A 60,948-nucleotide genomic window follows, 5' to 3' on the forward strand; every position below is an offset into this window, starting at 1 on the left:
TGTACCTACTTATTAACTACATGAAGTTTATTTTTAAATGATTCATTAATATTATCCTGCCAACACCAATTTAAAAAAAGACAAACTCAAATTGTACCTTTTGTAATGGCCACCCAGAAACAGTGTTACATCTTTTTTGGCATTCTCTTCACGTAAAGAATCGGTGGCAATACATCAGTATATTTATAATGGATCATATTTATGAATATTTTACCCTATTATGGAGAGATGTACTGATTGTATTCTTTACCTACAATAGAAACAATTTAAAACAATTGTATGTGATTCATTTCATTATTCTTTTGGCCAAATTTCATAAATGTATATTTACAAACAAGACAGCCTTTTTTCTTACCTTACAAGGGAATTGAACAATAGTTTAAGACAAATACTCAACCAACAAAAAAGCTGTTAGAATGATAAATGTGTGTGAATCCCTTAAGGTGTTTGTGTAATGTGTTATTTTAACCCTTAGCCCCACCCCTGGCCCCACCCCAGATAGATAGAGCCTGTCTGCATTCCTGATTTATGTAACTGTTAGCTTACCTGTGTAATATTGGCATAAGCTCAGAACCTCAAACATGGTCCTGTTTTATCAATTGATGTGCTGATCAATGGATAGTTCATTACCTCTGTCAAAATAATATGTATCTTAAAGTTATGTTTGTACTTGTATTTATTTTTGCAATAAAGATGGTGACACAACAATATTACACATTACAATAGGCCTTTTTCTAAAAATACATACAGCCAAAAGACATATACTGTGTATATATATATTTACATACAATGCTTTGAAAAAGTATTTGTCCCCTTTCTAATTTTCTCTACTTTTGCATATTCTTTATACTGATCAGATCTTCAACCAAAACCTAATATTAGATAAAGGGAACCTGAGTGAGTGCAAGAGCTCTGATAGGTTGAAGGACGTTCTCCGGAAGTTGTCATAATTACTGTGTAAGTATATGGAAGGGGGTGAGAACCATGAGCCTCGTAGGTTTTGTTTTGAAGGCAATGTACCCAGAGGAGGACGGAAAGCTAGCTGTCCTCCAGCTACTCCATGGTGCTACACTACAGAGCGCTGTTGAGGCTACTGTAGACCTTCATTGCAAAACAGTTTTTTAATTAATTATTTGGTGACATTAATATATATAGTATAGTTTTATCTAAAAAGGATAACTTACTATTTTTATTTTTATGAAATTCACTGAGGATGGTCCTCCCCTTCCTCCTCTGAGGAGCCTCCACTGGTAGGGATGGCGTGCATCTCACGGATGAGGGCAACGACCTCTTACTTGAGAGTCTGAGAGCTGGGCCCATATCCACAAATCGTCTCAGAGTAGACAGTTGGTCATAAGTGCTGACAATAGAGACATTTTACTCCTACTCTGATGGGTCAAAATAAAGGCTTTGCATGAAGCCTCTTTAGTCATAAGAGTCCCACCTAGTCGACAGATATTTAGGAGACCTCATGAGCTGTCCTCACCAGTTAAGAGTTACCAGCAGGTGTCTTGATTATAGAAAAAGGCAGTGAGTCAGTGGTTCCTGCACCATAGACAGGAAACTACTTGAAGTTGAAATTATTTTTGATATTTCTGTGTGATCAAGCCATAAATAATCTAGACCTACATGCAACTTGCGCTTTTGACAATGATTTCACGAGGACAAATACACATGATATACAGTGAGGGAAAAAAGTATTTGATCCCCTGCTGATTTTGTATGTTTGCCCACTGACAAAGACATGATCAGTCTATAATTTTAATGGTAGGTTTATTTGAACATTGAGAGACAGAATAACAACAAAAAAATCCAGAAGAAACGCATGTCAAAAATGTTATAAATTGATTTGCATTTTAATGAGGGAAATAAGTATTTGACCCCTCTGCAAAACATGACTTAGTACTTGGTGGCAAAACCCTTGTTGGCAATCACAGAGGTCAGACGTTTCTTGTAGGTAGGCCACCAGGTTTGCACACATCTCAGGAGGGATTTTGTTTCACTCCTCTTTACAGATCTTCTCCAAGTCATTAAGGTTTCAAGGCTGACGTTTGGCAACTCGAACCTTCAGCTCCCTCCACAGATTTTCTATGGGATTAAGGTCTGGAGACTGGCTAGGCCACTCCAGGACCTTAATGTGCTTCTTCTTGAGCCACTCCTTTGTTGCCTTGGCCGTGTGTTTTGGGTCATTGTCATGCTGGAATACCCATCCACGACCCATTTTCAATGCCCTGACTGAGGGAAGGAGGTTCTCACCCAAGATTTGACGGTACATGGCCCCGTCCATCGTCCCTTTGATGCAGTGAAGTTGTCCTGTCCCCTTAGCAGAAAAACACCCCCAAAGCATAATGTTTCCACCTCCATGTTTGATGGTGGGGATGGTGTTCTTGGGGTCATAGGCAGCATTCCACCTCCTCCAAACACGGCAAGTTGAGTTGATGCCAAAGAGCTCGATTTTGGTCTCATCTGACCACAACACTTTCACTCAGTTCTCCTCTGAATCATTCAGATGTTCATTGGCAAACTTCAGACGGCCCTGAATATGTGCTTTCTTAAGCAGGGGGATCTTGCGGGTGGTGAAGGATTTCAGTCCTTCACAGCGTCGTGTGTTAGCAATTATTTTCTTGGTGACTATGGTCCCAGCTGCCTTGAGATCATTGACAAGATCCTCCCGTGTAGTTCTGGGCTGATTCCTCACCATTCTCATGATTATTGCAACTCCACGAGGTGAGATCTTGCATGGAGCCCCAGGCCGAGGGAGATTGACAGTTCTTTTGGTGTTTCTTCCATTTGCGAATAATCGCACCAACTGTTGTCACCTCCTCACCAAGCTGCTTGGCGATGGTCTTGTAGCCCATTCCAGCCTTGTGTAGGTCTACAATCTTGTCCCTGACATCCTTGGAGAGCTCTTTGGTCTTGGCCATGGTGGAGAGTTTTGAATCTGATTGATTGATTGCTTCTGTGGACAGGTGTCTTTTATACAGGTAACAAGCTGAGATTTGGAGCACTCCCTTTAAGAGTGTGCTCCTAATCTCAGCTCGTTACCTGTATAAAAGACACCTGGGAGCCAGAAATCTTTCTGATTGAGAGGGGGTCAAATACTTATTTCCCTCATTAAAATGCAAATCAATTAATAACATTTTTGACATACGTTTTTCTGGATTTTGTTGTTGTTATTCTGTCTCTCACTGTTCAAATAAACCTACCATTCAAATTATAGACTGATCATTTCTTGTCAGTGGGAAAATTTACAAAATCAGCAGGGGATCAAATACTTTTTTCCCTCACTGTATGCCTAAATACTTATAACCGCTACGCTAATTGATTATTTCATTAACCTACATCAAGATATTTCACGCAGAATATCACATTGTTAAAAGAGATGACTAAATTGGTCATGCATATAAATGGGCAATTAAAAGCATTTAATTGTGTTCGGTAAAACTGATAGACCTTTCAAACATTTTATGCAACATTATCGGCAGGTAACTTGATGCCTACTGTGTCAAAGCGATTTCCAGGTGACTACCTCATGAAGCTGGTTGAGAGAATGCCAAGCGCGTGCAAAGCTGTCATTAAGGCAAAGGGTGGCTACTTTGAAGAATCTCAAATATAAAATATATTTTGATTTGTTTAACACTTTTTTGGTTACTACATGATTCCATATGTGTTATTTCATAGTTTTGATGTCTTCACTATTATTCTACAATGTAGTGTAGTATCTAAACAATTTATGACTTTGTTGACGTTTGCAAATGGTGTGTTAGAGGAAGTTGGCTCTTCTTGCGGAAGCATCTGGAAAGCATTACAACAGGGGCCCCCTAAAACAGAGGAAGTCTGTTATGTGAAGGCCAGGGATTGGTCTAATGGAGAACCACCCATATCATGTTACATATTATAAATACCATGGTTGAAACAAAGGACGGGGAGAATATAACATATTAGAGATTGGGTCAGTTGTTCTCCAGATGTCTGCAGGAGTCTGTAAATTGAAGCTGAAATCTTTGATGTAATAAACCATTATAATCGAGGACAGTGTCAGCGGATTTCTTGTCATCACAGCATGTCAGCATCATTATCTCGACACTACATTAATGGCGACGAGGAATTTGGGACGTGTTGCGTCTTTTCTCAGCGTTCCATTCATGGGCGCCGAGCTGACTCCCGCTCAAGAGGCATGCAGATACGGTGAGCTTTCTCACAAACTTTGGGCGCTGGTTAGTTCATGTGCTTGTGTGTGTGTGCGTTGAAGGACTGCACCGTCGAAGGACTTGTGTGTGCACTTTGCTGTTATTTGCTGTGTGATGAGAATCCGTTCTAAAAATTTTTTTTTGTGGTAGATACATTCGATTGCATGTTACCCCTCGACATATAGTTGACGATGTTCAAAGTAACCTCTCATTGAATATCTGCAACTCGAGGTAGCAGAAATTTAGGAAGGAACAATGACAAATAAGGAGCGACGGTAGCATGCTTTAGAGGACCGTAGGAACGGATGCATTCCTCTTGAATTGTGTGTGTGTGAGAGAGAGAGCCTATGCGTATGTGTATAAAAGGGGAGGTCTCTGCTGTGTGTCGACTAAGGCTATGACAACAGGGGCTTTAGTTTTTTGTAAGGAAATATGTTAGTTAAGGTTCAAATCTTATGAGTCTCCATTAGAGAGAACGTTAATAATTGTTAAAAAACTATGAGCCCCTGGGAGGACTTTTATGGTAATGGATAAGAAAATAGATTGTGGTAAACTTAAGAAACTTCGAAGTAGGATTTGTGTTCTATGTTCTGTGTTGGTTTGGGAGTTTTGTTAAGTGTTACTGTTTGTCTGTGTTGGGGAATAACGGAGGGACAGCTGGTCTGTCTGCTTTCTGTTGTTTAGCTTGGGAGAGCTCCTTTCACTCTGAAATTGCACTGGTGAATGAGCTGCGCATGTGTGGGATTTTATGAGTTTAGAGTTACGTAGAGCAAAAATGCCACACCCCTGCCTGCAGTGAGCTGCTGGGAGATGCAGACTCAGAGCTGAAAAAGAAGGAGGGGGAGACTTACACACGAATAAAGTATTATGTATGTTAAATCGGCTGTTGCTTAATTATTAAACTATTTGATTGAGATCTATTGAATTTATAAATGAGAGATATGTTGACGGATTAAAAATTGCGCTATTTATAATATTCCTGAGTTAAGCTGTTTGCTTGTTTCTTAGCGCGAATATGAACATAGGTATGCATAAAATACTAAATTATTGTCTGTGTTCTTTGTTCTTCTGTCATGTGAGAGACGAGAAGGAGGAGAAAGAGAGAGAGAGGAGGTGCTGACGAGTGCGTCACGCGAAAGTGTGTGCTGCTCTGGATCCAGTCCAATCAAGGCCAGTACTGCTCTGTTCACAAAACGTACTTTCCCATAGAGGATATTGTGTGTGCCTAGCATACATAGGTCCCGTGTAGCTCAGTTGGTAGAGCATGGCGTTTGCAATGCCAGGGTTGTGGGTTCGATTCCCACGGGGGGCCAGTATGAAAAAGTATGAAAATGTATGTACTCACTAACTCTAAGTCGCTCTGGATAAGAGCGTCTGCTAAAATGTAAAAAAAAATCATGTTGTGACAATTTGACAGGGACTTGGCAACAGACTGATCAATTGATGTAATTAAGAATTGCACATTGGAGGTTTTTGTGCATGGGTTGGTTTGATTAGAGTTGTGTTGGAAATCCTGCACTGACATTATTCTGTAAAATTAAGGTAATTTGGTGATTATTAACCCTCCCGTTGTCCTAGGGTCAAAATGACCCGCCACTGTGTTGAACCAACTTTATTAAGTTTTTATATTTGTGGGATAATTTGTGAGAAGGAGGCAGTGAGACTTTAAAGAAAGTATCACTGCCTCCTTCTCACAAATGATCCAAAAAATATAAAAATTAAATAAAGTTGGTTCAACACAGTGGCGGGTCATTTTGACCCTAGGACAACGGGAGGGTTAAGCAATTGGTTTGTGAGTGCTGTAGTGTTGCTGGATTACAGGTCTTTCTTTTTTTGGGGATTGCTCTGAAGTTGACTACTTTCATTTACTTTTCCTGATCGGATGTGGTAAGATTGGTAAAATAATTTGGTAAAAAAAGTTGGTAAAATAAAAAAATAAAAAAAATATTAATAAATTAATATATTAATAAATTAATACATTAATAAAAATAAATAAAAATATTGATTAATTGATTAATTAATTAATTAATTATTTTACAAATAAAAAAAGGGGAGAAAAATACAAAAAAAAGGAGGGAAACATAAGCTACATAGTCTAAAGTATTTTTGGGTTTACAAATTAATTGGTTTAAAATAATAATAATAATAAAATAATTCACAATAAAAGAGACAGAGGTATAGAGAAAATGGCAAAAGAGGTGAAGGTAACAGAAAAACTAATGGCAGAAGTCAATAGATCTTTCTCACATACGGATTCAGCAAAAAGACCCCCACCTTACGAGAAAGAAGTAGAGTTTAAGGACGTCTATCCTCAGCTTCCAATGATCATTCAGGAGGGTGATTATTGCATCAGAGATGAAGATGAACGAATAATAGAGAGAGGACAAGCAGAAACGACCATAAAGATGAATCCAAACTCCAAAAGTAAGAAGAAAACGAGGTGTCTGGAAACTAAGGGTGGAGTGAGGTTCAGGAGGATGGAACTTGAATATGATGATGATGATGATCAGAGTGATTTAGAATAGTTCATGGGTGGATATGACCCTGTGATCAGACGGAAGTTGGCCAGTGAGGAAAGAAGGGGTGATGGAAGTTGGAAGGAGAAGAATACAAGAGATTCGAGTTCTGATGAAAGTGAAGATGAAGACAGCGATGAAGATTTGGAGATTAAAGGTGCTTCATGTTCAAGAGGATTTTATCCTACAATGAAGGGAGCACAAATAAGAAGATGATGCCAGTGATAATTCGAGGACAGAACCGGGAGTATAAGCCTTTGTAGAATACCGATATGTCAGATATCCTTGAGAAGCTGCCTACTCTTCAAGATGGAGCATATCCTTGGATTTCAAAATTGGAAGAAATTACGGTGGGAACACAGTCTGCCATAGGAGACATTAAGATACTTTTGGCTAATCTCCTTGGGATTCCAGATATGGAAGACATTTTTCAGAGAACTGGACTTAATAGATATGTGGGGACTGCGGTGAATGATCCTGAATTGTTGGCTGCATGTAGAAATCGGCTGTGGAGAGCACTGAAAGATACGTTTCCAACAAATGTGCATCCTGACAACATTCTGATTGACCCACTAGGACAACAAGAAAATCCGAGAGCCTATGTGTCAAGAGTTCATCAAGTATGGAGAAATATTACCGGAAATGATCCAGATGTGAATCAAATTGAGCAGTCAATTTTGAGAGCTAAACTGCAGATGGGACTGCCCTCACCAGTAAGGAGCAAACTGGCAGAGGTGGTTGGACTTGGAAGCATGACAAAAGGTGTCTATACAGATCATATAGCCCATCAAGTGGATCTGTACAGGAAAAAGGAACACAACCAGAACAGGACCAAGAAACTCTCAGAAAACTCAATCAAATAGAACTGGTGGAGAATAAGAAGGAGAAGAAACAAGCTTTGGTTATGCAGAATCAGTGTGCACCAAATCAACAATCACTGCTACAGTTTCAACCGAACCAGGTCAAATGCAATTGTACCAGCCACCAATAGCGGTACAAGTTGTTTCATATCCATAGCCAGTTTCTGGACAGACACAGAATTGGAGAGGAAGAGGACGAGAAGGCTTAGGAAGAGGAAGAGGAGGAAGATTCAAGCCATACTTCCAGCAATCTTCAGAAGTGTGTTATGATTGTGGACAGGTTGGTGACTTTGCTGTGAGTGTAATGGGCAAGGAGGAAACACCAGAGGGAAATTCAGAGGAAGATACAGGGGCCAGTCAAGATCATCTGGAGGACCGGTGAACCCTTATAGGGGCCCGGAGCAAGGATTCTAGGGGTGCCCAGAAGATCCGAAAGTGGGGTGTCAGCTGGTAGCATCAGGACCGGAAAAAGATCCAACAATTGAGGTGAAAGTAAACAACCGACCATTGGAAGTGAAGGCGGATAGCGGAGCTGCTTTTATCTGTGTTCGGCCTGAAGATGCTACACATCTCCCTATGTCCAATCAACTAATTAGGACAATTTGATTTGAGGGAGTGAAACAGCTGATTTTTCTTACGGAACCAATTGAGCTCTGCTATGAAAATCAGAAAATTACAATACCCATACTGGTATCAGAACATACACCTATTGCATTGTTGGGAAGAGATGCATTGTGTAAATTGAACTGTACAATAAAATGTACACCAGATGGCTGTCTGGTAGAAGTGCCAAAGGAAAAGGTTTACCAATTGTTGATGACGACAGAGATGGATTCTTCTTCAGTATTCTGGATTGGAAATCTCAGTGAAGATTTTTTGAAGCAGGCTAAGATATGGGAGAAATTCATTGTGGCAAATATGCCAGATGCGAGGCTTCCGGAATATCCATTTAATTGTACGCTCAAGTATTTCAAGAATGCTGCCCAATCGAACTCAGAGGAATGGTTGAGTCATCAACCAAAGAAAGTTCAACTCAGCTCATGTTGCATAATTTTAGGACCACAAGGAGCAGCTATGAAGATAAACACAGACGATTATCTGGATAAAGAATTTGAGATTGAGAAGAGTGTGCAACATGTGACCTTGTTGGTTTCTGAAGGCTATGAGCAGAAGCATATAGGAGAAATGATGACAGAAGCAGAGAAAGCTGTTTTCGTACCGATGAAAGATAATTTGGGGATTTGGAGGAGTGAAAATCAGCGATTTCTCAAAATAATGATTTCGGCTCAAGGACAAGGAGAGCCATAAGCTGTACAGATGACACATGAATCTAGTTGCAGTGTGAAGATGGATTCAGACCCTATGAAAGAGGAGATGTTGCAACAAGTTCCAGAATGTTTGTGGTCTCAACACAGTACCGATATTGTGAAATCAGCCCAATTGAGGTGAAAGTTGAACTTCGACCAGGAGCCAGACCTCCTTGGAAGAATCAGTATCCATTGAAAGATGAAGCAATCCAAGGGATTGAACCACAAATTGAAGGACTTTCGAAAGCAGGTGTTTTGAAGACAATAAAAAATCCTCAGAGTAGCAATCCTTTGTTGTCTTTGGAGAAACCATGAGGGGTTGATAGTAGCGCCTCTAGACCTATTAGGTCTGATGATTTAGGAAGCACATGGGTTAGCTAATGTTGCAAGGGGGGAGGTTAGGAGAAAGATCACAAAGGAGTATGGTTTTTGGGAACCATATTTGCTTGAACAGGTTGACTATGTCATAGGCAGGTGCACAATCTGTCTGAAAAATAATGTTCGCAGGGGTGTGACTGTTATTCTTGGTTACATTCCTACACCAAGAGGTGCATAAGATGTCCAACTAAGCTAAAATATGCTCAATCGGTTGCCAAGTTCTTGTGTAAAGAAGTCATAAGCAGGTGGGGACTACCCGATCGAATATCCTCAGATAATGGGAAGGAATGTGTGGATAAATCATCGAAATTGATGTTGCAAAAATTGGGAATTAAGCAACTTCTTGGAGCAGTTTATCACCCACAATGTCAAGGGATTTTTGAAAAAATGAACGGTGTCTTGAAAAATCGCATTGTCAAAATTTGTCAGCATACGAGTCTAAACTGGATAGCGGCGCTCCCTTTAGCATTAATGGTGTGTCGCTCAAGTGAGTTGTGTGATCTACGTATGACACCCCATGAACTGGTCACAGGAAGAAGGATGCCTACGTCTTGTTTGCGAACAAGCGGAAAGGGCCCAAGCTTGGCTCTTTTGGAAGATGAAATGAGAGCGTACGTTAAATATATGGCCAATTTTCATAAAACGTTGTCCACATATGTTTCTGACAGGCAAAGAAAAGAAGAGGTGCAGGAGAAGCTTGATGAGCAAAAAAGGAGTACAGTGCAAACTGGGGACAAGGTGTTCGTGAAAGTATTTAGAAGGAAGTGGTATAACGAACGTCGTGAAGGACCATTTGAAGTTGTTCGTAGTACTGGAACAGCTGTCCAGGTTAAAGGGTCTCCAACGTGGTATCATTTGTCACATTGTGTTAAAGCGCCTGGAGAAGAGGTGCCACGCGCAGAGAGACAGGATGTTGAAGGCTCAAGAGAGCAGGATGAAGATAGGGGAGAACAGGCAGAAGCAGGGATGCATGACAATATCCAGAGTGAAAACCCAGAAGGAGAGATTGTCCATGTTGTGGACAAAGTTGATGATAATGTTTACACTTCTGATGATGCCAGAGATGACTCTGCAATGGATGGAAAGGAAAGGAGATTTGGGGACATTGATTTTCAATACGTCTCAGAAACAACAGGGAATATTTCAGTGGAATGTGAAACAGCGAAATCACCAAGGGCAACTATGTTACAGGAGAAGCTGGTGATTTTGTTAGACAAAGTAGGCCCAGACCAGTTAGGAGAAAAGTCAGACCAAAACGTTACGAAAACTAGGGTTGAAGTAACTCTAGGAAAGTCAGCTCAGCTTCCATGTCAGTGCACGAGAGAGAACAGTGGTGAAGGGAAATTTAGAGTTCAGTGGGAAGATAGCTATGGCAGGAGTTTAGATCTGTTAGGAGCAGTTGCATTGAGAAAGTATGCGTTGCTGAATGATAAGAGAAGACTGAAGATTGAGGGTGATTGCAGTCTCTATGTGTACAATTGCCAGCAGAAGGATCAAGGTGATTATAAATGTATTTTTTATAATCCACAGTTTGAAAGTGAGGGATTAGAGTTGGGACTGAGAGTTAATGTAGTGACACTAGTGGTGATAGATGGAAATACAAGTTGTCCAAGCTGTAGGGAAAATAGATAAATCAACAACAATGACATCAACACTTCAGCCTAATACAACAACAGTGAGAAGCAATTCAACTCTTTCAACATTGACAGTTATTAAAGCTATAAATGTATCACATTTGATTACAATGGCGCCTCAGAAAATCGCTCCAACACCAATTTTAGAAGAAGATTTTAGAAGAAAAGACTGTCATTAGGGTTAGGATGGGTGGTACAGCTCATCTTCCTTGTAGATGTGAGAGACAGAGTGGGGGTGGTGACATTCCTCCCACGTGGAGAGATAATTATGGAGAAGAAGTGTTGGTATCAGGACCAGAAGTAGAGGCTGTGCCATCTAGTCAAAGGAAGTATATTTTGTACAACGATATGAAGTGGAAGAGGGTTATGAGTGATTGCTCACTTATTTTGCGTAATGTTACATGGGAAGATCAGGGAGAATATATGTGTACTTATTTAGAGCCAGCGTTAAAATTTGTTCCGGTTAAGAATGATTGGTTACAAGGCTATGTAATTCGTAAGATGACGCTTATGATGGAAGATTTAAAGTCTGCTGAAGTTTCAACAGTCACCAAAGGAGTTCAGGAGCAGTATATTACAGTAGCCACTCCAACAGTAAATAATACACAGAGGATATCTGTCACTTTTGCCACTGGAAATAATTAAGAGTGTTAATACATCAACTAAAGCAACTATTTTAACAGTAACTTTTAAAGAGATTAATGTTACGACGGCGATAACAAATTTAGGAAATGTGACACAGACACCAACAACAACTTTTCTGAAACTAAAGGATGTAGTAAGAGTGACGCATAAGTTTATGATACGGATGGAGAGTGCTGTGAATGGTAGTAACGATAGTGTTGAAATAGGAGGGCAGATGGCAGTAGAGAATGATGTAGATTAATCTGAAATAGTGCAGAATACTATCCTGGAGGTAAAGGATGAGTTCTTTAATTTTGATGGAAGACCAGAAGATATATCTGATCAATACCGCTCGTTAGGGAAGAGAGAAATTAAATGGAAGGCATATGGATTTTATTCTTCTGTTTTGCAAATTAAAGATGGATGGGCAGGTAGGAATCTATGGTTCCAGCAGTTAACTCATTCTGTAAGATCAGTGAGGAATCTTGAGGGTCCATGTCTGTTGAGAATTCCAGCACCAGGCACATGGGGTTCAATCTTAGAGACGGTGGCTCAACCTCTATCAACTGCGTGTCAATCTTATGCTTTATAATGGCTGTTGTATCAGCAACAATCATTAACAGATATAATGATGTCGTTGTCGAAGCATTTGTTTAGGCCTAGGTTTAATTGTTCTTGGTTAAATGAATTACCCTATGTGAATTTGTTAGATCGGAAGGAAAATCAGTTAACAGCGATTCCTGAAGCATTGGAGGTGAAACCCGTGAGGGCTAAAAGCTGTTTTTGTTCAAATAAAACATATGATGGACCGGGTATGTTTATGGGAATATCAGATTGTGATGATTATATGATGACTTTGGGTAAGCATGAACGTAAGGTTAGTAATGAGAAAAATAAAGTAACTTTTATTGTTCCATTTAGTAAGAAGAGCAGGACTTTGATGGTGAAATATCAGCTTTTGCCTGGCAATGTGACTATTGGGAATTTTCGAGATATTTGGTGGGTTTGTGGTGATAAAGCATATATATTCTTACCCTATGGATGGAGAGGATGTTGTTACATGTCGATGTTGAAGCTTCCATATGAGGTGTTTACCATTTAAAGAGGGGAAGCACGGGACACAGATAAATCTGATTCTAGGTCTGGAAATAGGGTGAAAAGGGAAATGGCGCAATTTCGTAGTCTGGAATCCTACCATTGGAGGATAAGTCTAGGAGAGAAGTGGGGACTTGGACTTTTTCCATGGTATGGTGTAACATTTTTGGCAGATCACATTGATAATATTACCTATACTTTGCAGGGTTTTGCAAATGAAATGATACGAGGGTTTAACCTTCTGTCAAATACTCAAAGAAGTCACAGACTGACGCTGTTGAAACATGACATGGCTCTTGACTATATTTTAGCCAAACAAGGTGGCTTATGTTTGGCTATGAACTTGACGGGGGATGATTGTTATACTTTGATCCCTGATAGTTCCGATAATATCACTAGTGTTATAGATGCATTGAAGAATATAAGGGATGCGTTTGGTAGATCTGAAGGAGCTGGATGGTCAGCGAAGGCTTGGTTGCAAGATCAGTTAGGCCCAGTGGGAGCAGTGATAGTTCAGATTTTAGTAGCCACTCTTGTAGCGCTGTGTGTGATGTTTTGCTTTTGTACTTTGTTATTGACTTTTGCGAAGGCTATGATATTGAGATGGGTTGGAGTTGTGATGCCTGGAGACAACACTCAGATGCCGTTGTTAACTGTTACTGATCTAGATGGAGATAAACAAGTGGGACTGGATGGAGTATTGATGGACAGATATCCATTTTGAATATACGATAATTTTTCACGTCTTTACATATTATTGTGATATTTAGTATTTTGTTATGAATCAAAGGGGGGAAATGGAATGTGATTCATTTTGTATATCATTTTTATATTATTGTTGATATTGATGTTTTAATTTGCATATGTTGTTTTGCAAAAGATACTGGTTGGTGTTTTATTTTCTTCCAGAAGCATATTGGGGAATGTGTAGAGGGGATTCAAATACTCAAACATGGACAATATGAATGGACTGGAGGAAGTGGAACAAGGAAGGTGTGGAAATGTTCAGATTCCATCATCGACGTTGCATTGAAAGTCGACACTGCTGAGGAGATGCAGTGTAGTGGACTACATTCCAGTGTCTGCAATGATATATAGACATATTTGCATGTGTAATACATAATTTGTGTCATATTCTTTCTGTATACATTTTTGAAGAATGATGTTTTCTGTTGTTGGGTACATGTGGGGATCTCAGATGTTTTTGTTTTTTCATGGATGCTTAGGGATATTGGGTCTAGGCAGGGACAGAGAGAATCCACAGGAGGGTCCGATGAGTCGACCAGCCTGAATGTGGACATTTTTGATTGTATTTTGTTTTCTGAGGCTTTCATGTGTATTCAATTGCATCATAGTTTAAAATGCATTGATAAAGATTTATAAATTGATCTGGAGTACTTAGGTGGTCGCCTGGGGCAGAGGGGCCGTGAGAGAATTTTACTGTCTTGATTGATTGATGGATATTTGGAAAGAAAGCTGCCAGACAGGATTTTCGCTCTCACACTCCATAAAGATTTGTTCATATTTCATAGAAATGTATTTACACTCCATAGAAAAATGTGTTTACTCTCCATAAATTTTGGTTTATTGCTAAAGTTACTCAATAAGAAAAATTGTTATTTGTCATAATCCTATTATATTTGTTTTCGAGACTTAATTAGTCTCGAAGGGGGAAATATGTAGTATCTAAACAGTTTATGACTTTGCTGACGTTTGCAAATGGTGTGTTAGAGGAAGTTGGCTCTTCTTGCGGAAGCATCTGGAAAGCATTACTATAGGGGCCCCCTAAAACAGAGGAAGTCTGTTATGTGAAGGCCAGGGATTGGTCTAATGGAGAACCACCCATATCATGTTACATATTATAAATACCATGGTTGAAACAAAGGATGGGGAGAATATAACATATTAGAGATTGGGTCAGTTGTTCTCCAGATGTCTGCAGGAGTCTGTAAATTGACGCTGAAATCTTTGATATAATAAACCATTATAATCGAGAACAGTGTCAGCGGATTTCTTGTCATCACAGCATGTCAGCATCGCTATCTCGACACTACAGTAGAAAACAGTAAAAATAAAGAAAAACCCTGGAACGATTAGGTGTGTCCAAACTTTTGACTGGTACTGTAGGTTGTGTCTATATATGGAAAAATACACGTTTAAACATTTCAACCAATCGATTGATCGAAAGAAAAGACTACATTTGGTCAACCAATATTTTTTGTGTTCAGGTACAGCACTAGTAGAAATGCAGGAAATGAGCTTCCCCATCACTTCTAAAACCAAAGTTGCGCCCCTGTCTGAATGTGCTACCATTATAAAACAACTCTCTCCTGCTGCACTACGATGTAATGATAGCAGGCATGTCCTTTGTCAGTGGCTGTGACGTAGGGTTCAGTCAGGAGTTGATGGACAGAGTGAATGAAATGGTAGGAGGGACATCCCAGCTTCAAGTGGTTTCAGATTTCATATCCGTCACAGAGGCTCAGAAAATAGACTCTATGTCCGTGGGAACCAGGGCTATCGCTCAATGCAATCCATTTTGATCTACGGTGTCCACAGATCGATTTATAAGCTAGAATATCGATCGGATGTGTAACTGTATGCCAGCACCTACATTTTGACTGTATCATTACTTGTTGTAACAACAACACAACAACAATGTCATAACACATCTTCTTCTATTAGACTACATGGCTCAGACCCACTAAAACTACATCCCCCAGAAGGCTGAGTGATGCTTCCATCCTCACCATGGATACAGAATACCCTGTTGTAAAATGGGCTGACTATGACTGCTGTGATGAACAGGGTACTCCTTGGGGTACTCCCAGTCATAGTTGCCCACTGATTCAATGGATAAAGACAGAAAACATAATTACCTTCACTAGTCACCATGCATACTCTAATTTCCCTATGATGCTACCCAATTTGACCCCTATCACACCTAATTTATTATTATTATATTATACCGTAATATCTCATTCCAGAGGGGGGTAGAGACCTACTGGAAATAGGATCAGAGTTGCACTTCTTGGACACCTTTGTATCTCTCCTGTGGCCATGGAGGACCTGCATGTTTAGCCATTCCTGCACTGTCTGCGTATCCAGAACCTGCACACTAAGACCCTCCTATCTCTGTCACTAACGTGGCAGCCTGGAGAAGAGTAATGTGAGGGTAGAGAAATTAGGTAATTTACTAAATCACTGAATACAGTCATCATTTCTGTATTACTTAATAGATTACAATAAGGATGGCTACGTTAGGACTTTGTTTTAGTCGACAATCAGTCAAGTAGGCTAGCCTCGACAAGCAGCCTTAAAATGTGAACATAAAAGTGCAAGTTTCAATATAATTTAACTCCTCATTGTCTTTCAAGTTGTGTAGCCTATATGCCTAAGTTATTGCGTTCTAATTTCGAAGATTCAACACAACGAACACATTTTACCTTTGTTCGCATACAAGCTGTCTGAAAGGTAAATCGATGCCCTCACTGACTGTAATAGGTATCAGTGTACTCAATGTAAAACGCGCAACCTGATGCTAGGGGGCAGTAGATACTAATACCTGCTCGTGATGGTGGTTCAACGTGATGACAGAGCAGTAGAGAGCCATTGTTTCTAGGGGTTATATGTGTGTGTCTCTTCATAGGCCTGGGCTATTGTTTCTAGGGGTTATATGTGTGTGTCTCTTCATAGGCCTGGGCTATTGTTTCTAGGGGTTATATGTGTGTGTCTCTTCATAGGCCTGGGCTATTGTTTCTAGGGGTTATATGTGTGTGTCTCTTCATAGGCCTGGGCTATTGTTTCTAGGGGTTATATGTGTGTGTCTCTTCATAGGCCTGGGCTATTGTTTCTAGGGGTTATATATGTGTGTCTCTTCATAGGCCTGGGCTATTGTTTGCATTCAAGACCAGGTGGATTTTATTGCTCTCAGTTTGTCACTGTCAGAGTAGCCACTAATTTTTTATTTTTTTATTTTATTTCACCTTTATTTAACCAGGTAAACCAGTTGAGAACAAGTTCTCATTTACAACTGCGACCTGGCCAAGATAAAGCAAAGCAGTGCGATAAAAACAACAACACAGAGTTACATATGGGGTAAAACAAAACAAAGTCAAAAATACAACAGAAATACATATAATATACAGTGTGCAAATTTAGCAAGTTATGGAGGTAAGGCAATAAAATAGGCTATAGTGCAAAATAATTACAATTTAGTATTAACACTGGAATGATGTGCAAGAGATGATGTGCAAATAGAGATACTGGGGTACAAATGAGCAAAATAAATAACAATATAGGGATGAGGTAGTTGGGCGGGCTAATTTCAGATGGGCTGTGTACAGGTGCAGTGATCGGTAAGGTGCTCTGACAACTGATGCTTAAAGTTAGTGAGGGAGATAAGTGTCTCCAGCTTCAGAGATTTTTGCAATTTGTTCCAGTCATTGGCAGCAGAGAACTGGAAGGAATTGCGGCCAAAGGAGGTGTTGGCTTTGGGGATGACCAGTGAGATATACCCGCTGGAGCGCAGACTACGGGTGGGTATTGCTATGGTGACCAATGAGCTAAGATAAGGCGGGGATTTGCCTAGCAGTGATTTATAGATGGCCTGGAGCCAGTGGGTTTGGCGACGAATATGTAGTGAGGACCAGCCAACAAGAGCGTACAGGTCACAGTGGTGGGTATTATATGGGGCTTTGGAGACAAAACGGATGGCACTGTGATAGACAACATCCAATTTGCTGAGTAGAGTGTTGGAGGCTATTTTGTAAATGACATCGCCGAAGTCAAGGATCGGTAGGATAGTCAGTTTTACGAGGGCATGTTTGGAGGCATGAGTGAAGGAGGCTTTGTTGCGAAATAGGAAACCGATTCTAGATTTAACTTTGGATTGGAGATTCTTAATGTGAGTCTGGAAGGAGAGTTTACAGTCTAACCAGACACCTAGATATTTGTAGTTGTCCACATACTCTAGGTCAGACCCGTCTAGAGTAGTGATTCTAGTCGGGTGGGCGGGTGCAAGCAGCGTTCGGTTGAAGAGCATGCATTTAGTTTTACTAGTGTTTAAGAGCAGTTGGAGGCTACTGAAGGAGTGTTGTATGGAATTGAAGCTCGTTTGGAGGTTTGTTAACACAGTGTCCAATGAAGGGCCAGATGTATACAAAATGGTGTCGTCTGCGTAGAGGTGGATCTGAGAGTCACCAGCAGCAAGAGCGACGTCATTGATATACACAGAGAAAAGAGTTGGCCCAAGAATTGAACCCTGTGGCACCCCCATAGAGACTGCCATAGGTCCAGACAACAGGCCCTCCGATTTGACACATTGAACTCTATCTGAGAAGTAGTTGGTGAACCAGGCGAGGCAGTCATTTGAGAAACCAAGGCTATTTAGTCTGCAAATAAGAATGCGGTGGTTGACAGAGTCGAAAGCCTTGGCCAGGTCAATGAAAACGGCTGCACAGTACTGTCTATTATCGATCGCGGTTATAATATCGTTTAGGACCTTGAGCGTGGCTGAAGTGCACCCATGACCAGCTCGGAAACCGGATTGCATAGCGGAGAAGGTACGGTGGGATTCGAAATGGTCGGTGATCTGTTTGTTGACTTGGCTTTCAAAAACTTTTGAAAGGCAGGGCAGGATGGATATGGGTCTGTAACAGTTTGGATCTAGAGTGTCACCCCCTTTGAAGAGGGGGATGACCGCGGCAGCTTTCCAATCTCTGGGGATCTCAGACGTTACGAAAGAGAGGTTGAACAGGCTAGTAATAGGGGTTGCGACAATTTCGGCGGCTAGTTTTAGAAAGAAAGGGTCCAGATTGTCTAGCCCAGATGATTTGTAGGGGTCCAGATTTTGCAGCTCTTTTAGAACATCAGCTGTCTGGATTTGTGTGAAGGAGAAGCGGGGGGGGCATGGGCAAGTTGCAGCGGAGGGTGCAGAGCTGGTGGCCGGGGTAGTGGTAGCCAGGTGGAAAGCATGGCCAGCCGTAGCAAAATGCTTGTTGAAATTCTCGATTATTGTAGATTTATCGGTGGTGATAGTGTTTCCTAGCCTCTGTCGTGTGTGGTATTATTTCTGTCGTGTGTGGTATTGAAAAATATTCTGCTTATGTCTGCTATCACGTAAATTACATAGAATTGCTAAAAGGACAATTTTTTATTTCCCAGATCCGGCTAAATAATGTTCCCCATGAGTGAAAATCCTAAAAACTTGTCTGCTCAACTGTATGCGATTATGGAGGCATATAAAGGGCTTTTATTTTTGTCACCCCCCCTGGCAGCACCCCCAACTCAAAACATCTTCCTGCTGTCATGTGCCTGTCTAAATGCAGCCAAAGAGACTTGTGATTTAACCCATGCATCCACACATGTTTAGTCGTCCTTTCAAATAGTTTCCCCTGATCAAATGTACAAACAACAATTGCAGACAAAAAGACAGGGATGCAGCAACATTTTAATTATAGAGCAAATAAGGTGCATTTTCCCCAACCAGGTGGGTCTCTTCATCAGCCCAACTCACCTCATCTGGTTTGTGTGCATTCAACCCCATAGCAATACAGCTTCCCTGAGTTTACAGTGCTTTCGGAAATTATTCAGACACCATTACTTTTTCCACATTTTGTTAGGTTACAGCCTTATTCTAAAATGTTTTTTCCCCTCATCAATCTACACACAATACCCCATAATGACAAAGCAAAAACTGGTTTTCAGAGATTTTTGCTCATTTATAAAATAAAATAAACGGAAATATCACATTTACATAAGTATTCAGACCCTTTACTCAGTACTTTGTTGAAGCGCCTTTGACAGCGATTACAGCCTTGAGTCTTCTTGGGTATGACGCTACAAGCTTGGCACACCAGTATTTGGGGAGTTTTCCCATTCTTCTCTGCAGATCCTCTCAAGCTCTGTCAGGTTGGATGGGGAGCGTTGCCGCACAGCTATTTTCAAGTCTCTCCAGAGATGTTAGATGCTTCCTCCTCTTCATAATAAGTACACTCTTATTATGCCATACTCTCTCTGCAGAATAGTTCTGGACTTGGCACTCCACTGCCACAAAGCAGCCATTGTGTGACTGGGCTGGTTGGCATTGACCCACTGGATCAACTCATGGGATCAATCACGCCATGGGATCAATCACACCACAGGATCACACCAGGGAATAAGGAGATCACATCCTAATAAACTGTCATTTCAATAGCAGCAGACTGCATTCAAATCTAACAGTATCCTATGCACTTGAATTCAGAAAGTCTTCTATTTACACTGAACAAAAATATAAACGCAACATGTAAAGTGTTGGTCCCATGTTTCAGGAGCTGAAATAAAAGATCCCAGAAATGTTCCATACTCACAAAAACCTTATTTCTCTAAAATGTTGTGCACAAATGTGTTTACTCCCTGTTAGTGAGCATTTCTCCTTTGCCTGACAGGTGTGGCATATATTGAAGTTGATTAAACAGCATGATCATTACACAGGTGCACCTTCTGCTGGGGACAATAAAAGGCCACTCTAAAATATTCAGTTTTGTCACACAACACAATGCCACAGATGTCTCAAGTTGTAAGGGTGCGTGCAATTGACATGCAGACTGCAGGAATGTCTACCAGGGCTGTAGCCAAATAATTGAATGTTCCTTTCTCTACCATAAGCCGCCTCCAACGTCATTTAAGAGAATTTGGCAGTACATCCAATCGGACTCACAACCGCAGACCACGTGTATGGCGTTGTGTGGGCGAGCGGTTTGCTGATGTCAATGTTGTGAACAGAGTGCCCCATGATGGCGGTGGGGTTATGGTATGGGCTGGCATAAGCTACGGACAAAGAAGACATTTGTATTTTATTGATGGCAATATGAATGCAGAAAAATAACATGATGAAATTGTGAGGCCCATTGTGAGGCCCATTTTTAAAAAGGTATTTGTGACCAACAGTTGCGTATCTGTATTCCCAGTCATGTGAAATCCATAGATTAGGGCCTAATAAATGTATTTCAATTGAGTGATTTCCTTATATGAACTGTAACTCAGTAAAATTGTTGCATGTAGCATTTATATTTTTGTTCAGTATACTTGTATTAAAAATGAATGTTAAATCTTCCAGTCCATTGACATGATCCAAATGCAGAAGCATCTCAACATATGATTTCTTCAACAGGCTGAAAGTAAACCTATCGTCTCATTAATGGATGACATGCAGACCTATTTTCTATTTAATGGTTTCCCGAGTGGCGCAGTGGTCTAAGGCACTGCATTGCAGTGCTAGCTGTGTCACTTGAGATCCTGGTTCGAATCCAGGCTCTGTCGTAGCCGGCCGCGACTGGGAGACCCATGGGGCGGCGCACAATTGGCCGGCAGGGATGTAGCTCAGTTGGTAGAGCATGGCGTTTGCAATGTCAGGGTTGTGGGTTTGATTCCCACGGGGGGCCAGTATGAAAAAAATAAAAATAATAATAATGTATGCACTCACTACCTGTAAGTTGCTCTGGATAAGAGTGTGTAAAAATGTAGACCTATTGTCTCACTAACTGATGACATGTAGACTTGTTGTCTCACTAATGGATGACATGTAGGCCTAAATCAGAGTTGCTGAATATAGAAAGTCTAATGCTTATAAACCATATATCCCAATCTGTGTAGGTGCCTTGTATTTATCCTTCTCATTAAGCTTGACAATTTTCTGGAATTAATGATCTGTACTGTATCTGGCAGACAAAAAGCTAACACAATACATTAGACTATACAATGCACTCCCTATCAATACAGCTATTCTAGCCTGTCTATGCTTAGAGAATGTCATTACCAATGAGCTGTATAGCAGTTAGTTTAAATGAGATTTATTTGGTAAGAAACACAGATTGGCTGTATTTGTATGCCAAACTGTGTGGAGTGTGTGGACTTGTTGGAGAGGAGCATCTCTGTCAACACAGTGTGAATACCAGTGTCTTACACAAGTCCCACCTTAACCTTATGCTGCTAACTGCACAAATAAAACATGAACTGACTCGTTCAAGTATTTCTCTATGAAACAGGCTGCCATAGTGACAGATACACAACATAACATAACACAGAATATGAAATAAGTCACAACATCGCTCCAGGTAAAGATTACCAGCTTTCTCTTTTTATTGAAAAAATATAGCTGTTATTTCAAAGAAGAGGAAGAGTGAGGGAGGTAAATACACTGAACAAAAATATAAACCTAACATGTAAAGTGTTGGTCCCATGTTTCATGAGCTGAAACAAAAGATCCCAGAAATTTTCCATACGCACAAAAATCTAAGTACTCTCAATTTTGTGCACACATTTTTTTACATCACTGTTAGTGAGCATTTCTCCTTTAACAAGATAATCCATCCACCTGACATGTGTGGCATATCAAGAAGCTGATTAAACAGCACAATCATTACACAGGTGCACCTTGTGCTGGGGACAATAAAAGGCCACTCTGAAATGTGCAGTTTTGTCACACAACACAATGCCACAGATGTCTCAAGTTTTTAGGGAGCTTGCAATTGACATGCTGACCGCAGGAATGTCCACCAGAGCTGTTGCCAGAGAATGTAATGTTAATTTGTCTACCATAAGCCGTCTCCAACGTCGTTTTAGAGAATTGGGCAGCATGTCCAACCTGCCTCACAACCGCAGACCACGTGTATGGCGTCATGTGGGCGAGCGGTTTGCTGATGTCAACGTTGTGAACAGAGTTCCCCATGGTGGTGGTGGGGTTATGGTATGGGCAGGCATAAGCTACAGACAACGAACACAATCGCATTTTATCGATGGCAATTTGAATGTACAGAGATACCGTGAAGGGATCCTGAGGCCCATAGTGAGGCCTGTTTTTTTTAAGGTATCCGTGACCAACAGAGGCATATCTGTATTCCCAGTTGTGAAAGGGCCTAATGCATTTATTTCAATTGACTGTTTCCTTATATGAACTCAGTACAATCTTTGAAATTGTTGCATGTTGCGTTTATATTTTTGTTCAGTATTAATATACAGTAGAATGAGAGTGAATGGATAGGAAAAGAAAAATAGTACATACCTGGCATAAAAACTAGCCACAGAGTAGAAAAAAAGAAACATTCTCCAGCTGAACCTTTAAGCCAGTTATTTTTCACAATCCTTTCCCCTTGTACCATTCTCCCCACCACAGGCATCAGGCCAGGGCACTGAAATCTGCTTGTGGTTAAAACCCACTTACATTAGCGTCACTATGCCATAATGCCTATAACAAACATAGCAATAGTCACTGTTTTTCATGGATGGCACTATTAGTATATAACTACTTCACTTCAGTAGTAAATAAAATGGTGGTGGACAGATATGAGTGTTTTGATAGAAAATTAAGGTTCTTTATAAAGTGTCCCGGCCTTGGTGAAGAACAGCTAAGGGATTGCAGCAGTTTAACCCACTTTCCATAGACAGATTCTACAACAATGGAACAAGCAACTGAGTTTAAAACAATAATAACATAACAAAGCAATTCCAAATTTGGCCCATTTACAAATGAACAGTGTGAGAGGCCTGATATTTAAGTAGCCTGTACTGCTGTAGCACATAAATGTTTCCTTCAAACATCAAGAACCAATATGACATGTCAGAGGATGACAGGATTATTACATACATACTTGGCACATTTCCACCTGGTTGTTTTGATCTCTCTTTAATACAGACATGTACATATGGAACTCTGACATACATAGCATGATCTTATGGCTGAGTGATGTCACATCCTGCCTGGCATTATGCTCCTCCCCTCACCTAATACCATTGGATAATGTGCTCCCGCCTCCACCAACCAAACAACACCATAACAGGGAACAAAAACAGTGCTCTCCAGTGTCACATATGGCACAAATGTAATTTTCTCTCACATAGGAGCATAAAGTCAATAGATTATGGTGCTGAAGATAACTGGGAACTCGGGAAAAAACTAGGTCAAATCATGACGTCAGTGATCTCCAGGTCGGAAAGTCTTGAGTTTTAGAAAGATGCCTGAGTTTCCGACATTAAATTCAGAGTTGGATGACTGTTCAAAATTATTTTCTCAGTCGGAGCTAGTTCCCAGTTGTCTTGAACGCACTGAAGTCAGATATTTCCAAGTTCCCAGTTGTTGTGAACGCGACAATACTCAAGGATCCGGGAAGGAGTGAGCAGGGACTTCCTGCTTTACCCTAACAGATGATATTATAATCGGACCAAATGAATGAATGTGAGGGAGGGGGGACCTACAGTGAGGGAAAAAAGTATTTGATCCCCTGCTGATTTTGTACGTTTGCCCACTGACAAAGACATGATCAGTCTGTAATTTTAATGGTAGGTTTATTTGAACAGCTAGAGACAGAATAACAACAAAAAAATACAGAAAAACACATGTCAAAAATGTTATAAATTGATTTGCATTTTAATGAGGGAAATAAGTATTTGACCCCTCTGCAAAACATGACTTAGTACTTGGTGGCAAAACCCTTGTTGGCAATCACAGAGGTCAGACGTTTCTTGTAGTTGGCCACCAGGTTTGCACACATCTCAGGAGGGATTTTGTCCCACTCCTCTTTACAGATCTTCTCCAAGTCATTAAGGTTTCGAGGCTGACGTTTAACAACTCGAACCTTCAGCTCCCTCCACAGATTTTCTATGGGATTAAGGCCTGGAGACTGGCTAGGCCACTCCAGGACCTTAATGTGCTTCTTCTTGAACCACTCCTTTGTTGCCTTGGCCGTGTGTTTTGGGTCATTGTCATGCTGGGATACCCATCCACGACCCATTTTCAATGCCCTGGCTGAGGGAAGGAGGTTCTCACCCAAGATTTGACGGTACATGGCCCCGTCCATCATCCCTTTGATGCGGTGAAGTTGTCCTGTCCCCTTAGCAGAAAAACACCCCCAAAGCATAATGTTTCCACCTCTATGTTTGACGGTGGGGATGGTGTTCTTGGGGTCATAGGCAGCATTCCTCTTCCTCCAAACACGGCGAGTTGAGTTGAGCTCCATTTTGGTCTCATCTGACCACAAAACTTTCACCCAGTTCTCCTCTGAATCATTCAGATGTTCATTGGCAAACTTCAGACGGGCATGTATATGTGTTTTCTTGAGCAGGGGGACCTTGCGGGCGCTGCAGTATTTCAGTCCTTCACGGCGTAGTGTGTTACCAATTGTTTTCTTGGTGACTATGGTCCCAGCTGCCTTGAGATCATTGACAAGATCCTCCCGTGTAGTTCTGGGCTGATTCCTCACCGTTCTCATGATCATTGCAACTCCACGAGGTGAGATCTTGCATGGAGCCCCAGGCCGAGGGAGATTGACAGTTCTTTTGTGTTTCTTCCATTTGCGAATAATCGCACCAACTGTTGTCACCTCCTCACCAAGCTGCTTGGCGATGGTCTTGTAGCCCATTCCAGCCTTGTGTAGGTCTACAATCTTGTCCCTGACATCCTTGGAGAGCTCTTTAGTCTTGGCCATGGTGGAGAGTTTTGAATCTGATTGATTGATTGCTTCTGTGGACAGGTGTCTTTTATACAGGTAACAAACTGAGATTAGGAGCACTCCCTTTAAGAGTGTGCTCCTAATCTCAGCTTGTTACCTGTATAAAAGACACCTGGGAGCCAGAAATATTTCTGATTGAGAGGGGGTCAAATACTTATTTCCCTCATTAAAATGTAAATCAATTTATAACATTTTTGACATGCGTTTTTCTGGATTTTGTTGTTGTTATTCTGTCTCTCACTGTTCAAATAAACCTACCATTAAAATTATAGACTGATCATTTCTTTGTCAGTGGGCAAACGTACAAAATCAGCAGGGGATCAAATACTTTTTCCCCTCACTGTATAGTCACGCTGTATTCATCCCAAATGGCACCCTATTCCCTATATAGTGCACTACTTTTAACCAGAGCACTATGGGTGCTGGGTGCCATTTGGGACACAAACACTGTAGGAGGAAACTAAAGGGAACAGGCGCACCTGCCATTTCCTTTCCCAAACATGTGACTCATGAATGTATGAGTCGTTGGTTTGGTTACCGACCAATCAGCCAACTATGTTTATGAATAAGAGGGTGGAGGAAAGCCAGAGGGTGTGCTGATTAAATCTGCTCCTACAGTAGCCAGGTCTGTATGGCACAATGGAGAGAGGAGGGTAACATTGTCACTTATCAATAATGTTATCCTATTACTGATACCCTCCTCCCTTCAGACTCCTCTCTTTCTCCTAACCTGTACGGTCACTACTCATGTTCACAACCACCTTCTCTGCTCCTGTGAGTTATGTCCTTTTTTAGTTTATAAACATTTGTAGAATAAAAGCGTTACTGGACATGAAAGCTTCTACAAAAAGGCCATCATTTATTTTCCAAATGTTCATTTTTTGTCCTTAATAAGTAAAGTAAATCAAAACATTGATTAAGAACCTGAAGACCATTTTATCCATTCTGTATGTAGTAATCATTGAAGAAGCCATCTTTAACCTTCTGAACATTATCAAACCAATATTTTAACTGCATCTCACCTCACTCAACACACACACACACACACACACACACACACACACACACATACAATCCATTCAAGGCTCCAAAGGATGCTGGGATACATTTAACATCCTTTCCCTCTTCCTTCCTCCAAAGCAGTGTGGGAAATATACAGTTCAGTCCGTGACCTCACATGACCCTCACACCTCCCTCTGGGTGATCAACAGTTCACGCTTCGACCTCTGTGACCTCTGTCAATGAGTGGATATGAGGGTTGAGATCCTTGATCCCCTTATAAGGAGAAACACACTTTAATGACATTGGAACTGTGGGATTAGATCATCATAACGACAGATCATAGTTCTACAAAAAGAATCCCTCACACCAATAACTGGTGTCTCAGAGTTGCAGTGTGTGTGCGTGTGTGTGTGAGAGAGAGAGTTAGTGGTCGACACTGCAATTCTGTAATGGGCTGGAGAAAAGGACTCATGGGACAGGCATTTTTATTTCCATTAAACTGTGGAACACACACACACACACTGGAGTAAATAAGGTTCAATAACAGATGGTGTGTGTGCGTATTCCTCATCCAGGAGGTATAGCAGAACAGGGTGTCCCCGTATAGAGGTTCTCAGGATATATCCATATGAAAAAATTTAGGGATTTGTATGGTGCTCCCTACCCCTCCCAGGCTTATTATAGCTTCAAAACTCGTTCTGTGGTGGTGATGTTACAGCCCTGTTCTGTTTTACACCCTGATCTCATCATCATCCTCGTCCATGAAGGAGAAGTCTTTGTCGTCCTCCCCCCCAGCCCCTGGAGAGCTGTACTTGGCGCTGTCCGTGTCCCCCTCCTGCAGGTGGTGGAGTGGTTTCTCCTCAAGAGCGGCGGAGCCGGAGGAGGACACGGAGCAGCTGTCCAGGTGGCTGTGGGGGTGGTAGTTCGTGGGAGGGGTGTATGGGGGGTCGGTCATGATCTTCATCATCTTCTGCTGAGGATAGGCGGGTGGGGGCCTGACTGCCGGCTGTAGATCCACCTGGTCCTCGATCTCATCCTCCGTGGTGGGAGGGCTGAAAGGGGGTGACCCGCGGCCCTCGCTGCCCTTCCCCTCCTCGTACCCCAAGTCGTCCTCATCCCAGCCCTTCTTTTCCATGACGCTGAGGATGTCCCCCAGCATGGAGGGTCCCAGGTCAATGTGGAATGACATGATGGACTCCGCGTGCTTCATCCCGCCACCCCGAGGATGTGATGGCGGCAGGTCAGTCAGTTCGCCAAAGTTACGCTCGTCAAACTCCAGGTCCAGCATCGCCATGGCCGAGGCACCGTTGACCGGTTTGCTGATTCCATCGACCTCGGGCAGCTTCTTCAGAGGGCTCGAGGAGACGCTCTTGGGCATCCGTTGACCGCCGCCCTTCCTGCCCACGTCCTCGTCATTGAGGTAGGGCAGGGAGATGGCGTTCTTCACAAAGTTTGGCGAGCCACCAGGGGGTGCCAACGAGTTGTTCTCATACATGTCGCCACGGTTCACCGACTGGGAGCGCTTGCTGCTCCTGAAGGTTCGGGACAGCAGGCCTGGTTTGGGGACAGGTCCAGGGGAGCTCTGCTGGACCTCTGGAACTGGTTCTTTAGGGGGCTCCCCAGACCGGGTACTGAGGAACGAGGTGTCCCCAAAGGCATCCCCGCCACGACCCACATGCATGGTGTGTCTGAAGTCCCCCAGAGGGGCGCTGATCATCTCTGCAGTCAGGTCGGCCCGGGAGCGACGCTTGGACTGGTTCGAGGTTAGCTGCTTGAGAATTGGCATGGTGATATCTAATGAAGTCTGTGATTTAATGTGCCACAGGACCAGAAACACCTGATTGGTGCTGAGAGTTATGTGATGTTTGTGTCTTTCTCACGTTTAACTGTAAACAGTGTTGTCAAGGCAAGGCTTGATCCAGGTCTCTAGAGTACACAGCCATGGTCCTTCAAACAGCTACAGCTACGTTGAGTTCTGGTCTAGATAATCCACAAATCAGCCTAAGGGAAAAACAGAACAGAGGACACATTAAAACCACATTGCAAGAACCATGCAAACCAACTCAGTTTCCATGCCAACTTTGAGGATCTAACTATAACACAGAGTAGCTTTGTCATTTTATTCCTTTGAAGAAGGAGCACATGACAGTAAACATAATCTATTTCCAATAGCTGCTGACTACGTCTGAGGCCAGAATCAAGACAACTTTCTTCTTCTATGCCGCTCTGCCTCAAATGTGGAAACTTTTGTTGCCAGGCCGGGGCTTTGAAATAAAACCTCCAGTTGAGTGGTTCCAACAAAAGGTAGGTATTCTGGAATGAAGTAGAGGGGGTGGGTACTTCAGTTATTTCTCACTTAACTGGAACTCAGCCTGGACTAAAAGTACTTTTTTAAAAGAGGGGAAACACACAAGTCATCGGAATACATTTTTCATGCATTCACTTGTCTTTAATAGAACTTCCAAGTTCCCATAACTGTTGAAATATTGTTTAAAAGTGGCAGCCAGAATATGAATCAGTTGGAGAGGATTGTGACTGGAGCAGATCTCTCTCTCTCTCTCTCTCTCTCTCTCTCTCTCTCTCTCTCTCTCTCTCTCTCTCTCTCTCTCTCTCTCTCTCTCTCTCTCTCTCTCTCTCTCTCTCTCTCTCTCTCTCTCTCTCCTCTCTCTCTCCTCTCTCTCTCTCTCTCTCTCTCTCTCTCTCTCTCTCTCTCTCTCTCTCTTCACACAGCCATTTTTCTGCAGGTACTGCTTTCTGTGTAAATAATGACCTAAATCTCACCCCCATCAGAGCCTTCCTACATCCACTCCATTAAGCTACATATGGTCCATATGGTCACCGTTCACTTGTATTACTGCAACACTGAAAGCATGGTGAGACTGATCAGTGTTCAGAACTTAAGTTGTAATTAGAGTCAGGGGCCCTGATAAGTCTACAGCACTGCAACAAAGATATCATTTACTGCTTACATGCTCTGGATTTCACAGCAGACACTTTGATCTGCAACCTGGCAGCATATTGACCTATGATTCAATAAGCCTGACGATATGGGCCGTTTCAGAAGCTGATGACATGGGCCGTTTTAGAAGATGATATGGGCCGTTTCAGAAGCTGATGACATAGGCCGTTTCAGAAGCTGATGACATAGGCCGTTTCAGAAGCTGATGACATAGGCCGTTTTAGAATATGATATGGGCCGTTTCAGAAGCTGATGACATAGGCCGTTTCAGAAGCTGATGACATAGGCCGTTTCAGAAGCTGATGACATAGGCCGTTTCAGAAGCTGATGACATAGGCCGTTTTAGAATATGATATGGGCCGTTTCAGAAGCTGATGACATAGGCCGTTTCAGAAGCTGATGACATAGGCCGTTTCAAGAGTGTCCACTTACCTAGGCCAATCTGTCTTTGTGTCACCATTGACCCCGCAATGAAATACAATCTCAAAACATAATGGTGTGGAGTGGACAGAGGCAAAGTTGGCAGTTGAACTGCCCCCAGGTATGCCAGCAGCCCCAGTAGGCCTAGGTGATGTCAACAAGGGTTTCAATTGTGGCTGCTAGGCGCCATCCAATCATTTGCTTGTGTTTTAAAACCAGAGCGCACGCGTGCACACACACACTCACACGACACAGACACACCCTCTAGTCTCTGTGTATTCATACCCTCTGGATGAATGGGGCCTCAGGCAACAATATTCCAAAGCAACGTCACCCTCGAAACAAGGGCCCATTCAACTGAAAAGGTAACTGTAGCAGCAAAGAGAACAGAGGGGATTTTGAAATATGATACGTTAACCCAGTTATTCTCCTTTCAAAGGACAGAACGACCCTAAGGACAATTCAATAATCTTCTTGTCTGCCTACTGTGGTTTAACCTCTTTATTCAATACCTTCATAAAATCTGTCCTCAGTCATAAGGATTGTTAGTGTGTGGGGAGAGGTTTTACCCCCTCAACAAAGAATTCCCATTTAGACAAACACAAGGACAATTGTATGAGCAATGATAATAAAACTGAGCATGAATGACTGCACAAGAGGTTTGGAAAAATAGTAGAAACTTAATACAAACTCTATTATGGAATTTTCCATCTTCACCTTTTGACAAACAACTAAAACACTAGCCATTATGAAGTGCAAACTGCTCCAAAACAACCAAACAAATTAGCTCAGCCATCACCGCTTTCAAGGGACACAATTGTGCAACCTCACATTGCGCTGTTGTAGCTAAGGAAGTACTTTAAGTAGGCCTAGCTTCCTTTACTGCAGGGTGATCCGTCATTACCTATTATTATCCTGATACATTATTACACAACTCACTATGCATGAGACCACAATCCTCCAGCCAGTCTGCCAGCCTGTCAGCTTCTTCTCTATATGCCAGCCTGTCAGCTTCTTCTCTATATGCCAGCCTGTCAGCTTCTTCTCTATATGCCAGCCTGTCAGCTTCTTCTCTATATGCCAGCCTGTCAGCTTCTTCTCTATATGCCAGCCTGTCAGCTTCTTCTCTATATGCCAGCCTGTCGGCTTCTTCTCTATATGCCAGCCTGTCGGCTTCTTCTCTATATGCCAGCCTGTCAGCTTCTTCTCTATATGCCAGCCTGTCGGCTTCTTCTCTATATGCCAGCCTGTCAGCTTCTTCTCTATATGCCAGCCTGTCAGCTTCTTCTCTATATGCCAGCCTGTCAGCTTCTTCTCTATATGCCAGCCTGTCAGCTTCTTCTCTATATGCCAGCCTGTCAGCTTCTTCTCTATATGCCAGCCTGTCAGCTTCTTCTCTATATGCCAGCCTGTCAGCTTCTTCTCTATATGCCAGCCTGTCGGCTTTTCTCTATATTCCAGCCTGTCAGCTTCTTCTCTATATGCCAGCCTGTCGATCTCATTCAATGTGCAGGCCTACAGTGCCTTCAGAATGTATTCATACCTGAATTCAAAATTGATTAAATAAAATAAAAAAGATCACCCATATACACACAATACCCCATAATGACAAATTAAATACAGAAATACACTACATATACAAAAGGTATGTGGACACTCCTTCAAATTAGTGGATTTGGTTATTTCAGCCACACCCATTGTTGACAGGTGTATAAAATCGAGCACACCGCCATGCAATCTCCATAGACAAACATGGCAGTAGAATGGACTTACTGAAGAGCTCAGTGACCTTCAACGTGGCACAGTCACAGGATGACACCTTTCCAACAAGTCAGTTCGTCAAATTTCTGCCCTGCTAGAGCTGCCCCGGTCAACTGTATGGACGAATCTGGGTTTGGCGGATGCCAGGAGAATGCTACCTGCCCCAATGCATAGTGCCAACTGTAAAGTTTGGTGGAGGAAGAATAACGGTCTGGGGCTGTTTTTCATGGTTCGGGCTAGGCCCCTTAGTTCCAGTGAAGGGAAATACAATGACATTCTAGACGATTCTGTGCTTCCAACTTTGTGGCAAAAGTTTGAGGAAGGCCCTTTCCTGTTCCAGCATGACAATGGTTTGTCGAGATCGGGGTGGAAGAACTTGACTGGCCTGCACAGAGCCCTGACCTCAACCCCATCTAACACCTTTGGGATTAATTGAAACGCAGACTGCGAGCCAGGCCTAATCTCCCAACATCAGTGCCCGACCTCACTAACGCTTTTGTGGCTGAATGGAAGCAAGTCCCCGCAGCAATGTTCCAACATATAGAAGCAAACCGGATGGACATCATGAAAATGATCGGAGAGTAGAAGAAGTTCAGAAGAAAAAACAAACAAAATATAATTATTGTAAAATTGACTGTGTCCATAAAATGTAGATAGTAAGTATAAGCTGGAAGTAGAGGCCTAAGCATTGTTATTCACTAATTTACCCCAAGTAGGGAAAGGATGGCGGGGTTGAAAAGTAATAAAGGGGAGTATATATATAAAAAACATGGGGGATTGGAAGTGATGCAGACAATTACATTGATGGAAGTTACAATCTATCTGCAAGATTAAGCTGATCTACCCCCCCCCCAAAAAAAAAAAAAAAAATCCAACATCCAACAAGCCTTCCCAGAAGAGTGGAGGCTGTTATAACAGCAAAGGGGGGACCAACTCCATATTAATGCCCATGATTTTGGAAGGAGGTGTTTAATGAGTTTAGTGTCCACATACACTACATGACCAATATTATCTAATTTACATAAGTATTCACACCCCTTTGCTATGACACTCCAAATTGAGCTCAGGTGCATTCAATTTATTTTGATCATCCTTGAGATGTTACTTCAACTTGATTGGAGTCCATCTGTGGCCAATTCAATTGTTTGGACATGATTTAGAAAGAAAACACACCCACAATTGACAGTGCATGTCGGAGCAGAAACTATACCATGAAGTCCAAGGAACTGTCCATAGATCTCTGAGATAGAATTCTGATGAGGCATATATCTGGGGAAGGGCATAAAAATATTTCAAGAGTGTTTAAAGTTTCCAAGAGCACAGTGGTCAAAGGTTATTCTACAAAGTATTGATTGACTCAGGGGTGTGAATACTTATGTAAATTAGATATTTCTGTATTTAATTTTCAATACATTTGCTAACATTTCTAAAAAGAAGTTTTCACTTTGTCATTATGGGGTATTGTGTGTAGATGGGTGAGAGAAAAACATAATTTAATCCATGTTGAATTCAGGCTGTAACACAACAACATGTGGAATAAGTCAAGGGGTATGAATACTTTCTGAATGCACTGTATGTCCTTGGCTGTGCTCTCCTGCAGTATACCAACCCACTTATATAATCATAACACTTTAAAATAACAACACGTTGCTTGCCAATCCTACTGTTAGATTATATACCTTGACATTTTCAATAAGGCTGAAAAAGCAAAAGCAAGGAATTACTCCTAATGGATAATATGTCACTATCAACATTACAGCAGTTAAATACACTACCTGGCAATAGCCTACACTGACACAGTGCCCATGTCCATGCTTACCAGGCCAGGAGGCAGCAGCCCACCAGGGAGACTTGGCAGCATGGATCCACAACAGAGTGCCCTGTCCTGGACTACAGTCCAGACTCATCACGTGTCCCACCCTGCCCTTAGCTAGTTCTCTGGCCACGTCTCCATGGCGACCTCAGGCCTCAGTAATGCCTGGCTGCCCAGCTAGCTAACGTCCTATCTGTCTGTAAGGCCCTTATCCCATCCAGGGTGACACCACCTTTTATTAACGGATTCACCCTGGCTGCCTGCCTAAGAGCTCTCTCCGTCCCAAATGGAGCCCTATTCACTATATATAGTCCACTAGTTTTGACTAGGACTCATACACACAAATACCCCTTCACTAATGACATGCCACTGAGTATAGCCAGTGTGTCTATGTATGCAGTTGACTCAACACTATACATGTCAGCTACTACAGCAACTGAAATGACTGCAACCCTTAACAAAGAGCTGCAGTTAGTTTCAGAATGGGTGGCAAGGAATAAGTTAGTCCTAAATATTTCAAAAACTAAAAGCCTTGTATTTGGGACAAATCATTCACTAAACCCTAAACCTCAACTAAATCTTGTAATGAATAATGTGGAAATTGAGCAAGTTGAGGTGACTAAACTGCTTGGAGTAACCCTGGAATTTAAACTGTCATGGTCAAAACATGTTGATACAACAGTAGCTAAGATGGGGAGAAGTCTGTCCATAATAAAGTGCTACTCTGCCTCCTTAACAGCACTCTCAACAAGGCAGGTCCTACAGGCCCTAGTTTTGTCGCACCTGGACTACTGTTCAGTAGTGTGGTCAGGTGCCACAAAGAGGGACTTAGGAAAATTACAATTGGCTCAGAACAGGGCAGCACGGCTGGCCCTTAAATGTACACGGGGAGCTAACATTAATGACATGCATGTCAATCTCTCATGGCTCAAAGTGGAAGAGAGATTGACTTCATCACTACTTGTTTTTGTAAAAAGTGTTGACAAGATGAATGCACCAAGGTGTCTGTTTAAACTACTAGCACACAGCTCGGACACCCATGCATACCCCACAAGACATGCCACCAGAGGTCTCTTCACAATCCCCAAGTCCAGAACAGACTATGGGAGGCGCACAGTACTACATAGAACCATGACTACATTGAACTCTATTCCACATTAGGTAACTGATGCAAGTAGTAGAATCAGACTTAAAAAACAGGTAAAAATACACCTTATGGAACAGCGGGGACTGTGAAGAGACACACACACACACACACACACACACACACACACACACACGCTAGCACACACATGCACTCTACACACACACACGTACATTGTAATATTGTTGTATGGTGGTATTATACATTTTGTATTGTAGATATGTAGTAGTGTAATAATGTTATATGATGTAGTGTTTTATATTTTGTTTTATATGTAATGTAAGCGCCTTAATATGTTTGGACCCCAGGAAGAGTAGCTGCTGCCTTGGCAGGAACTAATGGGGATCCATAATAAACCCCAGGAAGAGTAGCTGCTGCCTTGGCAGGAAGTAATGGGGATCCATAATAAACCCCAGGAAGAGTAGCTGCTGCCTTGGCAGGAACTAATGGGGATCCATAATAAACCCCAGGAAGAGTAGCTGCTGCCTTGGCAGGAAGTAATGAGGATCCATAATAAACCCCAGGAAGAGTAGCTGCTGCCTTGGCAGGAAGTAATGGGGATCCATAATAAACCCCAGGAAGAGTAGCTGCTGCCTTGGCAGGAACTAATGGGGATCCATAATAAACCCCAGGAAGAGTAGCTGCTGCCTTGGCAGGAACTAATGGGGATCCATAATAAACCCCAGGAAGAGTAGCTGCTGCCTTGGCAGGAAGTAATGAATAATAATAAAAGTATTGCACTTGTAGAGAAAAGGGTGCCATTTGGCAGCGGCTCTTAAACCTCTCCTCGGGGACCACCAGACATTTCACAATTTTGTTGTAGCCCTGAACTAGCTCACCTGATTCACCTAGTCAAGGGCTTGATGATTAGTTGACAAGTTGAATCAGGTGTGTTAGCTGTGGAATAGATCAAATACATGGAACGGCTTGGGGGTCCCAGAGGAGAGGGTTCAGAACCACTGCCATATGGGACGCAGCCTATGTCTCAGTCTCAGCCCCTGTTGGGCTCATACATGGGAAAACAACACCAGAATACGACTGCTACACTAGAGGGGGAATGGAATACGACTGCTACACTAGAGGGGGAATGGAATACGACTGCTACACTAGAGGGGGAATGGAATACAACTGCTACACTAGAGGGGGAATGGAATACGACTGCTACACTAGAGGGGGAATGGAATACGACTGCTACACTAGAGGGGGAATGGAATACGACTGCTACACTAGAGGGGGAATGGAATACGACTGCTACATGGGAGGGGTAATGAAATACGACTGCTACACTAGAGGGGGAATGGAATACGACTGCTACATGGGAGGGGTAATGAAATACGACTGCTACACTAGAGGGGGAATGGAATACGACTGCTACACTAGAGGGGGAATGGAATACGACTGCTACACTAGAGGGGGAATGGAATACGACTGCTACACTAGAGGGGGAATGGAATACGACTGCTACACTAGAGGGGGAATGGAATGGAATACGTTTGATGTGAACCATCATTAGAAAACATTCATACTCAGGATAAAATAACTCAGTGTGTACTCTTCTAATAACAAAAGGCCCAAAACTCACACCTTGGGTCACTATAGGAAATGGCCTTTAAGGGCCCCAGTGTGTGTTCGGGAGAAGTGTCTTACCACCAACGTATTACCATTTGGCCCCATTACAATTTCATCCATTCAAATACAGTTCCCACTAGCCAGAGCTACAGTCAAAATTGTCTATATTGTAAATATTCATTCAATAAGATTTTTGGTCTTAATTTAAGGTCAGGCATAAGGTTAGCAGTGTGGTTATGGTTAGGTTTAAAATCAACATTTTAGATGATAAATTGTAGAAATAGGAGGGGTTTATGACTTTGTAGTGACGACCATTCATTACAGATGTATTTATTTATTTATTTTATTTAACTAGGCAAGTCAGTTAAGAACAATATTTACAATGACGGCCTACCAAAAGGCCTACTGCAGGGACGGGATTAAAAATAAAATTAAAATATAGGACAAAACACACATCACGACAAGAGAGACCTAAGACAACAACATAGCATGGCAGCAACGCATGACAACTGTCAGGGGTGCTGAAGGTGGGTGTGGTGCAGGAATCAAGCGCAGGACGCAGAAGCTAAGTCCAAAAGACTTTAGTGAAATATTCACGTAGTAAATGAGCACAATAAGCCCGGAGGCGAAATAACGGCGCACACAGGCGTCAAACAAAAGGCGCACAAACATGTGCGAAAACCTCTCCAAACAACGGAGGGAAGTACGTAGCTCAGAACACAAAAACAGAAGAGCAATCACACACAACACCAAAAACACACAACGAGAACTAAATAGGACACTAACGAGGACTAACTAGACACAGGTGTACAACATCAAGACAAAACCAAACGAACATGAAACATAGATCGGTGGCAGCTAGTACTCCGGGGACGACGACCGCCGAAACCTGCCCGAACAAGGAGGAGGAGCAGCCTCGGCCGAAACCGTGACAGTACCCCCCCCTTGACGCGCGGCTCCAGCCGTGCGCCGACCCCGGCCTCGGGGACGACCAGGAGGACGCGGAGCAGGGCGCGCGGGATGGTCCCGGTGGAACTCCGACAGGAGAGATGGGTCTAGGATGTCCCTCCGCGGCACCCAGCACCGCTCCTCCGGGCCGTACCCCTCCCACTCCACGAGATACTGGAGACCCCCCATCCGGCGTCTTGAGTCCAAGATGGACCGAACGGTGTACGCCGGAGCCCCCTCGATGTCCAGTGGGGGCGGAGGAGTCTCTCCTATCTCACCTTCCTGGAGTGGACCAGCTACCACCGGCCTGAGAAGAGACACATGGAACGAGGGGTTAATATTCTTATATTCAACAGGCAGATGTAACCTATAACACACCTCGTTCAATCTTCTCAGGACTTTAAAAGGCCCCACAAACCGCCGACCCAGCTTCCGGCAGGGCAGGCGGAGGGGTAGGTTTCTGGTAGAGAGCCAGACTCGATCTCCGGGTGCGTACACCGGCCCCTCACTGCGGTGGAGATCGGCGCTCGCCTTGTGACGACGGATGGCCCGCTGCAGGTGGACGTGTGCAGCGTTCCACGTCTCCTCCGAGCGCCTCATCCAATCATCCACCGCAGGGGCCTCGATCTGGCTCTGCTGCCAAGGTGCCAGAACCGGCTGGTAACCTAACACACATTGGAAGGGGGTTAGGTTGGTAGAGGAGTGGCGGAGAGAGTTCTGGGCCATCTCGGCCCAGGGAATGTACCGAGCCCACTCCTCAGGCCGGTCCTGGCAATACGACCTCAGAAACCTACCCACATCCTGGTTGACTCGTTCTACCTGCCCGTTACTCTCCGGGTGGTACCCTGAGGTAAGGCTCACCGAGACCCCCAAACGCTCTATGAACGCTCTCCATACTCGGGAGGTAAACTGGGGGCCTCGATCAGACACTATATCCTCGGGTACCCGTAATGCCGGAAGACGTGGGTAAATAGGGCCTCTGCGGTTTGTAGGGCAGTAGGAAGACCCGACATAGGGAGAAGACGACAGGCCTTAGAGAACCGGTCCACAACGACCAGGATGGTGGTATTCCCCTGAGAGAGGGGAAGGTCTGTCACAAAATCCACCGAGAGGTGGGACCATGGTCGTTGTGGAACGGGCAGGGGTTGTAACTTACCCCTGGGCAGGTGTCTGGGCGCCTTACACTGGGCGCACACCGAGCAGGAGGAGACATAAACCCTCACATCCCTGGCTAACGTGGGCCACCAGTATTTAGTTCTAAGACAATGCACTGTCCGGCCAATACCCGGATGTCCAGAGGAGGGTGACGTGTGAGCCCAGTAAATGAGTCGATCCCGAATCTCGAGCGGAACGTACTTCCGACCCTCAGGACACTGTGGAGGGCTGGGGTCGGTACCTTACGCTCGCTCGATTTCGGCATCGACCTCCCACACCACCGGTGCCACAAGACAAGACTCCGGTAGTATGGGGGTAGGCTCAACGGACCTCTCCTCCGTGTCATACCGCCGGGACAGCGCATCTGCCTTACCATTCTGGGACCCAGGGATGTACGTGATTTTAAATACGAACCTGGTGAGAAACATACTCCATCGAGCCTGGCGAGGGTTCAGTCTCCTCGCTGCCCGGATGTACTCCAGGTTCCGATGGTCAGTCAAAATGAGGAAAGGGTGTTGAGCCCCCTCAAGCCAATGCCTCCACACCTTAAGGGCCTGAACTACAGCTAACAGCTCCCTGTCCCCGACGTCATAATTACGCTCCGCCGGGCTGAGCTTTTTAGAGTAAAAAGCACAGGGGCGGAGTTTAGGTGGCGTGCCGGACCGTTGAGAGAGAACGGCCCCTATACCGGCCTCAGACGCGTCCACCTCGACCTGAAAGGGTAATGCGGGGTCCGGATGCGCCAGCACCGGAGCCGACGTAAACAGGTCCTTCAGTCTCCTAAAGGCCCTGTCCGCATCAGCTGACCACTGCAGGCGCACCGGAGCCCCTTTCAGAAGGGACGTGATGGGAGCTGCCACCTGTCCAAAACCCCGGATAAACCTCCGGTAGTAATTCGCAAAGCCCAAGAACTGCTGCACCTCTTTGACAGTGGTTGGGGTTTGCCAATTACGCACAGCGGACACACGATCCACCTCCATTCTCAACCCTGACGCGGACAACTGATAACCCAAAAAGGAGACCGACTCCTGGAAAAACAGACATTTCTCTGCCTTGACATATAGGTCGTGCTCCAACAGCCTCCTCAATACACGACGCACCAGGGCTATATGCTCGGCTCGGGTAGACGAGTACACTAGAATGTCATCAATGTACACGACCACCCCTTGCCCCTGCATATCCCGGAAAATGTCATCTACGAAGGATTGGAAGACTGATGGAGCATTCATCAACCCATATGGCATGACCAGATACTCGAAATGACCTGACGTGGTACTAAACGCTGTTTTCCATTTGTCGCCCTCCCTAATGCGCACCAAGTTATACGCGCTCCTGAGATCCAGTTTTGTGAAAAACCGCGCTCCATGCAATGACTCCGTCATGGTCGCAATCAGAGGGAGTGGATAACTGTATTTCACAGTAATCTGATTGAGACCACGGTAATCGATGCACGGGCGCAACCCTCCATCCTTTTTCTTCACAAAAAAGAAGCTCGAGGAGGCGGGAGAAGTGGAGGGCCGTATGTATCCCTGTCTCAAAGATTCGGCTATGTAAGTTTCCATAGCTTTTCTCTCTTCTTGAGACAAAGGATACACGTGGCTCCGTGGGAGCGCTGCTCCTGCCTGGAGATCAATCGCACAATCCCCCTGTCTATGAGGAGGCAACTGCGTCGCCCTAGCTTTACTAAACACGAGAGCTAAATCCCCATATTCAGGCGGAATGTGCAGTGCGGGCACTTGGTTTGGACTCTCCACCGAAGTCGCCCCTACGGAAATACCCAGACATCGCCCCTCACACTGAGCAGACCACCCATTGAGAGCCCTCTGTTGCCACGAAATAGCAGGGTTATGGGTGCTTAACCAGGGAATTCCCAGCACCACCGGGTACGCAGGAGAGTCGATCAGATACAACTGTATAGTCTCTTCATGACCCCTCTGCGCACACATCCTAAGTGGCGCTGTGACTTCCCTAATCAACCCCGACCCCAACGGGCGGCTATCTAAAGCATGAACGGGAAAAGGTTTGTCAACAGGTAGGAGAGGGATCCCTAAATCTAAACAAAACTTCCGATCAACAAAATTCCCAGCTGCGCCTGAATCTACTAGCGCCTTATGCTGGGAATGAGGTGCAACCTGTGGAAAACAAACAGGTATACAAAAGTGCGCAACAGAGAGCTCTGGGTAAGTGGGGCGTCTACTCACCTGGGAGGGCTCCCCAGTGCGTGGCCTGTTGTCTCCTCCCTCGGGGAACCCTCCCCAGCACCTGGCCGCAGTGTGCCCTCCACGACCGCACTTGGTGCAGGGGACAGGCCCCCTCGGCCTCCTCCTTCCTCTAGCGCCAGCACCCCTGAGCTCCATAGTGCTCGGCTCGGAGGTGCCGGAGGGTGGAATGGACGGACCCCACTCGGGACGTCCACGGGTGGCCAGCAGGGTGTCCAGACGGATGGACATATCGACCAACTGGTCGAAGGTGAAATTGGTATCCCTGCAGGCCAACTCACGTTGAACGTCCTCCTGTAGGCTACATCGAAAATGGTCGATGAGGGCCCGTTCATTCCACCCTGCGTCTGCCGCTAGAGTCCGGAACTCCAGCGCGAACGCCTGTGCGCTCCTCCTCCCCTGTCTCAGGTGGACTAGACGCTCCCCCGCCGCTTTGCCCTCAGGTGGATGGTCGAACACGGCCTTGAAGCGACGGGAGAACTCGGCGTAGGAGATGGTGGTGGCGTCCTTCCTCCTCCACTCGGCGTTGGCCCATTCCAACGCCTTGCCCGTGAGACAGGAGATGAGGGCGGAAACGCTCTCGTGTCCCGAGGGCACCGGGTGTACAGTGGCCAGGTAGAGCTCCACCTGCAGGAGGAACCCCTGACACCCGGCAGCTGTTCCGTCATACGCCCTCGGGAGCGAGAGCCGAATCCCACTGGGTTCCGGACCTGGGACTGGTGGACCGGCCGATGGGGTGGCAGGGTAGGTGGAGGTGTGGGTACCCCTCTGGACTCCCATCGGTGCAGGGTGTTGATGACGTCCTGTAGAGCGGTCCCCAGTTGTCGTAGCTGGTCATCCTGGCCGCGGACATGCTCCTCCAGCGACTCAGGTGTGATTGTTGCTCCTGCTGATTCCATTATTAAAGGTGTGTGATTCTGTCAGGGGTGCTGAAGGTGGGTGTGGTGCAGGAATCAAGCGCAGGACGCAGAAGCTAAGTCCAAAAGACTTTAGTGAAATATTCACGTAGTAAACGAGCACAATAAGCCCGGAGGCGAAATAACGGCGCACACAGGCGTCAAACAAAAGGCGCACAAACATGTGCGAAAACCTCTCCAAACAACGGAGGGAAGTACGTAGCTCAGAACACCAAAACAGAAGAGCAATCACACACAACACCAAACACACACAACGAGAACTAAATAGGACACTAACGAGGACTAACTAGACACAGGTGTACAACATCAAGACAAAACCAAACGAACATGAAACATAGATCGGTGGCAGCTAGTACTCCGGGGACGACGACCGCCGAAACCTGCCCGAACAAGGAGGAGGAGCAGCCTCGGCCGAAACCGTGACAACAACGCAGCATGGTAGCAACACAACATGACAACAACATGGCAGCAGCACAATATGGTAGCAGCACAACATGGTACAAACATCTTCATTTGATCACTCTTTTGTTGCTGAGAATTTTCCTGCAGCACAGGAAATTAACATTTGTAGTGTATTTTAGTTTTAAAAAGGTGTCAAAAGTTTGTAATTTCCACTTTGAATATTCTGACTTGATTTGCCTTAATGGAAAATGTATCAACCCCTACAAAAATGTACATTAATTATAATTCACATAATAATTCACATTTCCTGGTGCTGCAGGATTATTTTCCTGCAGTAGGAGACTGGCTCAAATTAAGATTCTAAATTTGTATGAGTTAACGTAAACATAAATCATGCAAGCTATACGAAGCTACACTACAGTGCAGTTGGAAAGTATTCAGACCCCTTGACCTTTTCCACAGTTACATTACAGCCTTATTCTAAAATTGATTAAATGTATTTTTTCTCAATCTACACACAATACCCCATAACGACAAAGCGAAAACAGGTTTTTAGACATTTTTGCAAATGTATTAAAATAAAGAACAGAAATACCTTATTTACATAAGTATGCAGACCCTTTGCTATGAGACTCACCCCCCAGTCTAAGGCCCGGCCAAACTAAGCAATCGGGGGAGAAGGGCCTTGGTCAGGGAGGTGACCAAGAACCCGATGGTCACTCTGAAAGAGCTCCAGAGTTCCTCTGTGGAGACGGGAGAACCTTCCAGAAGGACAATCATCTCTGCAGCACTCAGGCCTTTATGGTAGTGGCCAGATGGAAGCCACTCCTCAGTAAAAGGCACATGACAGCCCGCTTGGAGTTTGCCAAAAGGCACCTAAAGGACTCTCAGACCAGGAGAAACAAGATTCTCTGGTCTGATGAAACCAAGATTGAACTATTTGGCCTAAATGCCAAGCGTCACATCTGGAGGAGACCTGGCACCATCCCTATGGTGAAGCATGGTGGTGGCAGCATCATGCTGTAGGGATGTTTTCCAGTGGTGGGACTGGGAGACTAGTCAGGATCGAGGGAAAGATGAACGGAGCAAAGTACAGAGAGATCCTTGATAAAAACCTGCTCCAGAGACCTCAGGACCTCAGACTGGGACGGAGGTTCACCTTCCAACAGGACAACGACCCTAAGCACACAGCCAAGACAACGCAGGAGTGGCTTCGGGACAAGTCTCTGAATGTCCTTGACTGACCCAGCCAGTGCCCGGACTCGAACCCTATCTAACATCTCTAAAAAGAGACCTGAAAATAGCTGTGTAGCGACGCTCCCCATCCAACCTGACAGAGCTTGAGAGGATCTGCAGAGAAGAATGGGAGGAACTCCCCAAATACAGGTGTGCCAAGCTTGTAGCGTCATACCTAAGAAGACTCGAGGCTGTAATCGCTGCCAAAGGTGCTTCAACAAAGTACTGAGTAAAGGGTCTCTTTGGTCCTTTAAAAAACCTGCTGTATGTAAAATATTGTGTGATATAGCTTTGCAAATAAATAAATGTGACTCTGGATGACAACATAATGATGTTTGTTTCCAACATAAGGGCTGTTTTCCTAAAGAAGTTAAATCCGCTTGGTGTTTTGTTTCCTAATGAGTATCACGATACTGGTATCGTCCTGGCCCTACAGTTTATGTTGAGCACCGTTTCACGTCAGTGCAAAGTCTAGACAGCTAGAAACATATTACTAAAAATGAAAGGCATTTGCTTCTTTGCCTAGGACGTCATGCGTGGGTATGAGTAGTCACTGGGGAATCCACTGATTTGTATGGCCCATAATATGCTGCTCTACACACACATATACAGTGGTTCTAAGAACACAGCTGGGGGCTGGATTCCATCACGGTAATCTTTCAAATGCTGCTCACAGCTGGACTAGTCGAGAAGGCCACGCAGCCCATGCTTGCTAGCATTCCACAGCTACACTCCAGACTTAAAGAAACGCACATAACATCACAAATCTGTGTTTAACTTCAAATAATTTTCAGCAACTACTTAAATGGGTAGAGATGAGAGAGTTAATAGGATATATATAATATATTATATTATTAATAGGATTTTGCAATCTGTGTTTGAATCTGAGCATCATGCCAAAGCATTAGCCTAGCCAGCGATGGTGTCTTTGTGTAACAAACTTTAAGCACTCAAAGCGTCACATGACACCAGATCCAACTGGCAGCAAGGTCTATGAATGATTAACAGCATCTTATGTCACCCTCAGCCCCAGGGCACCAACAGAGAGAGGATATTTTCTCCTCATAGCATGGTTCCAGGAACTGTGGTGGATGCATAACGTGCAGGGCCGGCTCTAGCCTTTTGGGGGCCTCAAGCGAGACGTGGTGGGCAAAACATTTTAGTGCCTGGTAACGTGGCCAGCCCAGTACAGCTAGGCTTGTCGCTATACTGTGAATCAGGCACATCCCCATCGACCTCTTACTCTGATAATCCCCCTGGTTCACAAACCACAATCCTCCAACTATGTTCCAATCATGTTCCAAACAGATTACGCTCTTCAAACCCTCTCTTCCTCAGAGGATGCACACACATAAGAGGTTTTGGAAATGTAATCCATGTACCCAAGTCAAGTCAATACTCCATCGCTCCTTCCTTTCACAGTTAGACCACCTAGGAGAGAAACAAGCACACACTGCAGTCCACAACCATAGTTTTATTTTGGGATCCTTTTAATTTTTCAAAGGAAAGACAGAGCGAGAACGTGACATATTCACTAGGCGGAAGGGAGGTTACTGGTGGTGTAATATGAATAGAGTTAGTGGACCTTACGCAACTGCAGAGTCACTGGAACATACTGTATGCCCAGTTAGATATTCAATTCTAACCTGGCATAGTCACATTTTAATTTACATTAATAATGTTATAGGCTGTTAACTGTTAATAAGATAAAGAAATAAACAGTTGACATCCTTGCGCCATAAGTTGCCAGCTCTATATCAACAACAAAAGTTTCCTTTCAGTATTCCACAACCATCACTCATACTACATGTTCCCAATATGTGTCAGCCATGTTCGTGTAACTCTATTTCAAATCAAATCAAAAAATGTTGTCACATGCGCCGAATACAACAGGTGTAAACCTAACCGTGATATACTTACTTACAAGCCCTTAACCAACAATGCAGTTAAGAAAATATTTACTAAATAAACTAAAGTAAAAAAATAAAAGAGCAACAATAAAATAACAATAATGAGGCTATATACAGGGGGTACCGGTACCGAGTCAATGTGCGGGGGTACAAGTTAGTCGAGGTAATATGTACATGTAGGTAGGGGTAAAGTGACTATGCATAGATAATAAACAGTGAGTAGCAGCAGTGTAAAAACAAAGGGGGGGAGGGTGGGGGCGGTCAATGCAAATAGTCCGGGTAACTATTGGATTAGCTGTTCAGCAGTCTTATGTCTTGGGGATAGAAGCTGTTAAGACGCCTTTTGGACCGAGACTTGGCACTCCGGTACCGCGTGCCATGCAGTATCAGAGAAAAGTCTATGAGTAGGGTGCTGGAGTCTTTGCCAATTTTTAGGGCCTTCCTCTGACACCGCCTGGTATATAGGTCCTGGATGGCAGGAAGCTTGGCCCCAGTGATGTACTGGGCTGTACGCACTACCCTCTGTAGTGCCTTGCGGTCGGAGGCCGAGCAAACTTAATGGTGTTGGAGTCGTGCTTGGCCACGCAGTCATGGGTGAACAGGGAGTACAGTATAATTCTGTTAGACACGGAATATTACATTACCCATGTTATTATCACATCTGGATGGTGCCTTGTTCTGTTCATGTGTTCATGTGTTGCATGGTGCTGGTAGTGTCTGGATGAACCAGGTTACCGGAGGAGAATCATTCCACTGTGAAGGCTTAAACCCTGTTATAAACTTTCCACCTAAAGCTTGTACACTCAAGCCTGCGAGTTCATAATTGTGTTATCCTAAAAAAAGCCTCTCTATATTCCAAAAGACATGTCCATGTATTCCTTTGCCACATTCTTACTATTAGAGTGAAACACTACAACTAGACTAATCCATTTAACCAATGAGAGCATCCCTATTTTGTTTAACTAATCCCCCATCCCTCCCCCATTGTTCACACACCTTGAGAAACGTCTCACTGTGAACTCATTCCCACCCCCTTCAACTCACACGTCACAACACTGCATCCATGCCTAACTTATTTACCCACCATCCTCTACTCTGAGCACAGTGTGAACTCATGACCTCCTCCTCTCCTCTCATCTCTTCACCAGGCCCTGGACTAAAACCCTGCATCTTACACTACAGGTTAAGTATCTTCATGTTTTGATGCATAGACCTATTCCGTCTTGCAAGTTAAATAAAAACCATCCAATTTCCAGGAAATGTCCAACCATATCCTATATAAGGTGAATTCAGGGTGATGTACGTAGGCAGCGTTGTAGAATGATGTCTATATCATATCAAGTATAATCTGATAATGGCCATGTAAACAGAACAGTCATTCTGGACGCAGGCTAACCCACTGCTCAGTGTCACATGTACAGAAATACTTGTCATAGTCAACATAACCCGTTGTTCCAGTTTCTCTTCATAACCAATGGGTTGGTATGTTATCTGATGGGGCGGCCTTCATATGACTAATGAGAGCGAGAAAGCACTACGGAAGGAGAGAGAAAGAGAAATGGAGAGATACCCCTCCCTATATTGTGAAATGGTGTTGTCAGCTCCTGGTCCACACTGAAGCGTCTAACTATCAGCAAACACACTGTGTGAATAACTACAGTACATAACATATATGCGGTCCTCTGTAGCTCAGCTGGTAGAGCACGGCGCTTGTAACGACAAGGTAGTGGGTTCGATCCCCGGGACCACCCATACACAAAAATGTATGCACGCACGACTGTAAGTCGCTTTGGATAAAAGGGTCTGCTAAATGGCATATTATTATTATTATTATTATTTTATTATTATATAGTGGGAGGTCTTGGGTCAATCCCCTATGGGGTGGTCCACAATAATGGTAGTCCACAGCAACGCTCGCTCAATGTGTTCACGTCACAGAATAAGTGAGAAAAACGTTGAAATAGCTCAAAGTTTGAACAGGTCATGATACGCATTGGTATAAAAACAATTACATCTGTATTGGCTATGTTCCGGCTAAGTATCAACAGTGAGAGCTGTAAAAGACATGGCTATCCTGACCCTGATGACAGGTCAATAGCCTGTGAGGTAACATGAGGCAACTCCCAAACACTCAACACACCTTCAGCCTTCAGCATGGCGTCAGGATGACGGCAAGAGGGAGATATAGTAACACTATCATTGTCCCTGTCTGTGTGGGCTACCTTATTAATACATTATCCCTGTCTGTGCGGGCTGTGGGCTACCTGATTAATACATTATCCCTGTCTGTGTGGGTTGTGGGCTACCTGATGAATACATTATACCTGTCTGTGTGGACTACCTGATTAATACATTATCCCTGTCTGTGCGGGCTGTGGGCTACCTGATTAATACATTATCCCTGTCTGTGTGGGTTGTGGGTTACCTGATTAATACATTATCCCTGTCTGTGTGGGCTACCTGATTAATACATTATCCCTGTCTGTGTGGGCTACCTGATTAATACATTATCCCAGTCTGTGTGGGAGGTGGGCTACCTGATTAATACATTATCCCTGTCTGTGTGGGCTACCTTATTAATACATTATCCCTGGCTGTGTGGGCTACCTTATTAATACATTATCCCTGTCGGTGTGGGCTACCTGATTAATACATTATCCCTGCCTGTGTGGGCTACCTGATTGATACATTATCCCTGTCTGTGTGGGCTACCTGATTAATACATTATCCCTGACTCTGTGTGGGTTGTGGGCTACCTGATTAATAAATTATCCCTGTCTGTGTGGGCTGTGGGCTACCTGATTAATACAGGAGGTTAGTGCACAGCATGGTGAAGTGATGTAGGACAGCTGACTGGGTAAATAGACCCACCTCAGCAGGAACGGTACGTGACCCACCGAACAGGCCTCACACACACACACACACACACACACACACAATACCCAGGAGGATTAAGTGGAAATAGCTCAAAGTTTGAACAGGTCATGATACGCATTGGTTTAAAAACAATTACATCTGTATTGGCTATGTTCCGGCTAAGTATCAACAGTGAGAGCTGTAAAAGACATGGCTATCCTGACCCTGATGACAGGTCAATAGCCTGTGAGGTAACATGAGGCAACTCCCAAACACTCAACACACCTTCAGCCTTCAGCATGGCGTCAGGATGACGGCAAGAGGGAGATATAGTAACACTATCATTGTCCCTGTCTGTGTGGGCTACCTGATTAATACATTATCCCTGTCTGTGCGGGCTGTGGGCTACCTGATTAATACATTATCCCTGTCTGTGTGGGTTGTGGGCTACCTGATTAATACATTATACCTGTCTGTGTGGGCTACCTGATTAATACATTATCCCTGTCTGTGTGGGCTACCTGATTAATACATTATCCCTGTCTGTGCGGGCTGTGGGCTACCTGATTAATACATTATCCCTGTCTGTGTGGTTTGTGGCCTACCTGATTAATACATTATCCCTGTCTGTGCGGGCTACCTGATTAATACATTATCCCTGTCTGTGTGGGCTACCTGATTAATACATTATCCCAGTCTGTGTGGGCGGTGGGCTACCCGATTAATACATTATCCCTGTCTTTGTGCGCTGTGGGCTACCTTATTAATACATTATCCCTGGCTGTGTGGGCTACCTTATTAATACATTATCCCTGTCGGTGTGGGCTACCTGATTAATACATTATCCCTGCCTGTGTGGGCTACCTGATTGATACATTATCCCTGTCTGTGTGGGCTACCTGATTAATACATTATCCCTGACTCTGTGTGGGTTGTGGGCTACCTGATTAATAAATTATCCATGTCTATGTGTGGACTGTGGGCTACCTGATTCATACATTATCCCTGTCTGTGTGGGCTGTGGGCTACCTGATTAATACAGGAGGTTAGTGCACAGCATGGTGAAGTGATGTAGGACAGCTGACTGGGTAAATAGACCCACCTCAGCAGGAACGGTATGTGACCCACCGAACAGGCCTCACACACACACACACACACACACACACACACACACACACACACACACACACACACACACACACACACACACACACACACACACACACACACACAATACCCAGGAGGATTAAGTGGAGTATGTTTAACAAGGGAACATAAAGCCAGCATGCCTCAACCAGACAGCATCCCTCAGCCAGACAGCATCCCTCAACCAGCCACCAGCCAGCATGCCTCAACCAGCCAGCATCCCTCAACCAGCCACCAGCCAGCATGCCTCAACCAGCCACCAGCCAGCATGCCTCAACCAACCACCAGCCAGCATTCCTCAACCAGCCATCATGCCTCAACCAGCCAGCAGTGTGTTGCTCTACTCTGTGTGAGAGCTCTCTCCCTCTTGACCAAAAACACCCCTACCCTCCACAATATCAATTTCCCCCCTGCGTCAGGCTCCAAATCATCTCATTTAACTCATGGTTGGTTTGTTGTGGTTCATCTCTTGTTATCTCCCCACCACAGCTCTGCTAACTACCCTGCCCTTCCCTTGTGGAATAACAGGGACTTTCTAAAGGAAAGACATGGATGGGGCACCAAAAAGAAACACACCCTCATAACAGCATTTTCAAACTGTCATTAGCCTCTACAGAGAGGCACAGAGGGGGATTGTGTGTGTGTGTGTGTGTGTGTGTGTGATTAATCAGTGAACCTCTCCCTCCCCCCCAGCAGCAGCCAGGAGAATACAGGCCAGGCTCAACACAACAGGCTAACAGCTGCTCCACAACTGATGGAGAGAGGTTCTGTTGAGGATCATTTTATATGAAAGGAGAGGCTGGAACCCAAACCTCATTACATTAGAACAGATGCCCATACCATTGCCAGAATTAGGCTACAGTTTCCATTCACTCCTGTAGTAGGAACAGGACCGTCATGACAAATGTCCCATTTCCCTAAACCATAGGCGTACTTTGTGCCTACAATATTACTGGACAATGGAACATTGATTGGAGCTAATTTTCAACATTCTAAATGGCAATAAAATTTTTCCCTCCAAATGGGAGAGCCATGTGCAAACAGAGTGCTGACCCATGATTGCTCTGCCTATCTGTACCCCACAGAGTGAGCGGAGCGGCAGCTGGAGAGAATGTGTCAAATCACCAGAAAGATTAGCAGATACCAGCGTAGGACAGGGCAGAATCGGTTCAGCCAACGCAGCAGTTACTGCTGATAAACACACACAGTTACAGTGGAAGTCACAGGGTAGGGAGCTCCGACTGAGCAGCGCTCTCTAATTGACTAGATGAGATAATAAACAGCATGGTGCTCTCTTCTACAACACCACCAGTAGTCAACAAAACCTTATACCCACAAAGACCACACACACAGCCTCTCAAACATCTCTCTACACACACAGCTTCTCAAACATCTCTACTCACACAGCCTCTCAAACATATCTCTACTCACACAGCCTCTGAAACATAATAATAATATGCCATTTAGCAGACGCTTTTATCCAAAGCGACTTACATTCATGCGTGCATACATTTTTGTGTATGGGTGGTCCCGGGGATCGAACCCACTACCCTGGCGTTACAAGCACCGTGCTCTACCAGCTAAGCTACAGAGGACCACTCTTTACTACAGTCATAATACAGATTCACAGCAGTTTGACAAGCTGAAAAACACATCACATTAAATAGGCTGTCTGAGTGAGAGGCTGGGACAAACACAACACTGCACCGTAACACGCATCTTTAGGTTGATTACATCCCTGCTAAATTTAGCAGGATACACTGACTGGTGTCTTTTCACGGCTGACTGATTCGGTTTGTGTGTGTGTGTCTCCTTCCCAGTGACTTTACAGGAAGGCCCAGTTCAGGGCATTTGCTTGGGGAGGACACATTGCTAGGGGAGGATGGGGGAATAAGACACATCTGCTAGAGGAGGATGGGGGAATAAGACACATCTGCTAGAGGAGGATGGGGGAATTAAGACACATCTGCTAGAGGAGGATGGGGGAATAGGACACATCTGCTAGAGGAGGATGGGGGAATAGGACACATCTGCTAGAGGAGGATGGGGGAATAGGACACATCTGCTAGAGGAGGATGGGGGAATAGGACACATCTGCTAGAGGAGGATGGGGGAATAGGACACATCTGCTAGAGGAGGATGGGGGAATAGGACACATCTGCTAGAGGAGGATGGGGGAATAGGACACATCTGCTAGGGGAGGATGGGGGAATAGGACACATCTGCTAGGGGAGGATGGGGGAATAGGACACATCTGCTAGAGGAGGATGGGGGAATAGGACACATCTGCTAGGGGAGGATGGGGGAATAGGACACATCTGCTAGGGGAGGATGGGGGAATAGGACACATCTGCTAGGGGAGGATGGGGGAATAGGACACATCTGCTAGAGGAGGATGGGGGAATAGGACACATCTGCTAGAGGAGGATGGGGGAATAGGACACATCTGCTAGAGGAGGATGGGGGAATAGGACACATCTGCTAGAGGAGGATGTAAGTCGCTTAGAGAGCGCTGCACCATGGGACCACGCAGCCGTCATACCGCTCAGGAAGGAGACGCGTTCTGTCTCCTAGAGATGAACGTACTTTTTCCGACTTCAACTGTATCTAATAGAACACAGAGGGGTTTTGTTAATGGAAGCCTCTATCATTCAAATTAATTTTAGTGTGGTGTACCGCAGGGTAGCTGGCTAGGGCCATTATTGTTTTCACTAACAACCTTCCACTGACCTTGAATAAAGCCTGTGTGTCTATGTACGCTGACGACTCAACAGTATACACGTCGGCTGCAACAGTAAAATAAATAACTGACACCCTTAACATAGAGCTCCAGTTAGTTTTAGAATGGGTAACTAGCAATAGGCTGGTGCTATATATAAAAAAAAACGAAAAGCATACTTTTTGGGACAAATCACTCGCTCAACGCTAAACCTAGTTTAGATCTATTGTTGAATAATGTGCCTATTGAGCAAGTTGAGGAGACTAAACTGCTCGTGTCACCCTAGATAGCAAGCTGTCATGGTCAAAACATAGACTCAATGGATGCTAAAATGGAAAGAGGTCTGTCCATGATAGGGCGTTGCTCTGCCTTCTTGACACCTCAGTCGACCAGACAGGTCCTACAGGCCCTAGTTTTGTCGCATCTGGACTACTGCCCAGCTGTGTGGTCATAGGAGAAGGACATAGGTAAATTGCAGTTGATCCAGAACAAAGCAGCACATATCGCACTTAGATGTACACGGAGGGAAAGTGTCAGTAACATGCATGTCAGTCTCTCATAGCTCAAAGTTGAGAAGAGATTGACTGCATCACTATTGGTCTTTGTGCAAGGTATTGATGTGTTGAAGGTACCAAACTGTCTGTTCAAGCAGTTACCACACAGTTTGGACAGTCATCGGTACAACACAAGACATGCAACCAGAGGTCTGTTCACTGTCCCCAGGTTAAGAACAGAGGCTGGGAAACACACAGTATTAAATAGAGCCATGACTACATGGAACTCTCTGCCACCCCAGGTAACTCAAGCTAGCAATAAAACCAGTTTATTTTTTTAAACAGATAAAAGAACACCTTACTGCACAAAGGGGACTGTAAAGAGACACAGCTTTTTTATATATCCTGTATTGTAATTTCCACTATACTATTTATTAGACCTAGATATTGTGTGTGTGTACTGATATGTAGGCTATGTGTGATGTTTTACATTTATGTATTTCAGTCCTTGTGGGGATCCTAATAAATACCAATACAAAAATCATGTTAAACACTATTATTGCACACAGAGTGATTCCATGCATCTTATTATGTGACTTGTTAAGCACATTTTTACTGCTGGACTTATTTAATAAATAAACATAATTCCACTTTGACATTATGGGGTATTGTGTGTAGGCCAGAGACACAAAATAATTTTAAATTCAGACTGTAACACAACAAAATGTGGAAAAAGTCAATGGGTGTGAACACTTTCTGAAGGCACTGTATTTGTAGATGAGTGATTCTTCACAGTCAGACTAAAACGTCAAACACACACTTTCTCTCACAGTTCACACACACACACACACACACAGTCTGTCCCTATAGACTTAGAATAGCACCAAGCCAGCGGAACTGAAGAACCAACAACGTCACAGATCACAATGGACCCAAATCAACAAGAAACAAAGCAGTGCTTTCAGTGTAAAGGGAGACAGGAGCCAAACCCTAACAGGGTTCCACACCCAGGATACAGACACACACACAGCACATTGGGCCATCTTCTGAGAACTGACTCAGTAGACATGGCAGGCCAGTCCAGCCCAGAACACCCTCTATTCACCTAGAGTAAAAAGCATGGCCAGGATACTGCTGACAGATAAAGGACTATTAGAGATATGAATATCAGGGTATTGTGTTACTTCTATAGACCAGCCCAGTGGTCTAGGAGTCACAGGATGGATCGGCTCTCTAATGGAGTGGCCAAGGCTAGCACAGAGGAGAAGCCAAAGGAGGAATGCCATCATCTTTCCCCAGCGGCCGTAGCCTAGGCTTGAGAGATACAGAGCAAAGGGAGAGAACGGAGGGAGGGAACGGAGGGAGGGAACAGAGGGAGGGAACAATGGAGAACCACTGAACTGTGAACAGGCCAGAGCATCTCTCTCTCTGACCGACAGACCAGCTGCACATGGCACACCACTCAGCACAATGTCTGTTTTGAATACATAGGACTCCTCTAGTGTCTAGTCTACGGTATTGCCCAAATGCCCAACTACTAGGCCAGTCAAAGCAGTGTGTCAGAGCCAGAGGTGAAGGGAATTAATACAATCAAGGTTAATGGTTAACCATGTCTCCATTGAGACCTTTATCAAAGCAGACACAGATGACTAAGTCCGACCAGAAGGAGGGACAATTCAACTTGCAATCCAATATCTACAAAGTGTAAACACTGCAACATAATTTACATATTGTAAAGACCGTGAGAACACAAACACTCCCCTAAAACATTGTTAGATGTGTTGAAGAGAAAAGCGACTGATGACGCCTCAGACTGAGCCTTGGGAATGTGACTCACCATGAGAAAATTACAGGATTTCTAATATTTTATTTTGAGCTCAGACATGCTAATGAAGGTATTATCAGGTAATATTTTCTGAAATTTCACAGCTTCTCCACGTCCATTCTCTAAACGCTTGTCATTCAAACCCAGGTTTCAGGGTAAAAACTGTACTGTAGAAGCTATTTGTGCAAAATGAGACAAGATTGAAAGTGCTTCAGTGGGGTTGGGCGAAATTTGGGGAGACCTCTATGATATGCTACTCCAAATATCGCAATATCTGATACAATCGTTTTGTGCCGGTAATGACTAGATCATTCTAGACTGTGCAATTTTTGTTTTTATTTATGATAGTCTCATTAAATAATGTGAGTATGGCGGGAGAAAAAAAAGGCCTAGTTAATTAACTTAGACTTGATATTCAACATATTGATACAGACTGATAAAACTGCACAGTTTTGATTTGTAGAGTTCAAATCGAGTACAGTCTTGCACTACAGTCTATCACAATATTCGATTTAATCATCCATCGGCCCAACCCTACGCTACAACCAGTAGAACAAATCCATCTTGTCAAGGAGAAGCTGAACAAATCAGCCTGGAGTGAACCACAGAGGCATACATTTACAGTCAAACCGGTTATTTATCTCTGCATTTGTCAAATTGTATGGAAAGTAACCAACGCAGGTATGCTTTTGGAATGCACAGTACAGTATCAGGTGCATCTCAACACAGCAAGAAGAGCCAGCTTCTGACTGAGTATCAGCCTACCTATACCTGGCTAAACACTGTCCTTTAAGGCCCAGGCCATTTGATGGGGTTGTAACCCACTCCACTAGGGTTACAGATCAACAGGAGAACCCTGTAGGTAGCTCAGAGGAGGGTCATAGGATTACAACCTAGTGACGACAAGAGCTGAAATGCGGATGCCTTTCAGAGTTAGCTAGCTACAATATCAGCTAACAGGGTCCAGGCCACTTCAGAAACATTCGACAACACTCCAGCATGCGAAGTTAGCTAAGGCCCATAAAAACTATAAAGTTCAACAGGTAAAGTTCAAACCCCAAGAAAGTATAAAGACATCCATTTTAATGTGAAACTGCTTCTTACTTCCATGTTGAAAAGGGTTCAGAGAAGTTTATGTCCTCAGCCAGACGTGTCTAAGTTAAAAGGCATCTGCTTCCCGTTCAGGAGAAAGGTAGTTCCTGTAATTTTGCCAGACACAATATCCCTTCTCTGGGACTCCAGTACTGTCCAAGATCAACAGGAAGGAAAATAACCAAGATGAGTAACCTGCTATCAACCACAAGAATGTGTGCACACACACACTAAAGGCTATAGCTGGGGTATTCAAATCTTACCCTAGGAGGTCCGGAGTACTGCTGGTTTTCTGTTCGACCTGATAATTAAAAGTGCACCCACCTTGTGTTCCAGGTCTAAATCAGTCATTGATTAGAGGGGAAGAATTAACAAAAGCAGCAGAACTGGATTCGAGGTCCAGATTTGAATTTGAGGGGCCTATAGCCTAAACTGGCTATTCAAGTCACACAAGGTTTCAACGGTTTAGAAAGGTTGAATTATCCATATTGAATTACCAAAGAGAGTTTAGACCTCGTCACCCACTGACACCCAATCCAGCCAACGTGTGTATAAAAATATCTCTAGATTTATGTGTCTTGAGTTCTGCGTGGATATAAAGGTCACTGGGTTGAACTTTCAACTGTGGGTCAAAGGCTTGCATCACGAGGACTGATTGAGCCAACAACCTCGGGATAATAAAATGGCATAACTAAAATGTATTGTTAAAAGATTGAATGGCCATTTAAATCATATTTGTGATTATGAGACCTATGGGCCTACATCACATTGGGAGCCCTAGACAGAGAGGCCTACATCACATTGGGAGCCCTAGACAGAGAGGCCTACATCACATTGGGAGCCCTAGACAGAGAGGCCTACATCACATTGGGAGCCCTAGACAGAGAGGCCTACATCACATTGGGAGCCCTAGACAGAGGCCAGACCTATTGGTTCTGATGGGCTGCAGAGTCTGTAGCAAAAGCAACTGGACCCTTCAGGCCCAAATGGCAAGTCTTCCTCTAATCATACCCAGTCTCCTATAGGCAGTTACTGGGGTGAAGGGAGGGAGATAGGGAGGGAGGGAGGTAGGTGGACTGCAGCAAACTCAAACAATTTACATTTCCTGCCTGTTTTAGAGGGGTTACAGGCAGATCGACACATGATGCACACAAGAACACTACATAGTCCACACATGATGCACACAAGAACACTACATAGTCACACATGATGCACACAAGAACACTACATAGTCACACATGATGCACACAAGAACACTACATAGTCCACACATGATGCACACAAGAACACTACATAGTCCACACATGATGCACACAAGAACACTACATAGTCCACACAAATAGGCTACACAAACAATTGAACACGGAAAACCATTAGTCAAATTGGTCTAATGTTGCAGCTAATGAGAATCGGTGTACAGCCTTAAAAATCATCCTGAGGACCTGCGACTAACTGAACTCACAGTTGAATCGCTGGGGAATTTGTTTGGCAATTCGACACAATCTGACTGTGAAATACGCCTGAAGTCAGCTGTTTTTTACGAGAAGCAGCCTGTCTTCAATGTGTCTGAATCCTCCCTCCCTCACTCCCTCCCTCACTCACTCCCTCCCTCACTCCCTCCCTCCAGTCTGCAGCAGTATGACCTCAGAGTAGTGTAGCCAGCAGGAGCCTCTGCCTTCACAACACACAGACCAGCAGGCAGCAGGCCCCAGGCAGCTATAAAGAAGCTAGCATCTCCGATGGCAGATAATAGATTGTGAGGAATGATCGCTGGCAGCACTGGGAGACCCAGAGAGGCTTTTGAAACTATACAGATTTGAGGAGGGGTCTGGAGTGTGCACCAACTGAGAGGAGAGCAGGGGGAGGAAGAGAGTGATAGACAGGGTTGGGGTTCGTTAGCAGAGAGAGATACAAAGAGAAATGGGGAGAGGAGTGTGAACAGCAGTATCTCTTTCCCTAAAGCTCAGCTAGAAAGCCTGCGAGGGCAGGAGAGGCACATCCCTCCTCCCGTCCAGCTCCGGTCTGTTCGTCTGTGAGCTAGAACACCCACACTGCACCACTTTCAGTTTCCCCATTCTTCCAAGTCCATCTCCTCTCCAGGTGTCACAGGGTAAAGTTTTGTCTGCTAAATGCCAAACACTGGCCTTAGAATCCAGTAAGGCTGAGTAGGGAAGGGTTACCTAGAGACCCCAGACACCACCAATCACAAAACTTCAATTAAAGCACAGTCAGAGTCCCAACATCTGAGGGCAAAGGTCAGAGGCTGTCTGCTCTGCAGTGCAACCCAACACAAAGCCAAGCTCATATTCAACATGTCTCAATAATTTTGTTTAGAATAACATTTGCTACAAGAAGGGAGGTATAATCACTGAACTTTGAAAAAAAAATTGAGAAAAGTATTGAGAAAATAAATCGAAATCCTAGCGGAAGTTAGAGGCTTTACTAGTGGTTGATGCTGTTTACAGTACTTAGCCTATACATGACTCAAATGCCTAGATGCAACACAATACCACTTCCTGTAATTATCCATCAGGTCCAATCAAAATCACTCGGCTGATGTGATACGTCCTCCCGAGTGGCACAGTAGTCTAAGGCACTGCATCGCAGTGCTAGCTGTGCCACTAGAGATCCTGGTTCGAATCCAGGCTCTGTCGTAGCCGGCTGTGACCGGGAGACCCATGGGGCGGTGCACAATTGGCCCAGCGTCGTCCAGGGTAGGGGAGGGAATGGCCGGCAGGGATGTAGCTCAGTTGGTAGAGCATGGCGTTTGCAATGCCAGGGTTGTGGTAAAAATAATGTAATAAAATAAAATAATGTATGCACTCACTAACTGTAAGTCGCTCTGTATAAGAGCGTCTGCTAAATTACAACAACAAAAAATGATGTAATACAGTGACACCCATCTACTGAGGAAAGAGTGGTGTGCCAAATATGATAACAGGCTCAGGGCACAGAGGTAATGAACTGGAAAATATAACATTTGGCAAGGGAAGAGGGGGTGAAAGAGAGGGGAGGTGAGAGAGGATAGAGGTCCTCTGTAGCTCAATTGGTAGAGCATGGCGCTTGTAACGCCAGGGTAGTGGGTTTGATCCCCGGGACCACCCATACGTAAAAATGTATGCACACATGACTGTAAGTTGCTTTGGATAAAAGCGTCTGCTAAATGGCATATTATAGAGGGGGAAAGAGAGAGCGGGGGGAAGAGAGAGATGGGAGGGAGGATGATAATCTGGGAAAGGTTTTAATAATAGTAAACACAAGCATCAACTCAGTACTGTCAGACAGAATAACTCCAGGCTAGTTTGTTAGCTTTAGTATACTTCTAATCATGTTAAAATGTCATGGGATGGATGATGATGCTCAATGTTTTCCCATGTAGAGTAATGATAATGTAACCTGTCTTCCTATTGGAGCACTGACGCAATACACCCCATCTGCTATTTTCAGATCAAGTCCTACAGGACATTCTATCTACAATATTAGGGAACTAGTTATTCGGAGCCTTTATGTTTTTCCTCCCAGTAAACCACTTCATAATCGCAAATAAATAAACATTGCATTTAAGCCTCTTTACAGCCTCTTTTATGCTAAATTTAGTCCATCAAAAAGAGGAGGAATCGAAAAGAGGAGGAAAGTCCCTCAAATTCCTTGCATCGCTCGGTCAGATCTGTCCTGCCAAGATTTCAAAACAGCACGATGGTATCCATACCGCGCTGTAGCATGTGGAAACGGCCGGGCGCGGGATGGCAGAACTCACAACAATAGCTTTACTGGTCACATATTTTCAGCTTCAATTAATGCAGCCAGCACACGATACAATAGAAGTAACAAAGATGGGCCTAAGCAATACACACATTAACCAAATAGGTCATTGATTTCAAGTGGCAGGCAACAACTTTCAGACAGGCAGATCACCCAAGGCGATGTTCAATTGTTGTAATGATGGGGGTCTTATCGAAACTAACCTTTTTAAACACACTGAATAGGTCTTCATCTGCGGTGAATTGAGTTACAGACATCATGGTTACAGCCTGTATGGTTGTGAATTTTGAACGCACAGTAAACTGCGCTCTCCTATATAGAGGAACCAGCCAGCTAACTGCCCCTACACTACGAGACTGCAAGTCGCTAAGATTGTCCCACACACATATTTTACATTCAAATGAGATGTAAATCCTTCTTTTTCCTTTTACCAACGTTGTCCCCTGATTCAATAGTAAAGCTATTTGAACGTTGTATGAAATATGTTTAAGCGTTATGATCGTCAATAATAATTCAATAATAAATAAAAAAAAATGTAATAAAGACAAATGTAATCAAGCCAATACTCAGCAGTTCAAATCACACAATTACAAATATACCCAAAATGTTACCTTGATTTCTGGTAGTCCAGACTGGGAAATTGAATAAAATAAAGTTGAATTTTAAAATCGCACCCTGAACAGAGCAGGATTAGGCTAAAGACACAACCTCTTTTAAATGACAAAGGATCCCGTCCTTTTACAGAATACGATATCATTAAAATCGTTTCTGAATCTGACTACTTCATCATTTCCCACGAGCCCAACATTAAGGTAGGCTATGTTATCGGTCCACAGTCCTAATGTAGCCTACGTCCGTCCGGTCTTCAGCGCTGTGGCGCACATCACACTGAACAGTCAGAGAGAAAGAGGCGAAGCGAGAGGGATAACGTCAACTGGACCCAAAATCTGTTTTCTCCAACAGGTGGCGTTTTTTCGTTTGTTTCCGCTCCGAAGCCAGGAGTTTTTGTGTGGAGGTGTCGAATTTGGTCAACTAAAAAATGTAATGGCTTATTTGCTCCGTGTGGCTTATTTGATCGAATATAAGTTTCGTAATATTTAGGTTGTTACGAGTGTACTGATATAAGTAGGACACGTGACATCCCGGCAACTTTGAGAAAAAAAACATTTTATTTTAGTTGTGCCTGTCGTTCACACGCGTTTCTGCCCTCTCATTGGCTAGAATGGTCCCACCTGATCTTGTCTCCTGACCGCCTTCCATTTTTGAAGACATTTCTTTCCATTGTCAGAGCGGTCACTAGAGAATCTGGCCAATATAATGGAGAATCTGTGGAGCTGTCCTTTCCACTACTTTCTCTGAGCTCACCACCTCGCCCACCTCCTGTCGCGGTTTAAAGGGCCAGTACACAATTTACTGACTCTCACAAAGGAATAGATTTGTATCAAGTTAGACCATGGGTATTCAACCTGAGGTGAAATACTGCAGCGGGTCCGCGAAAATACATAGAAAAAAAAAAAAACATAAGTGGAAAAATATGTATTTTATTTCAAGGTTTTTATGAATATTGCTAGCAAAAACAAAATTCTAATTGCATACCTACTGTACAAAAGAGGAGAATAACTAATACCTAATACCAGTACCACCGGCTGCTGCTAAGCTTTCTTGACGTGGAAGTTCATTTTTGCCAACACATGGCTAACCTTTGTTTAACCAGCTAAACAGCTGCAATTAGCGGAAATCACAGGAGGTTGGTGGCACCTTAATTGGGGAGGATGGGTCCCTGCAGCAACAAAAGGTTAATCATCTTCATAATCACCATATTCACCAACATCACCATCATCATCATCATCATCATCATCATATTAACACATGCACCAAATAGTAATTTAGAGAAAGCAGGCGACCAGAACAGTTTGTAATTTATTTACTTTTTTTATTTAGAAAATAATGTATTTTGGTCATCATCACATCAGGTCAACTCAGTATCATGCCCAGAGCCAGTAAAGCATCAGAACACCTTCAAGTGATTCTGTTTTTCTCATCATAGTCTAATAAAGAATATATTTCATCACACAGAATACATTGTTGACACTAAAACACACAATATATTACAATAAGTCCTGGTAGATACTATAGGTATGCGTGCCATTTGGGTCGTTCTGAAGGTCCCATAGTCAGATCTACCACTGTGTCTAGTAGCTGATTGAAATGTTTTTTCCCCTGGCACAGTATGACAACATGATAACAAAAATATATTCTGAGAGAATATTGATGATCTCTGGAGGCTTGATATCATCAAAGCTATGTATGTTGTATTGTTCCATAACCTTCTGTCAAAACGATCAGCATAATTGTTAAATCAATTGTAAGTGAATCATTAAAAAAATTGAATTTATATAAAAGGAAAACACTAAAGCAAAAAATAAAATGTGACACTGTTGATTTAATCACTTTTCAATTGAATTACATTATTCTTTCATGTCGGACACAGCAAAATGTCTATCCTC

At 43.8% G+C, this 60,948-nt stretch overlaps 1 protein-coding gene across 1 annotated transcript; it reads right to left on the reverse strand.

Annotated features, from left to right (window-relative positions):
- Positions 1-26,356: 26,356 nt before the first annotated feature.
- On the reverse strand, positions 26,357-59,281 carry LOC311136154 (cdc42 effector protein 4-like). The gene is made up of 2 exons (XM_084170245.1): positions 59,053-59,281; positions 26,357-28,095 (listed from the first exon to the last, which is right to left on the reverse strand). Exon 2 carries the CDS (start codon positions 27,878-27,880, stop codon positions 26,825-26,827), a length of 1,056 nt encoding a protein of 351 aa, XP_084026371.1. The 5' UTR covers positions 27,881-28,095; positions 59,053-59,281; the 3' UTR covers positions 26,357-26,824.
- Positions 59,282-60,948: the final 1,667 nt, after the last annotated feature.

This window comes from Coregonus lavaretus, assembly GCF_964263955.1.
Source record: "Coregonus lavaretus genome assembly, chromosome: 1".
In the NCBI taxonomy this organism is placed as follows: domain Eukaryota; kingdom Metazoa; phylum Chordata; class Actinopteri; order Salmoniformes; family Salmonidae; genus Coregonus; species Coregonus lavaretus.

Bases quoted from the DNA above. Each gene is read 5' to 3' on its own strand.
- LOC311136154 (XM_084170245.1), bottom strand. From the start codon at position 27,880: ATGCCAATTCTCAAGCAGCTAACCTCGAACCAGTCCAAGCGTCGCTCC.